This window comes from Pinus tabuliformis, chromosome Q, assembly GCF_031772625.1.
Source record: "Pinus tabuliformis cultivar Carrire ecotype Pingquan chromosome Q, CPIR1, whole genome shotgun sequence".
NCBI lineage: Eukaryota > Viridiplantae > Streptophyta > Pinopsida > Pinales > Pinaceae > Pinus > Pinus tabuliformis.
In genome coordinates, this window is record NC_142296.1 from 1,016,748,187 (window position 1) to 1,016,820,275 (window position 72,089).

At 40.2% G+C, this 72,089-nt stretch overlaps 2 protein-coding genes across 2 annotated transcripts; both read left to right on the forward strand.

Moving 5' to 3' along the window:
• The first annotated feature begins 14,158 nt into the window (after positions 1-14,158).
• Positions 14,159-14,971, forward strand: LOC149222951 (antimicrobial ginkbilobin-2-like protein). Its single transcript, XM_089387729.1, has one exon. It carries the CDS (start codon positions 14,159-14,161, stop codon positions 14,969-14,971), a length of 813 nt encoding a protein of 270 aa, XP_089243855.1.
• A 111-nt stretch (positions 14,972-15,082) lies between these two features.
• LOC149222952 (cysteine-rich receptor-like protein kinase 44) lies at positions 15,083-41,234 on the forward strand. The gene is made up of 7 exons (XM_089387730.1): positions 15,083-15,194; positions 15,291-15,430; positions 15,541-15,751; positions 15,869-16,103; positions 16,330-16,480; positions 16,606-16,782; positions 40,974-41,234. The coding sequence occupies exons 1-7, from the start codon at positions 15,083-15,085 to the stop codon at positions 41,232-41,234; spliced, it is 1,287 nt and encodes a 428-aa protein (XP_089243856.1).
• The last annotated feature ends 30,855 nt before the right edge of the window (positions 41,235-72,089 follow it).

Below are 72,089 nucleotides of genomic sequence, written 5' to 3' on the forward strand. Positions count from 1 at the left end.
CATGCTTGGAACATGGCATGGTGGTGATTGGCTGAAAGAAAGATTTGGTTCAGCCCAGCCTATGGTTGAGTGGTACATGGAAGGCCCTGACTTGGTTGGATTTTCATATATTAATAATAACTCATTTCTTCTTGTATTTCATGAGTATTTATGCTTATTATTATAGGAATTTGATGGTTGATCTATTATGGTTATTAATCTGGTTATATGTTGGTTACAAGAATGGTTTATGATAGACTTGAGTTATGACTCCCATCATGTTTTGTTTAGTAAATGAACTATTATTATATGTATGACCTAATAGATGATAATGTAGCTATTGTGATAGGGCATCAGACCTTCTTGACGATTCTCATGTATGTATGAGGCCCATATGTTCAGATATGTATTTATGACATGTACATTACATGTTCATGATGCGTTTGATGAAATTCCTCTCATGGTTAGGATGAGTTAGGTTAGGTCCCTGTTCAAGTTTTGCATTAGAGGTCTTATCTCCTTGTTATTTATCATTTGTAAGAGTTTCATTAAGTTTTGCACAGAGATCTATATCCTAGCCTTGAAAAAGTGCCTCAGATCTCGGGGTCGCTAGGACAAAATTAAGTGAATTAGGCTACAATCGATGGGATGCAAGATTATGGGAGTGATTGAAGGATCTCAACCACTGCCTTGCCTTGTCACAGGAGCAACTGGCAACCTAGGTTAGTGAAAAATCAAGTTAACTTAGGGGTTGGGCACCTAGAGTCGTTGGTTAGCTCTTGGGGATATTGTACCACTATAGGGAGGTTAGTAAAGTTCTTCTTGGTCGATTCCACTTCCTTAATTGTACTTAGAGAGTTGATTCATATCATAGTAACTCTTCATCACATATTTACCCCCGTGGACTGATAATATTGGATAAGTGTAGGAGGAGTGTGCTACAGAGTGTTATTAGAACGAGTTCTGTTCTCTTTGGGTAAAATTTCATACCACAAAGGTTTCATTCAACCCTTGGATTGGATGGGTAGGATGCTTTATCATGCATTCATGTAGGTTGTATATGTGCTTGATGCGTATGCATGGTGATGGTAATTGTTGAAGTTTTGTTGTCATATGGAAGTTGATGATGTTGTTGTTGGTATGTTTTTTTCGTGAATGCATGTCGATGATATACATGTTAGTGTCTATATGTTGTTATGCATGCATTTTATCTAGTTGGTGTTATAGTTTTGTTCTCATGCATGGAAATTTGGACGATGATTGAGATGATGTCTATATATTTTTATGATTATGATTATACATGTATTGTGATAATCTGGTTGATCTTGCTGATGATATATCCTCTCCTAAACTATGTTGAGGTATGTTGGTTATGTTTATATTTTGGTTTAGCTGACATGATATACTTTCAGGAATAAGAGGATGAAAGATGACTAGAAAAATGGTGGATTATAGTTCAAAATATTCTTCCTACATATCAGATGACCAACATGGTGATGAGTACTCCCCTCACATAGCACACACTTTGAGAAGTTTGAAGGAAGAAATAAGAAATTGCAAAGAAAATAACAATAGAAAAGTTTAGTCACAAGAGAGACTTTCTAGGGCACAATAGAAACAAACAGAGTTCAATGTAGTGATTCTTCAAAATTTGTCAGACTTGTAGAGGCAAGGCATTCTTACAATCAGTCATGGACAAGAGGACATGACTAATGGAGAATATGGTATTAGATCTCATGATGGACATAGGTCGGATAGAGATGATATAGTAAGGGTGGAAAATTCTTGGACACACATGATAGGGGAGGCAGTGGACATGGGCTTTATTCTAGTTCTAGTTTAGACAAGTACCATGGTCATCATCACTATCATCCTCAAAGGAGGAGTGACAACGGATATTTTCCAGATGAGTTTAAGAAACCCAATCCACCTACATTTGATGGAGAAATGAATAAGTCACAAGATGCAAAAGCTTGGTTGCTTGGGATGAATAAGTTCTTTAGATTTCACAATTATTCAGAGAATATGAAAGCTAAGATAGCTAGCTTCAATATTAAAGGTAAAGTAGAAATTTGGTGGGAATACATGAAGAATGTCAGAAGCATTTAGGAAAAGGACTTGACTTGGAGGGAGTTTGAAATACTTTTCAAGAAGAAGTATCTATCTAAGAGATACTACGATGAGAGGGAGTAGTTAAATGGGTTGAATATGGGATCTATGAATGATGAGTATACTAGCATATTCTTGGAGTTATTGAGGTATGTGCCTTACCTTAAGGATGAGAAAGTGAAGATTCAAAAATTCATTAGTGGGTTTCTGGTAGAATTCAAAGATAATATTTAGTTTGATGAGTCTAGATCATTGGACAAAGCCATCAAAAAGTTGATAGATTTTTATGAGCAATCAAAGTGTAAGATAAAGTCTGAGTAAGGTCGGAAAGGGAAAGACAACACTAAGGGTAAGTGGGCACCGAAGAGAATAAGACCTTAGGATGCAGGTGAGAAAGAGAATGTGGTTCCTTACAAGAAGTTTAGTGTAGTTGGATAGTGACATGGGTCATGGTCTAGGGCGCACCAGAATAATGGTGAGGGTAAGAGACAATTGTAGTGTTAGATATGTGGAAAGAAGAATCTCAAGAACGATTTTCTATCATATCAAGGTGGTAGGCCTCATATCTACAATGCACAGGAAGCACAAACAATTGGGATGTTGGACAAAGCATTCCTAGGATCAATGAAGCATTAGATAACATGCAAGAAGTTCACCAATCACCTCTTATCAATATGGACGGTAATATTTGTTATCAAGTTATTTCTATTTTGATTGAACCTGGATCTAATTATAGTTATGTTAAAAATGATCTCGTGGATAAGTGTGGTTTGAATAAATAAGTGCATGTATATTATTGGTTAGTGTAGTTGGCTATAGGTACTAAGAAGAGAGTTTATCACTAGGTAAGAGCTTGTGCATTTTAGTTGAATGGTATTCCTACATCAACACATTTGAATGTGCTTCTATTGGGATCATACATTATGTTGTTGGGTATGGATTGGGTGTATCTTCATAGGACCAAGGTGGATTATTATGAAAAGGGAATTGAGTGCCTGAACAACAATAGAGAAAAAATAATCTTGCAAGGTAAGAAGAAGGCAACATCAATGAGGATGGTTATAGCTATGCATGCCAAGTGTAGTTTCATAAATGGGTGTGTATTTTTTTCCTTACATATTTCTAGTGAAAAGGGTAAGGAAGTTGAGGATGTATATGTCTTGAAGAAGTATCTGGTTTTTCAACGATTCCAAGATGTATTCTCAATAGAGATTTCATATTTTCAACCTCATAGGGAAGTGAAAATTTCTACTGAGTTGGTACTAGGGTAGAACCATTATCAAAGGCATCAGATAGGATGAGCACTCAAGAGTTAGTGGAGTTGAAGTTGCAGTTGAAGGAAATGCTTGACAAGGGATACATAAGGCCAAGTGTACTGCCTTAGGTTGCACCAGTGTTGTTTATGAAGAAGAAGGATGGTACTCTTAGGTTTTGAATAGATTATAGGTAATTAAACAAGTTGACGATAAATAACAAATATTTATTGTTGAGGATTGATGACTTGTTTGAGCAATTGAAGGGAGTAGCGGTGTTGTAAAATATTTTTTCAAGATTAGGATACCATCAGGTGCGCATTAAAGAAGAGGACATCTACAAGACTACTTTGCATACCATGTATGGGCATTGTGAGTTTTTTGTAGTTCATTTTTGTTTGACTAATGTTGCAACTACTTTCATGCGCTTGATGAATACTGTGTTGTGTCCTTATCTGAACAAGTTTTTTATTGCATTCATTGATGATATATCGATATATTATAAGAATGAAGAAGAACATGCCGAATACTTAGCAACAATATTGAGAATCCTAAGAGGGCATCAGTTGTATGCCAAGCTTAGTAAATGCAGTTTATTTTAGACATAGGTACATTACTTGGGGCATGTGGTTTCCAATGAAGACATAAAAGTGGATCTGGAAAAGATAAGAGTTATCATGGAATGGGAAACTCCAAGGAATGTGGATGAGGTTAGATCATTCATGGGACTAGAAGGTTATTATAGGAGGTTGATCAATAAATTCTCAGGGATTTTCTATCCTATCACATCATTGCAGAGGAAAGGAAAAAAAAATGAATTGATAGAGGAATGTGTAACAAGTTTTGAGTTGTTTAAGTAGTTGTTGAAAAATGTTCCAATTCTCAAGATTGCAAATCCAGATAAAGAGTTTGTTGTTGGTACACATGCTTGCAAGAGAGGTCTTGGTGGAGCCTTGGTGTAGGAGGGATAGGTGGTATGTTATGAATCAAGGAAATTGAGTGAGCACAAGTAGAATTATGTGACACGTGAAATTGAGTTGGCAATGATCATCCATGCATTAAATATGTGAAGACACTATCTTCTTGGCAGAACGTTTATATTGATGAGAAACCATAGTGGATTGAGACACTGCTAGGTCCCTATAATACTAGTGTATTCCCTCATTGTTATTGTTAGTACCCCCTTATTGTATTTTTGTGCCCCATGTATTCCCCATATTGTTATTATTATGCCTCATATTGTTATTGTTATGCCATTACATTATTATTTTTATGTTGGCTCTGATTATATTGTGACCCCTTAGACCCCTATATATAGAAATGAGGTCTTGTCATTTGAATCATCCAAGAAATTTTCATTTATGTAATGAAAAGGAGGTTTCCCCCTCAAAGTGCCTAATTCTGAAGTCATTGATCTATCTTTTTTTCTATTTTGTGAGTTGGTTGCATAACATTTGGGATTAGAGCTTTGGATTCTAGGGTTTCACTACTCCAAACAGGTCATCGTGGCATTTCTACTATAATTTTTTTTCTACGAAGTCTCAGAAGCTAAAAGAAAACCCATGTGAGCCGAAATCTTGATGAACCTCAAGTATTAATTTCAACTCTTGGCTCACTATATTTTCGAAGATGTGATCCAAGGAAGTTAAGGTTTTTGCAAGATCCTAAATTACGTTCCAAAGAGGTGGAATATCTAGGTCATATTGTATCTCAAGAGGGTGTTAAGGTAGAACCTAACAAAATTAAATCGATTAAGGGATGAAAAAGCCCCGCATCCATAAAGTATCTATGAGAATTTATAGTGTTGACAGGGTATTATCACAAGTTTGTTAAGAATTGTGGGAGAATAATTGCACCTCTAATAACATAATTACTGAAGTTTTTGTTTTTTCTTGGACTCCTTAAAGAAACTAAGGCCTTTGAACATCTTAAAGAGGAAATGTGTCAAGCATTAGTCTTAGCTATGCTAGACTTCACAAAAACATTTATTGTGGGGTGCGATGCCTCAGGAAATGGAATTGGTGTTGTCTTAATGCAAGAAGGAAGACCCATTGCTTTTGAAAGATGTCAAATTAAAGGAAAGTATTTACACAAAGATATTTATGAGAAGGAAATGTTGGCAGTACTACATTCACTTAAGAAATGGCAGCCTTACCTAATAACAAGACACTTCAAGATAAAAATAGATCATGATAGTCTTAAATAATTTTTAGAAGAAAGATTATCTTTTGAAGAGTAGCAAAGATGGGTCACAAAGATGTTGGGTTATGACTTTGAAATCATCTACAAAAAAGGGAAGCATAATGTTTTTAAATAATGAATCCATACAGGTGAGGATAGTTTTAGGTAGAGGAGGAATGACCTGTTGTAGAGTTGTAGGGTTCATAAAACTCTACAACAGGTCATTCCTCCTCTACCTAAAGCATAATGTTGTTGCAGATGAACTCTCAAGAAAGGATGAGGATGTGGAAGCATTTCTTTGTGCCATTTCTTTTATCCAACAAAATTGGATAACTAAAGCAAGGGATGAATGGAAGAATGAAGAAGAAGTGTGGGCACTCATTTAAAAGTTGTAGCTAGGTCTGAGTACATATGATACATTTAGCTAGAAAAATGAATCATCATGGTACAAATATCGCTTATACCTTTGCAAGAATTCCCAACTCAAACAAAATATTTTTCTGGAATTGCACACCTCTCCCTTAGAAGGGCACTCAGGAATTTTAAGAACATACCTCAGGGTTAAGAAGGATTTTTTAGGATGGCCTTAAATCTGATATTCAAAATTTTGTGGCAAAATGTCTGGTTTGCAAACAAATATAGTTGAGGCAATTAGGAAATTGGGTCTGTTACAACCATTATCCATTCCAAGTCAATGTTGGGATAAGGTTTCAATGGATTTTATCACCAGTTTACCCAACTCCGAAGGATATAATGTCATCATGGTGGTAGTTTATAGAGTTATGAAGTATGCACACTTTTGTGCATTATCCCATCCATTTAAAGCTAGTACAGTTGCTACTACATTTACGGAAATAATTCAAAAGCTGCATGGAAACTCAAATATTATTGTAAGCAACAGATATCCCATTTTCACTAGAAATTTTTGAACATAATTAGTTTCTTGTCTCGGTACTCAATTAGCTCATAGCTCATCTTATCATCCTCAATTTGATGGGCAAATTGAGATTATGACAAACCTTTTGGAAGGATATCTTCTTTGCTTTGTATACATTAAACGGACACAATGGTTCAAGTGGTTACCTTTGCGGGAATGGTGGTATAACACTTCCTTCCATACTACAACAAAAATGACCCCATTTATGGCACTTTATGGATATCGTCCACCATCTAGCACATCATGTTTAAGAGAAAATTCTAATGTTCATGTAGTGGAACATCACATCGAGCATCAACAACAAGTTTTCCAACTCTTAAAGGATAACCTCACTTTGGCACATAATAGAATGAAACAATAGGTAGATTAACATCAGAATGAATTTTTTTTTGATGTAGGAGACTGGGTATTTTTACAGCTACAACTATACAAACAAATGTTCCTCAAGCAAGCTAAGAATGATAATAAATTATCACCAAGGTATTATGGTCTTTACAAGGTGTTGCAAAATATTGGTACTATGGTGTACAAATAGGAGCTTCCTGCATCTTCCTGATGCACCTAGCTTTCCATGTTTCGTGCTTAAAGAAGCTTATAGGTGATAAGCTCCCAGTTCAAACAATATTGTGAAAACTTGATGAGGAATGAAAAATAATATTGGAACCTGAAGCAGCCATAGAAACAAGAACTCGACAGCTATGAAATTGATTAATTTCAGAGTATCTTATCAAGTGGAAGAACTTACCCACTAAAGATTCCACATGGGAGGATGGGAATTTTATACAGAATCATCCATAACTATTCAAGCTTTGAGGACAAAACTTTTTTAAAGGAGAGGGACATGTTAGGTCCCTATAATACTAGTGTTTTCCCTCATTTCTATTGTTAGTGTACCCCATTATTGTATTTTTGTGCCCCATGTAGTCCCCATATTTTTATTATTGTTCCCAATATTGTTATTGTTGTGCCCTTACATTATTATTTTTATGTCGACTTTGATTATATTGTGACCCCTTAGACCCCTATATATAGAAAGGAGGTCTTGTCATTTGAATCATCCAAGAATTTTTAATTTATGTAATGAAAAGGAGGTTTCCCCCTCGAAGAGTCTGATTCTGAAGTCATTCGTCTATCCTTTCTTCTATTTTCTGAGCTAGTTACATAACATACACCTATTTGAGTGACTGTATCTGAATGTTAGGAAAGCTATATGGTTGGCCATGATCAATGAGTTTTATTTCGATATCAGGTACATCAAGGGTAAAGAGAGCATGGTTGAAGATGCTCTTAGGATAACAGTATAGGTAAATCACATGGAAATAATGATTTCATATGGACTAGATTTACAGGATCGAACCTTATAGGCAAGACAACAGGATGATAGGTATAGGGAGCTTAGGCACAAGTTACAGTAGCAGGGTACAGGTGATAATAATGTGGACTATCATCTCACAACAGATGGTTTTGTCAAATTTAGGGATAAGACCTATGTGTCGAAAAATATCCAGGTCAAGAATCTTATCTTTAGGGAATTTCACGTTAAGCCATATTTCGGTCATCCAGGATACCAAAATACATTGACAGTGATGAATAGTTTCTACTATTGGCTGAATCTGAAGAAATAAAGGGCGAATTTTGTGTCTAAATGTTCGGATTTTCAATAGGTAAAAGAAAAGTGCAAGCATTTAGGTGGTCTACTGTGACCAATTCTAATTCTAGAGTGGAAATGAGATGTCATTTCCATGGATTTCATTATAGGTTTGTTGAGGACATCTAGACAACATGATTCTATTGTGGTTGTGGTTGATAGGTTAACAAAGGTAGAAAACTTCATTCCAGTGAAGTCTACTTATTCAGCTAGTGATGTAGCATAGGTCTTCATGAGGGAGATAGTGAGGTTGCATGGTGTTCTGAAGAAGATTGTATCAGACAAAGATGCTAAGTTCACTTGTAGGTTACGAAAAGAGTTATTTGTAGGTTTTGGTAAAGAGTTAGACTTTAGTACAACCTATCATCCATAGATAGATGGAAAGTAGAGAGGGTCAATAGGATTTTGGAGGACATGTTAAGAATGTATGTTATGCACCAAGAGCGAAAGTGGGAAGAGTATCTTTCATTGGTTGAATTTGCTTACAACAATTGGAATCAGGAGTCACTAAGGATGAGTCTGTTTAAGGAACTTTATGGGTGGAGTTGTAATACTCCCATTAGATAGAGTGATCTAGTGACTAAGGTGTTGATAGTACCAAACATGTTGGTAAAGATGAAACAATAAATGTAGGTTATCAAGAAAAATCTAAACACAACATAGGATAGGCAGAAGAGCTATGCAGAGCAACATAGGGTGTTTAATGTGTTTTAGGTTGGGGAACATGTGTATTTGTGCATCAAGCCAAAGAAGAGCTCCTTGAGGATTGGGTCATGTGCGAAGTTGGCACCTTGGTATTGCCAGCCTTTCGAGATGCTTGAGAGGATTAGACTAGTGGCCTATATAATTTCACTACCTCTGACAATGAAATTCCATGTTGTTTTCTGTGTTTCATTACTTACAATATATGTAAAGGATGTTGATTTTGTTATTGATTGGTCTATATTATAGGTGGAGTGGGAAGGATAATTCCAGCCAGAACCCCAGTGCATATTTCAGTGAAAGATGCTCATGCTCCAAAATAGAGCAATCGAGCAAGTTAAAATGTCGTGGAAGCACTTTGGGCCTGATGAAGCTACATGGGGATGAATGATAAAATGTGGGCTATGTATCCTTCATTATTTTCCGATGAAGGAAAATTAGTTTTGGTATATGCATATATTTATGTATGATTTTTATTGTAAATACCATAATGAGTTATGTTATAAAACTCCACTAAGTTGTATGAGTGTCATGTTGGTTTTTCTTTTCAGCAAGTCCATTGTAAATATTGCATCGAGCTAAGTTATAATGCTCCATAGGAAGTATTCTTTTTATTTTCAATGGTCTTGCTAGTTGTAGGTGTCATTGAACACAGAGGATTTTGTTCCCCTAAGGGGGAGGGGTTTGTAACAACTCGAGATTAAAATTTCATGTAATAAAGTTAATAAAGGAAAAATAAGACCAAGGATCATGGGACACTTATTTGAAGATGAATGTTGGCAAAAACATCCTAGTGGGTGTTCATTTCATTTATTATTGCTAAGGGAAATTAGCAAAGGCAATGGAAAATTCTTTGAAAAGGCAAGATGCATTAATTGGCATTTATTTATGAAAATAAAGGAAATTAGGAGAAAAGGAAGGTGAAAGGACACAGGTTGCATGTGAGGAGGAAATCAAAGGAAAATAATGGAAATTGAAGAAAAATAGGCGTTTCATTAATAAAAATGATTATGAGGATCAAATCAAAACCTTTTGATAGTTTTGGGTTGAAGCTCTCTCTCTCATACTCTTGCACACTTAGAGAATTATTAGAGCACTCTAACATTGGAGAAAGGAAGGGAAAAGGGAGGACAAGGAGGCAACAGGAAGCAAGGATCAAGAAAGGAAGATTTGGATCAAATAGCTACAACAATTTTACTTTTAGGTATCGAGTTTCATGTATGGTTTCCTTGCTAGTTTTGACGTGCACAATACATGCATGTGTGTATTTCGTTCTCTTGACATCATTGACATGGGTTTTTTTAGGTGTACCAGTGGTTTCATCCTTGCCTTACTAGTTCCAAATAATCATGGTGTGATGGGGTTCTTTCATTTGGTACAGCTCGATTATCAGATGGTTTTGGAACTGGATGAGGGAGTCTCAAGAAAATTCCCAAGGGCCTAGGAATCCCTTGACTGGTAATGGAGAGATGCACAATAAAGCATGATGGTGGAGTTGAGAAAATTACTCAAGGTATTGGTGAATAAATACAGAGGCATCCATGCATGTTATTCCTAGTGATCCCTTGAGTGGTAATATGAGGATTGAGGTAAAGCCTAGTAATGTATGTTCTTTTTTTGGGCATAGTAATCCCTTGACATGCAATGGCGGGATACACGTAAAGCCTGGTTGTATAGATGAGGGTTTCAAGCCTAGGAATCCCTTGACCAGTAATGGCGGGATATAAGGTAAACCCTTAGAATCCCTAGTTTGTTTTGTTGTGAGTCCCATATTCATGTTTGGAATATGGCATGGGGGTGATTAGCTGAAAGAAAGATTTGGTTCAACCAATATATGATCAGGTGTTACCTGGAAGTCCCTGAATTTGTTGGATTTGAATATATTAATAAGAGCTCATTTATTTTTGTATTTCACGAGTATTTATGCTTGCTATTATGTGGCTTTGATGGTTGATCTATCATTGTTATTAATCTAGTTATATGCTGGTTATAAGAATGGTTTATGATAAAATTGAGTTATGGCTCTCATCATGTTTTGTTTAGTAAATGAATGGTTATTGAATGTATGACTTAATAGATTATAATGCACCTATTATGAGAGGGAATCAAACATTCTTGAAAATTCGCAGATAAGTATGAGGCCCCTATATTCATATGTGTATTTACGACCTTTACATTACATGTTCATGATGTGTTTGACGAAATTTTTTTCATGGTTATGATGAGTCAAGTTAGTTCCTTGTTCAATTTTTGCATTAGAGGTATTATCTCCTTGTTATTTATCATTTCTGAGAGTTTCATTAAGTTTTGGGTAGAGGTCTATATCCTAGACCTGAAAAAGTGGCCCAGATCTCAAGGTGTATTAAGCTACAGTTGTTGGGGTGCAGGCTGATGGGAGTGATTGAAGGCTCTCATCTGCTAGCTTTCCTTGTCATGGGAGTGACTTGGAGTCAAGGCTAGTGAAAATACAAGTTAACTTAGGGGTTGGGCACCTAGAGTGGTTAGTTATCTCCTAGGGGTTGTGTAGCATTTGAGGGAGGTCAATAAAGTTTTATTTGGTCTATCCCACTTCCTTAACTGTGCTTAGGGAGTTGATTCATATAATAGTAACTCTTCGTTACATATTTAACCAGTGGATCGATAAGCTTGGGTAAGTGTGGGAGGATGGTGTTACATTCTTCCCTTTATGAGGAAGGCACACAATCTCTCTAGTGTGATAAGTTGTATTTTTATTTTTGTTAATTCTTTCCCACGTTATACAACTTTCTCCACCAAAGAGTCAAATGTAATGAACTTTAATTGATCAGTAGCTTGCAGGAATTCAAGGTAGTGAGAATATGTAGGGTAGATGACCTTGATGAAGGTTGTGATGAGAGGTTCTATGTTTTCTACAACGGAACCTATGTCATGCATAATTTCTTTTATCTCAAATATTAAATCCATGGTATCATCATCCTTCGAACCTAGGGTGGAGAGCTTCACTCGCAGTTGTAGAAGTTCTAGTTTTGAGTGTGAGTCATACAAATCCTTTAATTTCTTCAGAGCACCATAAGAATACTCAATGGGAAAAATATGATGGCTCACCTCTTCACTTACTATTGCAATTATTGTGCCATATTCTTTCATGTTTTTATTCTTGCATATGGATAGCGCCTTCCATGATGTAATCTTGTTAGGTCCACTATCCTCCTCTCCTTTACTAGTGTTATTTTTTCCTTGACATATTCCATCCTATAAATCATTAAATATTAGAGTGTGTTTGATCTTTCTAGATCACTCTTCGTAGTTCTTCTTTCTAGTTAGCACTATGCCAACAATGGAGATTAGAGAATGCATTTTCAATTTAGAGAAACAAGATAATGGCTTTTGTTCATTGAAATAACTATCCAAATTTTGTTGACGGAAATGACTAGGGAATATGGCATCTTCTAAGAATTGATTGGATGGCGTGTAAGTTATAAAAATGCGAATATTGCATAGTGATGAGACCAAGTAGAAGATTCTTCTTGACCATTGACCAAACAATGCTCATGATGTCGATTATCATAATGAAGACAATCCAAAATATGTAGGAGTGAAGGGAATTCCTCCCTTCATAGGAGGAGAAAACTTGGAATTGTGCACTAGGTGGGACATGGAGGGGTTTCCCCGCGAGGGTTTAGATCTTAAGCAATGCCAATATGGAGTTCTCACATTATAGAGCTTCAAGAGGAAGAGTTCATGCATAAGGATGAGAAGAGCCAAGCTTGAAGAGCCTAACAAATGCTAGGAGTTACAAATGGGTGCAGGACAAGTCGAAATGTACATAAAGAAATAATTTGCATGAACAATGAGTTATGGATATGAGAGAGAGAGATATTTCATGAGGGTTTCTTCAATGTCGAGAGAGAGAGAGAGAGAGAGAGAGAGAGAGACAGATGAGAATTTGAATCAAATGTGCGACACATAATTTGATAGTGCATGAGAATAAATAGAGGGGTATTTATACATGCACACCAAATGTTGGAGACATGTATGATGGAATCAAAACTACTCGCGAGCAAAGCTCAAACCAAAAAAAAAAAAAAAAATTACAAGAAAAAAATCAAAAACATGATTTTAAGCAAGAATTATAGAGTTAAGGCATATTCTAATTCCACTGTTAGACATGGGAATTAGAATTTCCATTAAATCAAACATTCATATATGTAAGAAAAATATATATTCACTTCACATTTCATGAAAACTCTTCGTCTTCCTCAAAACTCTTCATTTCTCTAACTTTATATTATATACAATAATTATAATATAATAATAACTCCAAAGAATTTTTTGTGAAGTTCAAGAGCATTATAGTTTTCCATCCTTCTCTATATTTCTTCTTAAAATAGATAAGATTTCTCGACAAGTATCTTGGTGACTCCAATTAATTGAAATATTGTATTTATTTTACAACTCTACACGTATATGTATATATGTTAAAATTTATCGAAGAATAAAAAGACCACCATGGAACTTGCAATATTTACAGTGAGAGAGGTGAGAGAGGTGTTTATTTTAGAATAGGTTTTTTTAATATTTTAATTTAATAATCAATAATTAATAAGTAGATATAAGGTTTTATTTTGTATAAAATATTTATAGAATATTTTTAATAGTAAAGGATTTAGATTTATCTCAAAGATAATTATATGATTTTTATTTTCGCATTTAATTAAAAAAAGTTATAAAATTAAATTAAATATTTTGATTATGAAATGATTTATGGTTTTTTGGGCATGTGGTACTTATAAGCTATGGTATTTTCCATAATATTTTAACAAACAAATTAAGAATTTTCATGATAGGTGGAAGTGAAGTTAAAAATCTTATTACATGATTTTTTTAAATGTATATATATTTAACACATATGTTTCTTAAATGTATATATGTTTAACTCATATGTTAACTCAAACATATAAAATAAATATCTATATATCAAAACACTTACATCATTATACATATAAAATTACTAAAATTAAAAATTATCCTAAAAATTAACTAAATTATAATAAATTAACTAAATTATAATAAAATTATAAGTTAGAAAATGTCGTATGCTCTCACGTTCCAATTCCTAGTTCCTAGTTCAGTGTTTCCGTATTTGAAAGGTCGCCTACGATTTCAGAGCAATTACATCTTCCTAGTTCCTAGTTCAGTGTTTCCGTATTTGAAAGGTCGCCTACGATTTCAGAGCAATTACATCCATTTTGCAACTCTCTTGTCTATCTGATGGTCATTATGAAGAATTTCGATAAGTATAATTGTTTATACTTCGCTAATTCTTGTAAGCAGGCAACTATTTTCTTTCATTTGATTGCCTTATTATTCATGAACAATTTTACTTCAGTTTTATCAGATTCGCAGCCACCGTATCTGTGCGATGATCATCATTCTACTTACGCTGATGGAAGTACATTTTCCAGCAATTTGAATAGGGTAATGGGTGATCTGGTGAATAATACACCTCAAACAGGGTTCAACACTTCTTCGTATGGGCAAAATCTCGACGGAATCTATGGCCTCCTCCAGTGCGCAGCTGACATATCTGAACAAAACTGTTCAACCTGTTCACAGAAAGCAAACGAAACCGTTCGCCAACTTTGCCCACAGAAAAGAGGTGGTCGACTATTGCTGGACAACTGCTACCTGCGATACGAGAACTCTAATTTCTCAGTTCTAGACACCACTGTGTATAAACGTCTGGTGAACAGTAGCAATATTAGTAGTGGTGATATAAATAGTTTTACGACCGCTACTTCAAATCTCCTTTTCAACCTGTATGATGAGGCCTGCAATTTTACAAAGAAGGGATTCGCTCAAGGATCAGCTACATATTCTGTTAATGGCACCGTTTACGGTGAAGTTCAGTGTTGGAGAGATCTATCCATCACGGACTGCAAATCTTGTTTGCAAACCGCAATTAACAACGTCAGCGACGATTATTCTATGAGCCGAGGAGCATTGCTTGGAAGCTGCCTGGTCCGATATGAAATATACCCCTTCATTGACACCAGTAGTGCTAGTCCACCTCCAACCTCCGCCCCCTCGGGCGCAAACCCTCCCACAGTAGCTGCTCCTCTGGCGAATGGCACTTCATCCACCATGTCAAGTAATCTCTCACTGCTGCATTCGGCTTTATGATTTGTAGATTATACAATTTGATTGTAATTTCTTTTTTTATATATAATAATATTATGTATTCCATGATCTTCTTCTACAGATGGTTTCTCTTCAAAAACATTACCCATAATAATGGGGATTGTGGGAGGCGTGCTTCTAGTGTTAATGGCATGTTTGTTTGCAATATGGACGAAAATGAAATCATCTATCTCAGAGAGGCGAGCAAGCCGTGCGCAGAATGAAGGTAGAATCTGGAGTTTTGGACTGTGTTTCGAACGACCAAACTTATGTTAATCTCATGAAATTAAATTTTTATTAACCCTTTTTTGGGTGTACACAGAAACACGTGACAGTGATCCAGAATCGATGCTACTGAAGCAGACGCAAACTCTCTTCACCGTAGAAGATCTCATAGAAGCAACGGATAATTTTGATGCAAAAAAAAAGCTTGGAGAGGGAGGGTTTGGTCCTGTATACAAGGTATGTATGTATCTATTATCGTTTCTAACCCATGAAATTGCATGACTTGACATCACATGAAGACGAAGATGGGTTTTTCATTAGGTTGTTAACGGGACTGATTCTTTCAGGGAACAACCAGAGACGGAATAGAAATAGCAGTGAAGAAGCTGTCTGTAACGTCTGGACAGGGCAACCGAGAGTTTATGAATGAAGTGAAGCTTGTGGCCAATGTTCAACACCGAAATCTTGTAAAGCTGCTTGGGTGTTGTGCTGAGGGACGAGAAAGGTTACTTGTCTACGAGTATTTGCCGAACAAGAGTCTTGACAGCTTTCTGTTTGGTAGGTCACTTCGGATATTTTAAATGGGTGAGAGAAAGATGATAAATCCTTTATAAATTTGATGGGATTGATTATTTAAGAGTTTTCAAATTTGGTATTCTTGAAATACAAATACAGATCCAGAGAAGAAGAGGCATCTTGATTGGCATAAACGCTACAACATCATAACGGGTATAGCTCGTGGTCTTCTTTATCTTCACCAGGATTCACAATTGCGAATCATTCATAGAGACATTAAAGCAGGTAACATTTTGCTTGATGAGAGATTGAATCCGAAGATAGCAGACTTTGGGTTAGCAAGACTCTTTCCTGAAGACGAGACTCACATCCAAACAAAAGCTGCAGGAACATAGTAAGAACATTTCCCTCTACCGTTCCCTTATGCAATTTATCAGCAGTTAAGCATTTATGCAATAGTGTGATTTAGCTACAATCACCACACTTATTAGGGACATGGTGAGAATATTTACCTCTACCCTTTGCTAATTCAATTTATGAACAATTTACGTTTATGAAGTCGTGTGATTTACCCACATTAAACACCCCACTCATTTGAGGAAATTCGTTGGAGTATGTAGCGGTTACATGGCTCCAGAATATGCAATGCGGGGGCAACTATCAGTAAAGGTTGATGTCTATAGTTTTGGAGTGCTAGTCCTTGAGATTGTGAGTGCAAGGAAAAGCACTCAACCAAATTTTCCGGATGAAATGCAAGGCCTATTAGAATGGGTAAGATTTCAATGGATCGTGATTACTTTTTTGTATGAACAACAATGGTTGCAAATAATGGAGATTTTTGTAATGCAGAAAATGGAGATGAGCAACAGTATTTTCTTTGGATGTTTGTAATGTAGGCATGGACACTATACAAGCGAGGATGTCTTCCAGATATGATAGATTCGACATTGGCGGAAACAATCAGGCAGGAGCAAGCTTTAAGATGCATTCAGGTTGCCCTTCTATGCACGCAAGCTGATGCAGGCCTCCGTCCAAATATGTCTAATGTTATATGGATGATCTCCAGCGGTCCTGTGACATTATCAAATCCAACATAGCTCGCATTTGTGAAAAATAGTGACAGCGGCCACGGAGGATCCACAGCCGGCAGCTCTGTTGGGTATTTTTTTTTCTTTTTTTTTTAAATGAGGGAAAATACCAAAAACCAAATATTCAAACACAGAGAGGCAGTGCTCTGTTTTTACTTTACTCCAGGATCTTTTGTGCACAGGAAGACTCAAAAATTTCACAGAGAAAACAGAGTAATTCACCACCATTAAAACTTTCTATTCATTAAAAATTGATACAAAGATTTACCACTGTAAAATCCCTTTTATATTCACTGCAGTGAAAAATAACTCACTGCTGTAACAAACGTTTACATGAGCTTACTGCTGTAAAACAAAATTCACACAGGCTTACAAAATTTCACGCTCCACCATTTCCTTTATGCAAAACCACACATGGTTTTTGCTATTCCTCTGTTTTACAGTTCCTTACAAAACATTATCAAATACATTTGTGCACTGCTGTGCATTCACCCTCTGGTTCTTCACATTTTTCACACTGCTGTGTATGAAATACAACACATGGTTTTCGCTTCACCACTCTTTTTTTTACTCGACTGTGAATGCACACTTAAACTTCCCGTGTGCCATACATGAAACAATGGTCAACACAGTAATTAATTACATACACCTATCCCATACAGAATTTATGTGATAAGTACATACGCCCATACCTTCTCATAAAAAAAACTTACGAACTCTATGTAAAACTTTAATATTCTACCTACCACTATGACATTTCATCAAGACGTATGGTCAATCAAAACTTAGCTTTACTCCACGCAACATTTAATATTTGCCGTCGGGTGAATTTCAAACATTATGCGATTTGGTTTTGGGAAGCCATCGGGTCCACTCCATCGCATCGCAACTTTACTCATGTCAAAGACTTCAACTCTATGACATTGCCGATAGCGATGTGCCGATGCGATATCGGCGATCGCCCATCGCAAACACAAGAGCTTCCTCATAACTCCTTCACTTTGACTTTGCCGATGCGATATCGGCGTTCGCTTATCGCAAAACACAAAGGCTCCTTTATAATGCCTTCACTTCATTTTGCCGATATGCCGACTTGCCGATATGCGATATCGGCCATTTCACTTCGAGTTTGCCGATACGCCCGGATTATTGTCCTTAGGCTGCCGCATGCCTCAGCTGTCGCACAGTTGAAATTATACTTTCAACACTCCCCTTTAATTTCAACTGTCGGGCATTCAATCATACCCAAACACTTCCTCAAAAATTCGAAGCTTTTCTGATCCAATGGCTTTGTCAGGATGTCTGCGACCTGTTCCTGAGTGCTACAATGTTGCAAACTGATTTCTCCATTGCTTACCAATTCTCTGATATAATGAAACCTTGTATCGATGTGCTTCGTTCGTTTGTGAAACACTGAATTCTTTGACAATGCAATAGCTGAGCTATTGTCACAAAAGATGACTGTCGCTTTTGCCTGCTCTTGGCCTAAGCTTCTCAACATTCTTCTCATCCACACTGCTTGACATGCTGCTGCTGTAGCTGCCACATATTCAGCCTCTGCTGTAGACAATGCTACAATGGACTGCTTCTTAGAAGCCCATGAAATGGCTCCTGAACCCATATGAAAAACATAACCGGAAGTGCTCTTCCGATCATCTACACTTCCAGCCCAATCGCTATCAGTGTATCCAACTAAATCTGAATGTTCTGAGGCATGATATAAAATTCCAAACATTTTGGTGCCTTTGACATACCTCAAAATTCTCTTTGCTGCCTGCCAATGTGCCTCCTTTGGCCTCTCCATGAATCTGGAAATTAAACTAACAGCATACATTAAATCAGGCCTAGTTGCTGTTAAATACATAAGGCTGCCCACAATGCTTTTATACAAGCTAGGATCAAAGTCCTTGCTGCTGTCCTCTTTGCTGAGCTTTAATCCCATCACTGTGGGAGTGATGGCTGCCTTGCATTCTTCCATCTTAAATCTGCCCAAAACTTGATTTACATATCTTGCTTGAGATATAAAAATTCCTTTTTCATTTTGATCTACTTCTATGCCTAAGAAGTATCTCAACAAACCCATGTCAGTCATTTCAAATTCATCCTTCATGACTGATTTAAAATTCTCAATAAGATAAATATCATTTCCGGTGAAAATAACATCATCTACATACAAGACAACAATTAAAATTTTACCATCCTTTTCTTTGATGTAGACAGTGGGTTCTCCTTCACATTTATCGAATTCATTATCCAGTAGATAAGAATCTATCCTACTGTACCATGCTCTTGGTGCTTGCTTCAGCCCATAAAGAGCTTTCTTCAATTTGCACACTTTATGCTCTTCACCTTTCTTCTCATATCCGAGAGGCTGTTCAACATAAACCTCTTCTTTTAACACTCCATTTAGGAATGCTGATTTCACATCCATTTGGTAGACTTTCCATTTGTTTTGTGCTGCTATGGACAGCACTGCTCTCACGGTTTCCATTCTTGCAACCGGGGCGAAAGTCTCCTCATAATCTCTTCCGTACTGCTGCTTGTAGCCTTTGACAACCAGCCTTGCTTTATGCCTTTCAATCTTGCCTTCAGCATTGCTCTTGGTCTTGTAGACCCATTTCACTCCAATGACTTCTTTGCCTTTTGGTAGCTCAACCAAATCCCATGTTTTGTTTCTCTCTATGGCATTCATCTCCTCATCCATAGCTTCTATCCATTTCCTATCTTTGATTGCATCCTCGAAATGAATAGGATCATCAACATGACAAAACAAGGCAAATAAGGAATTCATTCCTTCTTCATAAATGTCACTTAGATTTCTAAACTTCTTACCTCGTTCACTTGGTGTGCAAGTGCTTGAAGATGCACTTGAATTTCCTCCTTGTGGTGTGCTTGGAGAAGCACCCTCATTTATCCTCAATGGTGTACCTTGCTGTCCTTGTGTTGGCGCTGCTGTTTGGGGATTCATTTCAGCCACTTCCTCTTCATCTTTATCATGAGACAAACAGTTCTTGACATTCACTGTTTTCTCTATGCTTCCATCCCAAGCTTCCTCTTCAATGAATTGAACATCCCTGCTGACAAAGAACTTCTTGGTAGATGGAATGTACAGCCTGTAGGCTTTGGATTCATCGCTGTATCCAATGAAGATGCATTTCTCCCCTTTGCTGTCCAACTTCCTCCTTAGCTGATCTGGTATGTGTGCATAGGCCACACACCCAAAAACTCTCATGTGGGTGATTCCTTGCTTTCTCCCACTCCATGCCTCTTCTGGCACTTTGTTCATGATTGCTTTTGTAGGACACCTATTCAATATATAAACTGCACAATGTACAGCTTCAGCCCAATACTCATTCGGCAAATGCTTTGCCTTCAACATGCTCCTCGCCATATCCATGATGGTCCTGTTCTTCCTTTCAGCGACTCCATTTTGCTGCGGAGTGTACCTTGCTGTAAACTGTTTATGAATTCCATTTTCTCTACAAAATCTTAGGAATTCCTTGGAGATATACTCACCTCCTCTATCAGTTCTCAAAACTTTTATGTGCAGCCCGCTTTGGTTCTCCACAAGTGCTTTGAAATTTTGGAATTTCTCAAACACTTCACTTTTGTTTTTAAGGAAATATATCCAAGTTTTTCTTGTACAATCATCAATGAATGTCAAGAAATATTGGCTGCCAGCTAATGATGGAGCTTGCATTGGTCCACACAAGTTTGAGTGGATAATCTCTAAGGGTGTCTTTGCCCTTATGCTTTTCCCTGATGGAAAACTCTCTCTATGTTGTTTGCCCAATATGCAACCTTCACAAAGGCTGTCCGGCTTCTCTATCAATGGTAATCCTCTTACCATTCCTTTTCTGCTCAATAAGTTTAGGCCTCCAAAATTTAGATGCCCGAATCTCAAGTGCCATAACCAGTTCTCATCCTTTGGCACGCTTTGAAAGGCCTCTTGGGTGACTGCTGCCATTTCCCTTTTGTTCTTCATGTCTGCCCTGATCCGGAGAGGGAACATCCTGTTCCTTGTCATCTTCACTTCAGCAATGCATCTTTTGCTGGGTGGTATATCCATGATGGTGCACACATCATTTTTAAAGAAAACATTGTACCCCTTATGGACAAGCTGTCCAATACTCAAGAGATTACATCTCATTCCGGGGACATAGTATACATCTGCTATGGTTTTCCTTTCTCCTTGCTTTGAAAGTATTTTTATTTCTCCTTTTCCCATAACAGACACTTTACTATCAGTTCCTAGTGTGACTTCTGATTTCACATTTTTATCTAAAGCAGAAAAGAAGGCTATATTTCCGGTCATATGGTTGCTGCAACCTGAGTCTAAAAACCATATGTCCTCACTATGTGTTTCAGCCATGTTACAAGCTAACAGGACATTGTCTTGACTGCTGTTTTCTCTTGTAACATTTGCATTTTGTCTGCTGTTCATATCATGCTGTTTCTTTCTACAATCACTAGCATAATGTCCATACTTTTTGCAATAATAGCATTGAACATTAGACTTATCATACCTTTGTCCTTGAGCATGATGTTGACCTCTTTGTTGGCTGCTGCCTTGACCTTGGTTCTGATTTGGATTGCTGCCTCTTCCTTGTGCATTTGATGGGTTGTTCCTTCCACCTCTGTTCTGGCTTCTGCCTCTTCCTCTTTTGTTTCCTCTGCCTTGACCTCTGCCTCTTCCAAAGGACATCTGGGTCTTGAAGGCTTGCTCAAGGGATGAGTTTTCATTCCTACTCAACCTCTGCTCATGTGTTATCAGTGATGCATGTAGCTCATCAACTGAATAGCTTGAGAGATCCTTTGTCTCTTCAATGGTGGTGACTATGGCATCAAACCTTGAGGGTAAGACCCTCAATATTTTCTCCACAATTCTTCTGTCTTCAATGGTTTCTCCATGAGTTCTCATTTGTGTGATTACACCAATCACATGAGTGAAGAATGAGTCAATATTATCTGACTCTTTCATGTTCAAGTTCTCAAAATCCTTTCTCAGCAATTGTAGTTTTGTTGTCTTCACTCTCTCCATGCCTTGATAGGCTGTCTTGAGGGTTTGCCATGCTTCATTGGCTGTCTTAGCTGCTGCTAACCTTGGAAACATACTCTGGTCTACTGCTAGATACAACAACACACGGGCTTTTGAGTCCTTCTTCCTATTGTTCTTCAGCAGATCCTTCTCTCCCTGAGTTAATGCATTGAACTCAGTTTCATCTGCTGGTTCTTCAAAACCTTCTTCAACTATTTCCCATAAATCTTGGGAAGCAAGCAGGGCTGTCATAGTTATTGACCAGTAGTCATAGTTCTTCCCATTAAAATGTGGGAGCTGGGTGTTAAACAAACCCATACCAGTGCTTGTGCTGGCCATTCCTTGACTGTGTATTTAAAAAAAAACTGACTGTTTCTTCAGCAGCAACACAAAGAAAAATCTTTGAGAAATACCTGAACCCTTTGTTGTCTGAGTCTTCTGTCTGCCTGAGAAGTTTTTCTGCAGCAACAACCTTCTCCTTTCAGCTTCTTGAACACCTTCAAGAGCCTAAACCTTGCTCTGATACCACTGTTGGGTATTTTTTTTTCTTTTTTTTTTAAATGAGGGAAAATACCAAAAACCAAATATTCAAACACACAGAGGCAGTGCTCTGTTTTTACTTTACTCCAGGATCTTTTGTGCACAGGAAGACTCAAAAATTTCACAGAGAAAACAGAGTAATTCACCACCATTAAAACTTTCTATTCATTAAAAATTGATACAAAGATTTACCACTGTAAAATCCCTTTTATATTCACTGCAGTGAAAAATAACTCACTGCTGTAACAAACGTTTACATGAGCTTACTGCTGTAAAACAAAATTCACACAGGCTTACAAAATTTCACGCTCCACCATTTCCTTTATGCAAAACCACACATGGTTTTTGCTATTCCTCTGTTTTACAGTTCCTTACAAAACATTACCAAATACATTTGTGCACTGCTGTGCATTCACCCTCTGGTTCTTCACATTTTTCACACTGCTGTGTATGAAATACAACACATGGTTTTCGCTTCACCACTCTTTTTTTTACTCTACTGTGAATGCACACTTAAACTTCCCGTGTGCCATACATGAAACAATGGTCAACACAGTAATTAATTACATACACCTATCCCATACAGAATTTATGTGATAAGTACATACGCCCATACCTTCTCATAAAAAAAACTTACGAACTCTATGTAAAACTTTAATATTCTACCTACCACTATGACATTTCATCAAGACGTATGGTCAATCAAAACTTAGCTTTACTCCACGCAACATTTAATATTTGCCGTCGGGTGAATTTCAAACATTATGCGATTTGGTTTTGGGAAGCCATCGGGTCCACTCCATCGCATCGCAACTTTACTCATGTCAAAGACTTCAACTCTATGACATTGCCGATAGCGATGTGCCGATGCGATATCGGCGATCGCCCATCGCAAACACAAGAGCTTCCTCATAACTCCTTCACTTTGACTTTGCCGATGCGATATCGGTGTTCGCTTATCGCAAAACACAAAGGCTCCTTTATAATGCCTTCACTTCATTTTGCCGATATGCCGACTTGCCGATATGCGATATCGGCCATTTCACTTCGAGTTTGCCGATACGCCCGGATTATTGTCCTTAGGCTGCCGCATGCCTCAGCTGTCGCACAGTTGAAATTATACTTTCAACAAGCTCTAGCAGTGGGATTCAGCAGTCACGGCCGTCTGCCACCGCATCATCCATTTCGTCTGCCTCTACATACAGTCCTTTGGTTCCTTCCATAAATGATGTCACCATTAGTGAATTGGACGCTAGGTAGGATTACTGGATAATAGTAATTTACTGCATGTGAAGTGGGTTTCAAGGGATAATAGTAATTTACTACTGGATAATAGTATGTGAAGTGGGTTTCAAGGGATAATAGTAATTTACTAGATGTGAAAGAGGTACTTCGACCTTTGTTGTTTCAGGGGCATATTTCCCTTCCCAAATCAAATCAGAGTCAAAGGTGTGGGAGGTTGATTTTCAAGAAGTTTTTTGGAGGGTAGAATTTGGGAATGGTTTACATTTAGAGGGATTTGATCTTTTTCTGTTTATGATATATCTGAGTTAGATGGATCTAAACTAGTTTCAGTTGAGAGAAACAATGTCATATTTTGAGATTATCATTATTATGTATATGATTGACATAAACTTCATATTTTGAAATTTACATTATGCTTTCTTTGCTTGACATGACTATATTGTTCTCTTCTTTAATTTAATCTATGTTTGGATGCTTAGAGTGGTTTGTGTATTTATCTATTTGGATTTCAACGGTATTGTTTGTGAATTTGTGAATGTTACAATTTTTTTTTTAAATTTCTATCTCTATCTCTCCCGCTTTCATCTTCTTTTCTTTAATTTAGTGTATGTTGCTTGCTTTGAATGGTTTGTACGTCTATGTTTGGATGCTTTGAGTGGTCTGTATATTTATCTATTTAGATTTCAATGATATTGACTGTGAACGTTATAGCATTTTTTTTTTTAATTTTATCTTTCTCTTCCTTCCTCTCTCTCTCCCTTTCTCTCCCGTCTTCCTCTCTCTCTCCCCTTCATTTCTCTCTCTCTCTCAATCTCATCCCTTCAACTTTGCCACTATCTCCCTCCCTCTCTCCTTCTCTCTCCTCTCCATCTCTCCTTTGTCTCCTATCTTACTCCTAACATACACTATCTCTCCATCTCTCTTTTGTCGCTCTCTCTCTCCTCCCTATCTCCTCTTCTTTGTCCCTCTTTATCTCCTCTTCTATCACTCTGTTTCTTTGTTCTTCCCTCCCAAATATATCTATAGTTAATATATATCATGCTATATTAATATATATTATAATATAACAACTTTGATATTGTATTAATCCAAAGTGATTAAATTTAATAATATTAAAATCAGATTTAATAATATTAGTATGATTATTAATATTCTAATATTATTATTAGATTTAATGATGTTTTTTACATGGCATAATAAAAAAGTTATAATAAAGCTACATCAAGTTAATATTTTCAAATATTACAACTTTCACATGAAAGTATTTATATCTTCAAAGATGTTAATATATCTATAGGATATGTTTTTTCATAGATTTTGGAGCACTATGTTCTATTATTTGTGTTGAATTAATCATTTTCCTCAATGGAAATGGTATTGGCTTTAGTAAAGAGTAAAGATATTTAAAATAATTTTAATATGGTTAAAAAAAGTGTTGAAGGTAAATTTATGATCCATTCAAATTCAATGTATACGATAAAAGAACTATTAAAACCATCAAATAATTTTATTATAACTTTTGTTTCATTTTTATTTAGAACCACATTAATTTTTATTATTATTTTATTATACGTACATATTTGCACTTCGCCCTATACTAAAGTATAAAATGTGTTTCTCCAAAAATTAATGAATAATATTTTTTTATAAAAATAAACCATATATATATATATATAATTAAAATAAATATCAAAATAAAATGACAATAATGCAATGATATATTCTATGTTTTATTATTTTCTAAACTTTTGAATGAATAACATTTGCTTAGTAATTGTGTTTTGAACCTTTATGTCGAGGAATGCCTTATTATATTAAATTATTAAGTAGTTGACAATCTAATTATCATACGGGAAAATTTCTTAATTTGAAAAAAACATCAAATTAACATTACTATAAAAACATATTTATACAAACATTAACTCTTTGAAATTGTTTAGGCATGGTTGTCAAAACGTTAAATAATAGGTTAATGAGATTTATACCAATATGAAAGGTCAATATCAAGTTACCATATGTAATGTAGGGAGTTGGCAATGAGGTTTCCTATAGAGGAATGGAATGCGGAGACCACAGTGAATAAAATAAATTAAGTGAAAGGAAAGGAATTTGAACCAAAATCCCTTGACTGTTTATTAAAAGATTATTAATCTCAGAACATCTGATGCTTTAGCATAAAAGCCTTTGGCTGATTATTGATAGCCTGAGATTTACCGAGATTAAACTGTGTTTTTTAAATGTTTCAAGTTCTTATTGGAGACACTGTTCTTCTTGGAGACACTGTTTTTTTATTATCATAGACATTAAAAGAATAAGAGAAAAGTTGTTATCTCTAGTTCATTACCTCAGATGTTAAACACATTATCTGTGTGTTTCGTAGATGGTCGATATTATTATAAAACATCTACAATTTATGTGATCACTACAAAACGTGTTTTTTTTATTGTTTGGCAGTTTTAGAATTTTTTTTTAATAATTATTGAGTCTCAAGATGCTATTTTAAGCTTTATAACGGACAATAATATTTACTATTGTTTGAAAATTACCCATATTCGAATTTTACTTATTGTTTGTTTGAATTTTATTTTTCTTTTGAAATCGTATTAGAGCAACCATTTTGATTTTGATAATTTTTTATTAGCGAAATGTCATTCTAATCCACCCTACCACATGATTTTTTAATTGTTTATTTAAAAAGAATTACAATCTAAACATAAGTTGCTCAGCGAATAGAATAATTACAATTTAAATCAGAGGCTTGGCTAAATGACTTAATCGCAAATGGACAACACCAATCCAGCCAATGAGAACGTAAGTCCCCGTTTTTTTTGTTTTTTTTAATATGTAATTATTATTAGTATGTTTTACAATGAGTGATGATAAGTTGAGAATCAAGAAAAGTGATGTAAATAAATAAATAATTTTTTTGAAATGTAGTTGGAAATAGTAGAGGAGGTGGAAACAATAGAGTAAAAGATATTTCCCTGAATCTGAAGATTCTTAAAATTATATATATATATATATATATATATATATATATATATATACTCGGTGGGAAAAGAGTTGCAAATAGACTTTTTAAGGAAAAACTAAAGAAAAATCTAGGCTAAGGGGGACACAAACCCCTAGAAGGCATGACACTGCCAAGGAAAAATATGTGGGAAGAATAATGTTAAAAAGAGATTATTGAGAATCAGTAGAGGTTATTAATGTTAGGCAAAATCATCTTATCTTGGGGAAATCAAAAGTTGATTCAAGGTTGGGTGGATCAGTGTCTCTGAGCCACAATTTCTCTAGACTGAATTGCTGGTTTGAGATTACTAATTATATCATTATTCTTGATATTGAACATTATGTTTAGAGAAATTGCAATATGAGAGAATACTAATTATTTCTGCTTCATTAGATAGAAAATTCTGAGTTATGGGAAAAATGTCTAAATGTTCTATGAGGAAAAGTCTGGTTGTAATTTACTAAGAGTATTCTAAGCACTTATGTATTTACAATTTCTACAGTAAACGAAGGAAAGTACTATTTGTTTGTATTTGGACGTATACAAGCTGCACGCAAAAAGATGGAGTTGGATTAGGGGAACTGTATGTTCTCACCCTCCATATAAGTGTTTGATTTCTATGTGTTAAAAATTATATGCATACATTGATTTATTTTAGCAGGTTAGAAATAGCGAAGGTACAAAGTTTAAAAAAAACAAGGAGTCAATAGTGAAATCTTAGGTATGCCAAATCATTAGGTGACAGGAAAGGCCTAGATTTGAATGATGGATGTAGCAGTCACTTTTAATCTCACTAGAGTGTGGGCCAAGTGAGAACGAGGGCATCGGGGAAGTGTTTAGAAGGTTGTTGGCTTGGTGGGGCCTGACCCACGTTCAATGTTAGTTTGCCAAACAAATCCCTACACTACTGAGCCTTTTGGCATTTGCCCGTGGAGCGCGGACTGAAGTTTCACCCGAAGCAATATAGGGGGATGTTGGAACCAAGTTTCCGCACCTTGAGATGGTCGTGATGTTGATTTATACCCTCTGTTCCTACTTTCGCATAGGTCACTAAGCTTTAGGGCTCTGTCAATCTACCCCTTTATTCTGCAATTCAGTACATTCGCGAAGGTGTATGATTGACCTTCGCGCAGCCTTAACCCGCGATCCAGGTATTTTCGCGTTGCTATGGCAGCGTATTGTATAGGTTCTCTAGTTATCTTAAGTGTTTTAATTATCTTACTAAACAATCACAGTTAGTGTTGCGTAAACTGATATTCTTACTTGCGTTCAATTAACCAATACAGTCACATACATTCGCACATCACATGAACATAATAAATCAAACTTAAACCGCAATACAACCAGATGCATTAACAAGAAATAAATACATAGAATTTGCATAATACTTCTCTCTATTGATATCTTTAGATTAATACAAACTCTATATGCCCTGCGCACACAGCTGCAGGGGTTCACGCACTCAGCTGTGGACTTCCACCTTAGGCCTCTGCACACTCAGCTGCAGAGCTTCTACCTACGCTAAGACCCGAAACACTTAGACTTCTCCACCAAGACTCCAAAACTTGTCTACCAACTTACTTCTTAGAGCTTACTTACTTAGCTTATTTTTTATACAATCCCATGGTCTGCAGACCATGGGTGGGTCTTTATAGCCAACCTTCATTTTACAAAATAAGGGCGGATAACCTTTTATGACTCTTGACACATTCATGCTCTGTGAACACAAAATGCGAATACTTTATGTTGGGCATGAAGTCCCCCCACAACATGTTTTGGGGTTCAAAGCCCAAGTTTTGAGTACTATTGTTGTAAAGACTCTGCGAATTGTGGGCGCATACCGCAAATTCTATGTTAGATTCATAGGGTGGTCTGCCCTAATTTTTGAATGTAGTTTCGACCTACCCATGGTCCGTGGACCTTGGGATTGTACAAATAGAGTGAGGCTCTAAGTTGTAAAAAAAGAGTAGAAAAACCGAATGGAGTCTAGAAGATAGCGAGCATAGAGTAAGAGTCTAAGCGCTTTGGGTCGTAGTAGTAGGAAGAGCCTCTACAACTAAGTGTGCATAGGCCTAGTAGAGTCCGCAGCTGAGTGCACGGACCCCTTCAGCTGAGTGTGTAGGGAAAAATCGAGTTTGTAACCAAGGAAGAATGATTATAAAGAGAAGTTGATTCCAAACCTTGTGCATTTGTTCTTGTGCTATTTTCTATTGGACACTTTATGAAATTATATTATTTTATTTATCACACGCACTTATATGAATGTTGAACACTATTAAGGATAACTAAACACATACAGATAAGCTAAGTGATCAACTAAGATCAGGTTAATCGTAAGAATTTTGGTAATAACACTGTTCGAGCCTCGAGGAGGGTTGTGCAAGGGGGGCATCACAGGCTGCAAGGTACTGATAGGTGTGCGTAGCAAAGTGCGCATAGGGTCAAACCGCGGACCAACTAAAATCATCAGACATCTCTAGGGTGCATAAACCTAGTTCTAGCACCCTCCCATACTACTTTAGGTGAGACCTCAGTCTGCACTCCACGGACTATTACCGAAAGTGCTAGTAGTACCAGGATTTGTTTGGCTAAATCACCTCTAAACCTGTGTTAGGCCCCTACAAGCCAACAAATGGTTCCATTGTTAGGATCGGGATTTGCATAAGGGATGTTTGATGTCGTGTCACTAGAATCCAACAAAGAAAGAAATTGAAGAGTAGTTGGACAAGAAGATTCACGAGTTCGCAGCACAGGAAAATAGGAATACGCAAGTATTTAAGGAATAGTGGTTGGAGCGCTACTTATATACGGAAATCCAAAAAAATTTCTTCGCGTCCTTTCCTTCTGAGTTGTATGAGTGGATCGCGAAGCTAGCAGACAGTCAAGGAAGGTGTAGGCTCGATAAACCAGTCGTGTGGACTCCAGAATTAGTGCACATATTAGAAGCATCAGAAGATAAGATCTCATGAGCTATGGACCATTGGCTCGAGTGAATTATAGGAGGATTTATCATTGAGTTCACATTAGATATGACCATCAGCTACAACGAGGTGGAATGATGCTCCCACAAAGGATCGCGAGGTAAGTATATTAAATCGTTGAACACTTGGATTAAGATGCTATTGTGTGAAAAGTGGGTTATGTGAATAAATTAATGTTTGGGACTACGTGAAGTGGGAAGATCTACGGAAACGGAATTAGTGAAGAATTAGAAACTAGTCCCTTAATTTCACCCTCACGGGAAAGCGAGGAAGAGCTCACGAAATTTTCTTCGAGAAGCGTGGTCATTATGATAAGGCAACGAATTCTGCACTTACCACCTCCACCTACACTACTACCCATCTCACCATCTTCACCTCCATCTCCACCCACCCCACCTCTGCCACCACCCCAGTTCAGTATGGTGAGCGCGATAAAACTGTCGATATTCAGAGGAGTAGGGAACGAAGTTCCAAACGAATTTTGATTCATAGTAAGGGTGGTATAGGAAGCATAAGGAGTCGCGGATGAGAATATAAAGAAGGCTACACTAGTAAGTGCATTGCAGGATCGCACATTAACATGGTACATTAAGCATTCTAATGTCCATCCAAATGAAGGAATTGCAGAAATCCAGGCTGCATTGAACAGGGAATTTAGTAGGCCAAAGTCAGAGACATAATCAATTATCAGGTTTAAGGTGATCATGATGCTCCCGGACGAGACCCCGTGGGATCTGGACCAGAGACTGAAGAGTATGATTCGCGAAGCCAACATGACTTTGACGGATGGGCAGCACCGCACATGGTTTGTAGTGTCATTAACATCGCATTTAAGGACGACATTGTCACAACAAAAGCTTTCCACCCAGGCCGAAGCTTTGGAGATGACAATGAGATTGCATGAGACCCCTATACAAGATCCTAGTCCGGGAGTCCAACAAATCCACGCACAACTGCAAAATTTGTGTTTGGAAATGTAGAGTTTGAAACAGAACATGACACCTCATCAAGAAGCGCGCGAGGAGGTATGGTGCATAAACTGCAAAGGCCAGGGGCATGACAAGGACCACTGTCTAGTTTTTGTGAATTACTTGACGGGAGGAGGGCTGATGCTGCTAAGACTTGAGGCACAAGCAGGACCGAGCGTGGCACCTGCACTATGGTGCATGATCTATCAGATAGGAGGAAAACACACTATGGATAATTGTCATCTATTGTAGAAGTATACGTAGACATCCCAACAATTATTTTGTAATTTCTGTAGGTGGGTAGGCCATGATGAACACACCTGCAGAAGCTACGAACTAATGATGGATCAGACTCCTGCCTATAGAGTACAGATCGAGATGCGTGCTCTTGACCCAAATGTGAGAATGATGCGCACTGGATTTCAAGGGCGCGGATGAGGTCGAGGTGGAATGGGACTAGGAAGGGGTTGCGAGCAACTAATTTGTTACAATTGTGGAGGGTCAGGACACTATGCCCGCGATTGTATGAATCCGATGAGAACATCATGTTTGTACTGTACTCAGTTTGATCATGAGGCAGAAGATTTCCCTACATTGATAGAGAGGCTACGTGAAAAAGGAGTACTCCAGCCTCCCCAGACTCAAAATTTGTGAATCATGAGGTCTGAGCCTCATGAACAAGACTCGAATGTAAACATAGTGCTCAGAAGCAGTATCACCACTAGCGATGGTAAAGGTAGGCAGTCAGAAGAAAATGTGTGGGTTCACAAGGCTCCTACAAAGGAACCTGAATTTGATTTGGAGCACGTGAAGGAGATGTTCATGGAAGCTAAGAAGAGGATAACAGAGGCCTCCACTTCAAGTAGTAAGGATCAACTAGAACCAGGGATGGATCCTTCAATGCTCACTACTTTATTGGAGACATGCATGAAACTGCTACGCGACAGCAAGGCTATAAAAGGACTACAGGAACTTATCACTAGGTGCGCGGGGTCAGGAGAACCATGCATAGTCTAGAAACTTGGAAAGCATGCATTTTGCATAGGAAGGGAAATGCGATTAACTACGCAAATCAGAGAGTATGAAATGGATAAGGTAATTCTACATTTCGGATCGGATGTGAATGTACTGTCGGAAAAAACATGGCAATGCATGGGTATACCCACACTACAATGGTCTCCTATCCAATTACAAATGGTGAACCAGCAGAAGATCTTACTCATGGGAATATTTAACGGTGGATATTGAAGGTGCAAGTACGTCGGCAGATTTCGAAGTAATAGAGATTGTCGATGATAGAAATACCTATCCCGCACTACTGGGCATAGTCTAGGCCACTGATATGAATGGAGTCATAAATCTGAAGAAGCGCAAAACGATTTTTGATAAAATGTCACTACGCATAGTAGTAATCCTAGATCCGGTCGAAGAAGTACGATACACTAAATCGGTGTGCGACAATGATAGTGATGTCGATCTCGATTTTATCTACAAGATAACTGCGTGAGAACAAGATTTGGTGAATCAAACAACAGATGGTAGGATTTTGTGGGAGCGAAAAAGCTCCTAAACTTCGAATTCGAATGAAGAAATAGAACAATGGAAGAATCGACTACATGAAGTAACAATGCTCAATTGCAACATGATGATAAGATCACTATGCTGTGTGACAACAAAGATAAGGGATCTACCTAGGTATGATGGGTTGACAATAGTGGATGAATTTCTGAACAAATTTAAGAGAAAAGTACCGGAATGGCAGCGTTTTGACGCTTTGAAATGGGCATTGGGCGCTACACCCGCAAGATGGTGGGGTACTGTTGAGGGCCCAGAAATCAGGTCAACAACAAGGGGGATACCCACCCTGTCCGTAACTTGGTTGGCAGCTCCTTGTCCGTTTGGTATAGCGGGTCCGACTGGGGATAATGGGACTAATTTCCCAATGTAAGGGGTGTGTGTGTGTGTAGAGTTTGATGATGCTCATCTAGAAGTATTTTAAGCTAATTTAATTCTAACTTCTAAACTGACTCTATGCTATTGTAATCTAACAAAAACAACACATCTAATCTACGCTAACCCGGGGTAGATTTCCTCTATTATGCGATCTAAAAAGATTTCGAACAATAACTGGTAATAAAGATCATTCAGCTATCATAAGAATAGAAATCAATTAAGATAAACCATTCTGCATAAAAAGTTAGGCAAAATAGTTGTGAACAGCATATCGCATAATAAGTTATTCATATGTCAAGCACAAACAATGACTCCACCGTACAGAAGTGCCAAATGGTAACCCACACATTCATACATTAACATATAAACAACTCAGCTGCATATCACTCTAAGAATATAAGAAGAAATTGGTCAAGAGATAAAAGTACCATTTATTACTGATTTCACTCACAAACTTCAAGAAATAACGATTTATCTCTACTTGTTCTAATATCTACTAAGAGTACAGAAGTGCAACATCAGTAGCAGACATTAAAATGCAAACATAAATAAATCTCGATCCATCCATTTATCAAAACCTCCTCTGAGGGTGCAGAAGTGCATGTTCCGAGGACAAGTTTTTGACAAATTTCTGGACCCTTCTCCAATGCAATGAGAAGGGTTAAAATACTACTTCCTAATTCTAATAATAGTATTATTACAAAATTTAGGATGCGGTTTTCAAACGACCGTCCTTTTTCTAATCTAGTTGAAGGAAAAAACAACATTCTAAATGAAGTCACTTATGAACTTGGTCCTTAAAGTTGCAAGTGTTCCGCATAGGCTTGAGAGGAGTCGGTTGACTGATTTCTACGCTGAGATGGGCTGCGAAAACGGCATCTACGAGAGTTGGCACTACCTTTTCGGCTACGTTTGTAATGCATTTCACCGTCATCCATTGGCTGTGTGGTTTAACCAAGTACGTCCAGTAACATTCCCAATTCAACCTGGCCAATGCTTGGATTGCTTTCCCTTTTGCCTGTGCTTTCTGCCTCCATTCTGTTTCCAGTTGCAACTTGTTTAGTAGGTGCCCCAGGGTGGTCTCTGCAATTAAATTGGCCCTGTGTAAATTGTCATTTACACAGTCGATAAGAATGCTTGCCTGTGTTGCCGCTGTCTCTGCTGCTCGCTCCACTTGCCTGATTTGATCGTCCCATTTATTAAAGAGCAACTCCTTATGATTTTCATTTATCCTGGGTGCGCCTGCCCTTTTGCCTTCATCATCATCTTGCCAAGTCAAATATTCTGTCACCCTCTTGTCATTCTAATCATAGTCACTCCGCAAGTCCACCACTTGACTGGTGATTTTGTCGCTCAGCTCACAATAGTGACTCCACTGTGATATTTTACGTCCCAACTCTTCCTGTTGCTGCAGTAGTTTCTCGTTCAAGCCAATAGATTCTGAAATGAATTCTGCCAGCTTGGGCTCATCTTTATGCATTTCTTGTAAAGTCTGCAATTGTTTTTCTTTCACTTCGAGACTCCTTTGATAGCCTATCTGCATTTGTTGAAAGTCTTCCTGTAGTTTCTCGAGCTGTCTGGAAGCTTCAGTGTTAGCGTTGGCTTGTTGCAACTGTTGTTGTAGTAGCTGTATATGATTTTCTTGCTCCTTCAATAGGTGCTGAACTTCCGAGGCCTTGTCAATAGTTGCAGAAGCATATGCTCCTGCAATCTGAGACAGCTTCATGAGATTTTCAGTCGGATTATTATTGGGGTCTTTCCATAAGACGTCCAAATGTTCAGCATCTTGCGATAGTGTATCCTCTAGTTTTCTTTTCTTTCTCTGTCTCCTTACAACTGCTTTGTGTTGGGGACTATAGAATACATCCAGTGGGGGAATTTCTTCTACGTTAAGTAGAAGCTCTGAAGGTGGAGCGATAGGAAGGTGTTTTGCTTCTGTGGCGCTACTGACTATGGTCGAAACCACTTCTTGCACCACCTGTGTATTATTCACAGGTGTTTTCGGGGCTTGCCCTTAAATATTGATCAATTCATTGAAGGTTTCCCACTCTTTATCTAGCTCTGTTGTGACAAGTGGTGCTTCGATGACAGGAGGGGGGAGATTTCTTGGTGGGGAGGCGATAATTTGCTGTTGAGACATTGCACTTGATTGAGCTGTATCTTTGGTTGTTTCTTTGTTTTTTTCTTGGTCGTAAACAGACTCTTCAGGATGCTCAGATACTTCTTGCACGGCGTTGGACTTAGATCTGGAAGTGCTAGAGTTTTCACTGAGGCTGATGCTTGGAGTTGGTTCTCTAGCAGGCAGCTGCAGCTTCTCTAGCAGAATACTGGCCAGCCTTCTTTATCTGTATAACATGAATTTTTGGAGGTCACCTGGAGACAACCTCGACTGAGCTTCCCGCAAAATTTCTTGGAGCGAACTCTTATTCTGAAACAGATCATCAAACAAATCTTTCTTTCTAGAGAACACTCTTATCTTGACATTCGTTGTGAATTCTTGGGCCACATCATTTGGGTCGAATGGCCTCGCTGGGAATTTAAATAATTGAAGACACGTCACATTCTCCACTTCGCCAAAAGCGTGTCCTACATCGAACAAAGAGATGGCCCCACAAGTTAAGGGAAATTGAGGCCATATGGCCTTCTTCTTGTCCTTTAGGTCTTTGGTCAGGCCGCCTTCAGAACAGGTTTAATAAGCGATTTCCCGAGCCAAAAGTTTATCAGGGACATATAGGGGTAGGACATGTGGAGGTACAGTGCTTCCAAAAACTCTAATGTAAGTAAACCATTCTTCCCCGAACCATCTCGCGATGGGGATGATGTCAATTTGGGCCTCGGGAGAGCACCTTGGGGGGTCTTTATCATACATTATAGGGGCAAAATAAGCCCATGGAAAATCTGGTAAAAGTGAGGGGCAAACTGGGAATCCCATAATACCTTATGATAAACATGGATGGGCAATGGGTCTTGGGTAGTCCATTTCCAACCCATAGTAGGAAATTTAGATACAAGACAAACATAATCCATAACATATGCAGCCAGATAAAAAGGAGGATAGACCCTTTGAGACAAGGATCTTTTAGACCGATAATTGACAACAACCGTGTATAGAGTATCAGAAAGGATTTTGGCCCAATCTATGATGTCGGTGTTTGTGGCAGCATCAATTAATGGTAGCCATTCAGATGAAAACTTGTTGATATTCGGCATCCCGAATAACCTACAGAGCATGGCCTCAGCAAAACAATATGTAGAGGTGAGGGAACCAATGCTGTACATACCGTTTTTATCCCTTTTTAGAGGCTCGTCTCTTCTAAACCATTCTTTAGTGGTGTCTGATAGATCTGGATTCTCCTCCACAAACTTCTTAACAAATTGTGCGTTATAGGTCGCTTGCGGTTCTGGAAGATGATACATAAGCTTCAAATCTTGCGCAGCAAATGATCCGATGAGCCCATGTCCATGAACTTTGAATTGTCTGTTGTTCAAGTCTGCATCATCTAGTATCCACTTGATCATGTCTGTATATGGTAGAATTTTGGGTCTTGCCGCTATTCTGTGAATGAATGAACATGCTAGGTCCTCTAAGGACGCCTCAGAAGAGCGTGGTGCACCCGTGACAACAGCAACCTTCATTATTCTAGGTTTTTCCTCTTCTAACAGCCTGTACATGCCTTCCCATGTTGATATCCCTGCGTCTTTGTTACAGGCTGTGTCTGTGTACAGGGGCGCCATATCCTTAGTCTTCTCCCTCGCTTCAGAGCCTTGAGCTTTATTTTTCTTTCCCATTTCTCTTTGCGTTTCTGTCTGAGTCATCTTAGCTCTTTGTTCCTACAGATTACGAGTGAAATGGAAATGACTGATCCAGAAAGGTGATGGGAGAGTTTTAAATGCAACAGATCAATCAAATATGCCACCTTACGTGAAGTAAATCTCTACCAAGGCACGCGTCTTTAACCCATTTAATAACTGACAACTAATTCATTTACTATCATTAAAAGCACATGATTTCGGGTCAGATTATGGTAAGTGGCTTTTCTTTGAATGGCGTGCCCGAAGGATTCGTACTGGAGTGATTTATGATTTGCTGACGTAACCTCGCATGTTGCACGATCGCTAATCGCATCATCGCAAATCGCAAGGATGTAGCATCGCAGTGATCGCTAATCACATCATTGCAAATCGCAGAATTTTGATGTTTGTCAAATCTTGCCGGCTCATTTCTGCGATATGCGATCTAGCGATCGGCGTTATCGTAGATCGGTGAATCTTTAAGTTTTTCTTTATGGGCACTACTTTGTTGCGATGCGATTTTATTGTTAACACGAGGGTCATGCGCATATCGATTTTTAAAGAGAAATGAAGGTATTTCCTATCCTTTTGCAACGCGACTTTAAAGATTTTCTTCTCATCATAAACTTAGGCTTAAAATATCCAAGAGGCTTTTCCTAAGCATATGATTGTAACCTCAAAAAGAAACTCTTTCTTTTCCTAAAAATTAACTAAGGGTCCCCATTCATTTAAGTATCTTGGTTGATACTTAAATGAACTAGGGGGGGTGTTGCTGGCCACAACAGGTACACACTAGCATAGTTTCAAGGATGGGCATGAATGCAGAAGGATGATGAGCCTACGATTTGGAAAACCCTAGCTACAGATGAGAGCTGGTTACAAGGGGAAAAAAAACTTGCGCGTCCACCTTTCCCAATGGGTACAAACATATGACATGCTGCCCGCACAAGCACACACCACTCCAAGAATATGGAATCGGAACAAAATGCAGCGGCAGGAAAGGAAAAGTGCACCAAAGATTATCCATGGAGAAGCATTCGAGAGGGTGTGCGAAGCGCTGAACAGGGTTCACCAGTTGAGACGCACTTACTGGGACTAGCGCATACCAGTGATTCGATGGGCCTATAGGATCATGTGAAAAACCTTGACCGCTAAAACAATTTGAAGGTTGTGGAATGAAGTAGGGACCGTAATCTCTAAGGAGCATGCAAAGATGAATCCACACGTAATACCACCTGTAGGAGCGATGGTGTGCAAAACCAAGGATGAGGAAATCACACAGCTACATGAAGTAGAACACATAAGACTTCAGGAAGCCATTTGGCAAGGCAACCTTAGACTTCGTGAACTTGAAAAGGACAAGGTACGTCTAAGGAAGAAAAGCATTTTGATGGAGGCAAAAGTCAAGAGGTTGGAAAACGAGATCAAGGGAGCATGTCTCGTCGATAAATCAAGGACGGAAAGACAAGGTGTGAGTGATGATACTAATGAATTTGAAGACTATTGTCGAGAATTAATTAGTCTACTGTCGTGGCTAGGACCACATATCACCAAACGCAGTAACCAGGGGGGCATACTACAAATAGTAGAGCGTGCAGCGCTGATCGCCACGATGGTAGATGAGGATTTTCCATGGACTCTACTGGAGGGTGAGATGGAGCCTCACACAGGTGCTGTGACCACCTTACTAGCCATAGGAAGAATAGTATTAGCACTCCAGGCAGCTAAAATGGAGCACGGGACTATAAATTATTCTACCTAGGAGCTGCACACTCTAACAGGTGCGCACAGGAACAACCTATCACAAGGTTCGCACCCGCACATGGAGGTATGTGCTGCCACGTGGGTGGGTTGGGAAGTGACCATTGGTGTCACTGTTCATGACGGGATGTCCGATTTGAGGCCAAATGGAGTGGGCAGTGGGCATTTAAGACAAGAGTTATGGGTAAGATTTCAAAAAGTCTACCACCAAGAAAGAATTGATGGCCCGGAGTTAGGGGGAATGGTTGAATTTTGAATTCAAAAGGTGCTATAAAATTCCAAGGGTTAGCTAGCAGACAACACTTGGTCATTTGAGATTTGAGTAATTGAAGAGAGCGCAGAGTGTTGAGAGCCGAGCGATAATATCGCACTTAAGTTTGCAAAAGACCACATACAGTGCAGAAACGATGACGGCCACTAAGGATGGGTTGGGAATTGGAGAAGGAACCACCAGTGAGGTCGCACAAACCCTCATGGTCCATGATGTTGTTGAAAAAAAATCCCTAAATCACCATGGACACCGAGACTGAAGAAAGATAAGCAGGCAATGGGACTAGTACACATGTCCCAAAGGAATCTGCAGCACATTAAGTTATCAATGGAAGAAAAAGGTAAGGAAGTCACGATTGAAATAGATGAAGAGGAAGAAGACCTACAGACTCCGATTGCCACCATAGAGGAAGAACAAGACAGGGAGGAAGACATCCAACTGTTGCACTTTGCATCGAAACTGCTGAGTATGTCCCTCTGCGAAGAGGGAAACCAAAATACCAAAGGATCTGGATGCAACGAAGAGTGTACTCCAAATCCCGCTCCTCCTCGATGGAGTTACCTTTGAGAGCTCGCTCCTAGGATGCGTACCCACCATGAAATTTGAAGACTGGGACCTCACGGTTAGCGAGAAGTTCCCCCACTAAGAAACGGAAAACCTGATGAAATAGAATACGGAGGGGCCAGTGATAACGCTAAAGCCACGAAAATGGTTGCATGGTGTGGAAAAGGTTGGGTTGCTTCATCTGCTATGGATACCACATTTCCACCGCATGCCCATCACCATTTTCATCATTAGGCAGCTACTCTACCTGGTGCATGATGGGTACTTATGGTTGGAGGAGCCTATTCACATCACGATAGATCTTATCCACCAAATTTCTTGGCTTCGTTGTAAGGGAAAGGACCTTGTGAAAATAGCAGGGAAAAGTAGTGATTTGGTTCTCGCAGAGGCCATGAAGACAAAATATAAGCTCGAGAAGAAAAAGATGGGTTACACTATCACCAGTATCAAGGATAAAGGGGTGCGTGTAGCCACCCAACTCCTGGCCGGTAAAGTAATGAGAAAATGCTGCGTCGATGAAGTACCCGCGCCAGTGGTTACATTGGCCGAACAATGTACGGAGGGGGTCTAGTTCAAATAGGCTGAGTTCCTCTGCAAAGAGTTTTTTCTCAACTGTCAGGAGGCCCAGGAATAGGGTAAGACCTTCCACTACGCATGGTTGCTCTTATCCATCTTGCTGGTAGCAGGAGAACTATCGGAGGATAGCCAATTCCCGAGCATTGACCGAGACTTACCAAAGGCCGTGAAGTATGCTTCGCTCTTGGCCACCAAGGATGCGAAATGGATTCACGATACCAAGATTTTCTGGGTGCTCATGGAGGCGAGCATCCGAATGTGGATTAATAGGAGGCTGCGCTTGTCCCCCATGGTGCACAATAGTTTTTAGAGTTTTGCAGACTTCAAGGCAGACATGCACAACATCTAAATTAGGGCGCGGAAGGATCCAGTGCAGCAGTGTACAAAGCTCCCATTCATAGCCACTAGTGATGCAATCTTTACTGTGTTAGAGACATGGCCTCCCGAGTGGCGCGCCCAAGATTTGGAGGAGCTGGAAAAGATGGTAACAAAGAAAAGGAAGGATGATTCCAAGCTGTGCATCACCCAACTGGCCAAGAAAAGGCGCAACGAAAAAGTGGCAACTAAGGTCAGGGCAGTCCGTGAAGCGGCATAGGTAGCCATGGAGTAGAAGAAGGCCGTAGAAGCAGTCGTAGCAGTGTAGATAGCAGAAGCCACCACAGTGCAGGCATAGGAGGGCCAAGCAGCATCTATAGGACAGGAGGTAGAGGACATGAAACTTGTAGAAGAGAGTGTGGACCCAGGGACTGCCTCTACACATATCAAATGATTGCACATCATAGAAAGATCGGTTCCAAGAAAGAAGGTCAAGGCCTCAAAGTTGGCCATTAACCCGATCACCTTAACTAAATGTGATCTCCATGACATCGTGAGACGGTTTGCGATGTCAATAGTGAAACGCTCCATGAATTTATGACCAAGCAACAAACTTTGTTGGGGGCCCTAATGGCTCAGCTGCAAGAGTTACAGGTGCGGCCCCGTAGGAGGATACCTTCTCTACCCATGTCGCAGCAAGCACATCGACAGTAGAACAAATACTACATGCGAAGTGGCCAATACTGTAACATTGATAGATGGAGCACTAGTCTTGGAAAACACAATGGATTGGGTGACGCTTAATATGATGAAAGGAATTGGCCTTAACTTGGTTGCCCTTCCCCGCGACACACTTTATCAGTTGCAGGATGGGATAACAACAGAACTTCGTGCCAGAGAGAGTCGTGTGATCCAAGTTATGAGCACATAGAATATTAATATAGAAAAACTTAGCTTGCATCGTGAAGAGTTGGTGTGGCAGAACTGACAGTTGGTGCAGACAGTTAATGATGTTTACTGGTGCGTCCCAGAGTTTTCCATTATAGCAGAGCTACCGACAGAAGTGCGGATCCATTGTTTGGAAAGTGACGTCCGAAACTTGCGCGAGGAAACAAAAAGAGTGCAGCTGTAGCTGAATCTCCAAATTATTGAGCTGCAGCTAAAGGCACAGCCTTCCACTCCCTCAGAGGTCAGAGAGCAGCATACCAACGCTATTGCACAAGGGATGGAAGAGATTGGAGATGTAGTCCGCAACTGTACCAACATGTTGGAGCAGGTGCTTGAGGTCGTCACTACATTGCAGGAGGACCCCAACATCCAGCGGCTGGAGACTGAGGAATGCGAAGTCCAGCAACAATATGAGAGCATTAGAGGGACTGCGCAGACAATAGTCCTTACTCAGTGGCTTGCACGGATGTAGCAAGACAAGGCTTTAAAAGAGCAGGTGGATGCAGTGTGCCACAAGGAAGCAATTCTAAAAGCGCACATCCAGCCATGGATTGATGAAGCCTTCAAAATCACGGCAGATATTGAAGGAAAGCTTGCACAAATTCAAGGAATGCATGCATATATGCAGTGCAACATGTTGGAAATAGAGGGTTTAGAAGCAAGAATGCAGTAGGTTCAACAGGCAGCAGCTGAGTGCACTGCAGACATCTAGACTGTTTGGGACCAGATGGAGGGACTTTTTGCCAAGATTGTCGCACTTACAGAGTGGCTTGAGGGCAAGTCACGATGTTTGTGTTGGGGGCCTGTTCGGCATGGAATCCCCCCACAACATGTTTTGGGGCTCAAAGCCCAAGTTTTGAGTACTATTGTTGTAGATACCTCGCGAATTGCGGGTGCGGAGTGCAAAATTGTATGTTAGACTCATAGGGTTGTCCGACCTAAGTTTTGAATGTAGTGTTGGCCTACCCATGGTTCGCAGACCATGGGATTTTATAGATAGATAGAGGCTCTAAGTTGTAAAAAAAATATAAGAAAGTAGAAAAAATTGAATGGAGTCTAGAAGATAGTGAGCATAGAGTAAGAGTCTAAGTGCTTTGGGTCGTAGTACTAGGAAGAGGCTCTGTAGCTGAGTACGCAGAGGCCTAGTAGAGTCCACAGCTGAGTGTGTGGACCCCTGTAGCTAAGTGCGCAGGGTGAATTTGAGTCTGTAACCAAGGAAGAAGGATAATAAAGAGAAGTTGATTCCAAATCTTGTGCATCTGTTCTTGTGCTATTTTCTGTTGGATACTTTATGCAATTATATTGTTTTATTTATCGCACGCACTTATATGAATGTTGAACATTGTTAAGGATAACTAAACACATACAGATAAGCTAAGTGATCAACTAAGATCGGGTTAATCATAAGAATTCAGGTAATAACACTATTCGAGCCCCGAGCAGGGCTGCGCGAGGGCAGCATCGCAGGCTGCAAGGTATTGATAGGTGTGCATAGCGAAGTGTGCATAGGGTCAAACTGCGAACCAACTAAAATTATCAAACATCTCTAGGGTGCGAAAACCTGGTTCTGGCAACCTCCCATACTACTTCGAGTGAGACCTCAGTCCGCGCTCCGCTGACCGTTGCTGAAAGTACAAGTATTGCTGGGATTTGTTTGGCTAAATCACCTCTGAACCTGGGTCAGGCCCCTACAAAGCCAACACTTTACAACTTTATTACAAAATTTGTCCCAAAACATGGGCTTTTAGCTCCAAAACTTTCCTTGGGGGAATATGTTCCCAACAGGCCCCCAACACAAACATGGTGACTCATCCTCGAGTCACTCTGTGGGTGTGGAGATCTTGGCACGAAGACCTCCTAGCTCGACCTGTATGATGGCAACCTCGGTGGTGCACTATGCTGCCGCTTGCTTTGCTTCTTCAACCAACTGCTCCATCGCTGGTCCTGAATTGTCAAACTAAAGCTTCTACTAAGTAGCTTATAGATTAGCAAGATTGCCTTCAATAGAGGTCATGACTGAATAAGCCTCATCCAGCCAGGGCTTCAATCACACCTTCAACACTGCCTCCTTGTGTTGCATTGCATCTACCTGTTCTTTCAATTGTTTTGTCTCCCATAGCTTTGCCAGTCTCTCCTTAAGAGCGATGATTCATGATGTACCTTTTACTTCGTCATAGCAGTGTTGTAGTTCTCATGCTTTTGTCTCTAGCTAATGCACATTATGGTCCTCCTGAAATCTTGTCAGGACCTCTAAAAACTATTCAAAAAGTTGTGTGCAGTTTTCTATTGCACTTTCTACCACAGCTATCACCTCTGTGACAGTGGTTGCACATTGCTCATTTACTTCTAGCAGAGTTGAAGGTCGGGCCTTCAATTGTAGATCTGCAATCTGTAGGTTCAGCTCAAGCTAAACCCTAGCAATCTATGTGCGAGTGTCACGCACCACTATAGCAAGCTTGCGAACACGCACCTCGACAGGTTCTTCCTGAGGAATGGCCAACTTCAGGACTATTCAGCATGCCTCCTCCATGACCTAAACTACGCTCTTGTTTTGGTTGGTTACCTCGGTCACTGCGGCAATGGCAGAGTCCCGCTGCAGGGCCATTTGCTCATTATTAATATTCTGCTCATTGATCACTTGTAAAACGCATTGTTCATGGGACCTCAACTCCGTGATCACTCCATACTGCAATAGGTGGAGTTCCTCACCAGGGAGCACTGCCAAGTTCAACCCCACTCCCTCGAGGGCGTTGACAGTGGGCCTGTTAGCTTCATTTTCTGTGGTCAATGCTCCATCCAACAACACTATTGCGCTGGAGACCTTCACACATAGCATCTCGGCAGCTTCTGAAGTGCCAATAATGAGGTTGGTGGACACCGTGTCAGCCTATGATATGTGGGTTTGTAGCTCCTGTAGACCTGTCTGGATGGCCCCCAATAGTAGTTGTTTCTACTGCTCGAATTGTTACAGTGCCTTCACGGTGACATCCCACAGTGAGGGAAAATTTTAAGGATGGAAATTTATCTTAAAGTTTAGAAATCTTGGCGAATCCCACTAGTCCATAATATGAAATCTATAAATTGTTTGGATATATTTTTGTAAAAATATTCAAATTTATAATATTTTTATATAGTCTATATATAATTTTTTGGCCATTTTTAGGGTAAAATAATTTTATTCTATAAAATTTAGGCAAATCATTTTTACAAAAAAATGGAAATTAGCGAATATTTTTTTTGGAAAAAGTATAGAAAATTAGCCCATGGGCCAATATTAGTCCCCAAAATTTTCCCTGCGGCCACACCATGTCTCCAATGTCATGCAAATCACCCGCTGTGAGGGTGATTGGGTCTAGCGACACCTTAGTGACCTTGGATTTCTTCCTCGACCCCACTTTCTCTTGTTCCCTTGGATGCTTGATGTGGTCTGACATCGTCTGTGGGTCCATGCCATGCTGCTCTCTTTGCTCGGCCGTTTCTTCCTATATTTTGGGTGAAGGCGACCTCGCGCCTTTCTCAAAGCCACGCTATGTTTCCCCTGTCTGTTTTTCCCTCTATTGTGCAGTATCAGGCTCTTCTAGGGCCTTGTCAGTGGCCTCCTTCTTCCTCTTCTCGGTTAGTTATACCATCTTGAGCTTGGCCTCCTCCTTTTTGCACTGCGCGACGAACTTTCTCGCCCCCACCACCAAGTCTGAGGTAGTGCACCACTCTGCCAGCCAGCGATCAAGTACTGCATCAATTGCGTCATCCGTTGCCAAGTAAGGAAAGTCATACCATGTCTACGTAGGGTCCTTTTGTGCCCTGATTGACACACGGTGAAAGTTTGTCTTGAACTCCGCATACCCCTGCAAGTTGGAAAACACAGTAGGCGACAACTATGATTTGCGATTGATAGCCATGCGGATGTTCATATCCATTAAGATCTAGAAGATCTTGCTATCCTTGATGTGCTGAGCATCCTTCATTGCCCACAGGGAAGCGCACTTCTCTACTTCTGGCAGGTCTGTCATGACTGAGGGGAATTAACTATCTTCCAGCAACTCCAAGGCTACGAGCACAATAGACTGTAAGAGCCACACATAGTGGAAGGTCTTTTTGAGCTCCTGTGCCTCACGACAGTTCGCAAGGAACTCACCACAGAGATAACACACCCAGTTAAACTAGACTCCTTCAACGCATTAGGCTGTAAGAGTGACGACTGGTGCTGGAACTTCATTTGCGTGAGACTTCCTCATAACCTTTCCTACCAAAATCTGCGTTGCCACCTTGACTAGAGGGTCATAGATTCTAGAGATGGCATAGCTTCGTGGCTTCTTCACAAGCTTGAATTTCTCCTTCATTTCCTCCACAAGGGCCTACTCACCACCTTTTTCGCCAAACATCATGGTCGGATTTTCCACTGTGTAGGGTAGCCGCGTGATCCTATGGATCAATCTTTTGGTGATGGGTATTGGCTCTTCCAGCCATAGACACCCATCATGCACCAAGCATAGTAGCTTCTTGATGACCAATAATGTAATGGGGGTGCGATTATAGTGTGACACCCATAGTAGGCTGAGCCGACCTGCCTTGTCTACTCCCCTGAGCCACTTCCGCGGTTCCAATGTAGTCTTCTCGGTGGTTGTGTCAATAATGTGGTGCATCAGCTGCTCGATTGCTAAGTGTAGGAACTCGTCATGGTCAACTAAGTCCCAATATTCCAGTTTTAATAGAGGAACCTACCCCAAGTGCGTCCTTCAAAGGAAATCTTGTCTGGTAGCAGAGGAGTTTGCAAGGGGACCTTGCTCTTGTCAATGTCCACTTCTACCCTCAATTCTTCATCATCCATCGGGATGTCCTCAATTTCTTCCTCCTCTGGTTCTAGGTTAATGTCTTTTCCCTTGTCCTGTGCAGTGGGCTTGTCCTTCGGTGGGTTTCTTCTCGGCGACATGCGAACCGGTATCCCAGCCTGCTTTCCCTTCCTATCCTTCTCACTCTCCCTGGTTGGGGACAGCTTTGGTCTGGGCATTCATGGTGATTTGGGAACTTCAACCAATACCTCTGCAACCTCTAGAGCAGCTCCCTCTACCTCCCTAGCAACTTCCGACACAACCCCCTTGGCTATCATTGCTTCGGTATCCATAGCTTCTACGGGAATAGACATGATCCTATGCAACAACTCTTGTGTCTCCTTCGGCAATGTCTCAAATACTGAACTTGCTAGAAAAGCTTCAAAGTTTTCAGTGTTCATGTGCACCTGAGAGCCCAACAACTCAATTCTCAAAATGCCAAGTGGTTTGCATTGGGCAACCACCTGTAATTTATAGGGCATTTTGAATTGAAATTCAACCATTCCCCCCACATTTGGTTCATTAATGCCAGATTGGCGACAAATTTCCAAGGATATTACATATAAAGTTTGTCTTAAATGTCAGCCACCCACTCCATTTGGCCGCATTCCTAACATTAAATCATGAACAGTGACTTTAACGGTCACTTTTCGGCTGACCTATGCGATTTCTCCCTGGGTAGCGCAGCTACCTTTGTGCTATCATGAACCCTGTGATATTTCCTCATCCTGGTCAATCCTCCAGTCACACAGTTCCCCAACCTGAGTAGTGTATTTTATAGTCCCGCGCCTCCTTTCAACTACCTGGAGCACTAAGACTATGCTACCCTCATATAGTCACCTAGTTGGATCACCAGTGTATGGCTTCAATCCGCTGCAATTCAGCTTTCCTGGGAAGGGATCTCCATTCAATTTAACCAACTGAACTGCTCCACCATCAGTAATCTCCTTAATGACATAGGGCCCTAACCAGTGCATTCTGAATTTCCCTGGAAATTTCTCAAACTTGTTTTCATATAACAAAACTAGATCATATACATTAAAGGTACATAGCTTAATGTGTCGATCATGCCATGCTTTTTCATGTTGTTTTTGGATCTTTTAGTGAAAGCCAACTAGAAATCTCTCTTCCTCAAGCTCATCCAGCTGTGCGAGCCTCTCTTTTAGGGATCTACGATCCATCACACCTGTGAGTGCTGCTATGCACAGACTAAGCACAATGCATTCCATGGGAATCACTGCTTCAACACCATATACAAGCCTAAAGGGTGTTTGTCTAGTCAACTTTTTGTATGTCGTCAGATAGGCCCGTAGTACTGTGGGTATGCATAGGTCCCAATCACTTTGCTGAGCATTGAAAACCTTAGTTAGTGCATTCTCCAACACCTTATTGAATGCTTCCACCGTCCTATTAGCCTACGGGTGATAAGGTGTGCTTTTCTGGTGATATACCTGAAATTCCTCTGTCAGCACGCTAATTGTTTCGTTCAGAAAGTGCGTACCATGATCACTCATCAAAATATTTGGAAACCCAAATTACGTCAGTACATACTCAAAGAGGAACATTGCAGCAGTCACACCTGTGTAGTCTTTCACAGGTTGTGCCTCCACCCATTGAGTCAAATACTCAGTCACGGTAATAATGTATCATGTTCCCGTCTTCTTCCCTTGGGGCTGAATGGGTCCTGTTAGCACTCCAGGAAACTCTTCTAGGTTGTAGCTCAGAGATTCCTGGCAATATATAAATCTTCAATATTGTTCTTTGAACTATTGGAATGGATTGGTGTTTGGATCAAGTCAGATGACTATTCATCTCTGCTTTCACTCAAGACATGCATGAACACCATCAGCTTGATAAGGCATTCAACCAATAATGCTCAATAGTTTATAGATTCAATGAATAGATGGAGAATCCTAACTGTACTAGCACGTACATACATAAACACATATGAATGACTAGCTACAGAAAGTAAATGAAGCTTGCAAATCTAATTTATCAACACAGAGATAAGATGACACTTATCTCGCATTAGATATAGAAGAAAATGTGAATAACCTATTCAAGTGCAAGCTTAGAATAGAGGAGAAGATGGGAATTGAACATGTAACAATAAAAGAATCTTGTATTACTAGAATGAAGATGAGACGCTAGGAGGAACAGAGTATCCATAGTCTCCAAAAGTTGAACCTCTATTACTCTGAACTTTCAACCATTTATAGGCTTTTTATAATACTCTTGAACTCTCTGAGGCTCGAGATGTCTTAATATATCCCCTCTGGGTCTTATAACTACTTGATGCCATAACTAGACAAACATGAGCTCAGAGAGCTCTGTTTCTAACAAACACAATAATCAAATTCTAGTAATTTTGCCGTGTTGTCAGGTGTTTCACTCTTGCCAACGATGTTCCATGATCCTTTCTGTTGGTTCGACTGCATCGTGCTGTTTTTTTCCCCTTTTGGCCATGCATTTTTTTATTTTATTTCAACTATCCAACTATCAAAAATACTAATAAAGCCAACAAATTTCCTCCCTGGGTGACTGGTGGGAAGTAGGGTATGGGGGCTGTTGGATGTTGTGGATCGACAATCGAGATGTTAGTCAGGCGTCAGAGGATGAACTATAGTGATTGTGAATGACTGCTATTAGATCGAGAGGAATGGGCAGAGGAGATCAATATCCAGAGGCTTGAATTCGTGGCAGGAATGGAATAAGGCCAAGCCATAAGATCTTATATGGGTAGATCGAACAGCTATCGGGCGAAAGAGGTTCTCGAAGGATAACGCTCGGGACTGGTTTAGTCAAGTGGAATATGGTTTATATCGGACAGTCATTGGGTGGTAAGTGGTAAAGGTCAGAGCCCACCCAATTCCATTCATCAAGCGCCGCGTAGTAGTGGAGGAGAGAGAGGAAACTACTTTATCGGGTGGGTATCCCTCTCTCTAGTTGCCCGAGCGATATACGTGATAGTCGTTAGATATATCAGAAATGATCTAATGGTGGTGATTGGTTAGAGCGGGTGAGTGTAAATCATTAGTTAGATGAAGTGTGGACCATCAGAGCAGTGGAAAGATCAACGGTTGGGATCAGAGAATGGAGAGCGCAGCAAAAATGAGATGAACCAAGAGCGGACCCGTCAATATTTATGAGTGTGGGTGTATAATTTTTTAAGTCTAGCTTATGGCAAAAGTAGAGCAAGAGGATACATGGACCATTGGAGCTAAAATAGGGGACATTTTAGTTAAAATAGCAGCAGTGCACCTTAGGGCTAACATTGGCTCCTTTTGGGGATGAAAGCCTCCCTGTGAGGTTTCAAGAATTGCAGACTGCTGCCTTTCCGGTAACAACCAAAACAAACTTATCTCCTAGTGTTCCATTCGGCATGGAGTTTATTTGATTAGAAAACAAAAACTGAAAAAAACTATTACAATATTAAGGTCATAAAGCCTCATATAAAGTAAAGTTTCAAAAACTGCCCATTGACTGGGCCATCAAAAACACCTTCCCCCTCCAAATTGTGCAGAATGAAAGTAATGTTCATCTAAACTTGAGCAATGACAAACGGTCCCATCCATAAGGCATCAAACTTACCATGGTTTCCCTTCTTTTCCTTCAATGCATCCCATTTGAGAACCCTGTCACCAACCTAAAAACTATCCATTTTCGCCTTTCTGTCAAAGGTTTCTTTGATCTTCTTCGATGAATTCTTGACTTCTCCACCAGTTGTTCTCTGATCTGCTGTAATTCAACCAAGTTACTCATTCTCCTTGCCATGTCGTTCTCTTCATCCTGTTCTTCTTACAATAATTTTGCCATAGGGAGAACTAGCTTGATAGGAAAAACAACATTAGTGCCATAAATCAGCTTAAATGGAGAATTTCCTATGGACTTCTTGTTGATAACTCTGTCAGCCCACAATGCAAACTCCAACTAGGAATCCCACTTCTTTTTTTTGTCCTCCAGCAGTTTTTTGATTATCCTTACAAGACTCTTGTTAGATGATTCTGCTAGACCATTGTCTTGAGGATAATATGAGGTAGAATGCACCAATTGAATGCCCATGGATTCACACATGTCCACCAATTCTTCTACCCTGAAAGCTGTTGCATTATCAGTGACTAGTTTGGTTGGGCAAACAAATCCAGTGAAAATATTCTCATTCAAGAAGTTTATGATAACCTGATGATTAGCATTTTGAGTGGGAATAGCCTCAATCCATTTGGTGAAATAATCAGTAGCTACCAAGATCCATTTGTGATGGCACTGGAATGTGGATTGATCTCACCTATGAAGTCTAAGCCCCACTGCTGGAAGGGACCATTGGCATGTACTGGCTTCAAGGGCAGAGATTTTAGCTCTTGTCTTCCTTAAAACCTCTGACATTTCTCACAAGACTTCACAAAAGAAAACACATCAGAGAATAGAGTAGGCCAATAATACCCAGCTCTTAGGATCTTGTGGGCCTTGGTTTTCCAATAATGATGCCCTACGCAGATGCTAGAATGTAACTGGTGCATGAATTCCACAGACTATCCTTTGTCTAGACATCTCAAGAGGATCCCTGATGGGTCTTTACAATAAATAAGGTTTTTATTAATGCAGAATTTGGTTGATTTGAGCTTAACAGCCCGGGCTTGACCTGAGCTATGCCCTAGAGGGACCTCTAGCTTCTACAAAAACTGAACTACACTGGAATACCATTCATAGGTGGCTAGATTTTCAGCCAAATACTAATTCTACTCTTGCTCTTCTGCCACTTCCTCTGTCCACTCACCACCTGAATTTGAACCTATGCAATTGATGTCTAACAAACAACAATTTTCCTCAGCCATAAGCTTAGCCAAGCCATGGCCTTTGATAAGCTTGGTGGGCTTCACCTCTATGTTGAACTCTATGAATTTTGCAATCCATTTAGCTCTCTTTCCATCAATATCTGGCTGAGTTAGGACATCTTTTACTGAGGTTGAAGGTACATATGCAGCCACTTTGGAATGCAGAATATAAATTTTGAATTCCTTTAAATATTTTATGAGACCATAAGCTTGTTTTTCAATAAGTTCATACCTTAGTTCAGCCTCCCTCAAAGTTTTGCTGAAAAAGGCCACAGGGTGCTCTACATCTTCATCATTTTTCTACAATAAAACTGTTGCAAGTGTATCATAAGAGGCAAAAGAGAAGATATAAAACTCCCTGGTATAAGCTGGACTAATTAGAGTGGGAGCTTCCATGATAGCTTGTTTGATGGCCTCAAAAGAGCTTCTTGCACCATCTGTCCATTTTATTTCTAATCCTTTCTTCAACATGGAAGTGATGTGCTTCACTAGCACTGCAAAGTTTGGAATAAACCTCCTGACAAAGTTAATATTACCCAAGAAATATTAAATTTCCCTTTTTGACCTTGGGATGGACAATGTGTGAATTGCTTGAACTCTTACTAGATTGATCTTCACACCTTCAGCAAAAACAATATGTCCCAGAAGTTTTCCTTCTTCTAGAGAAAACTGTGACTTCTTTGGGTTCATAGAAATTCCAAACCGTTTGCATTTTAGAAACACCTTCTTCAAATGTTGCAAATGGTCCTTGTGACTGGTGGAAAAGACTCTTATGTCATCAAGGTAAATAAGGACAAAGTTGTCCTTCTATCCCACAAAGGCTATGTCCATGGCCCTCTGAAAAGTAGCCCCAACATTCATCAATCCAAAAGGCATCTTGGAGTACGTGAAATTACCCCGAGGAGTAGTGAAGGTAGTCTTTTCCCGATCTTCTGGATTTACAACAGTCTAATTGTAACTTGAAAATCCATCCAAGAAAGACATGACTCTATCCCCTGGAACCTTTTGCAGCAAGTGTTCCATCTTAGGCAGGGGGTAGTTGTCTTTTTTAGAGCATTTATTCAGATTCCTGAAGTCAACACAAAGCCTGATTTCTTTATTCTTCTTTCTTAATACCACAAGGTTAGCTATGCACTTTGAATACCTTAGGGGAACTATGATCTTGGCATCCAATAACTTCTTGATTTCCTTTTCAATCAAAGGCAATAAGAGAGGGTTGATAGGTCTTAATTTTTTCTTGAAAGGGATGGTGTTCTTCTCCAGTGGAATCTTATGCTAAATGATGTTGGTGTCATAGGTCCTAAGATCACTGTACTCCCAAGAAAAAATATCAGCAAATTGTTTCATCAGGGTGCAATACTCTGAACTTTGGGCAGAAGACAAATGAGTGGATAGATTTATGTACTTTGGATGGGTTGGACACCCTACATTATGTCTATGAACTACAGACTCATTTTCTTGCTTATAAGGTACATCATTATGATCAAACAACTTCTCTAGGGGCACCAATCCTTTGGGTAAATGGTTACTAGGTAGTTGAACAATGCTATCCTGACCAATCTCATCCTTTAGCTTGGATTGGTTACATTCTTCAATGGCTTCGTTTTCTTGGTCAATGTACATTTTAGAAAATTCATCAATGACTTGTAAAAACCTATTAATTTCATCATCATCTTCAAAAACTTTCCAGTATTTGACATTGTCAGGCAGAGATGGTCTATATTTCACCTGAACTTCATAAGTCAATTTAGGAGGCAAATGAGGAATAAACATGCTAGCAGACAAAGCAAGGGAATCAACAAGCTGGTTCTTCATTCTACGGATGTAAGAAATGTTGAAACTATTAAAAGAACCCTTGAGCTTCCATACCTCATCTTTGTATGCTTTCAGCGTTGGATGTTTGCTTGGAAAGTTTTGTTCATCTGCTGAATGATAAGGTCTGCATCTCCAAATACCTTCAGACCTTTGATGCCCATTTCTTTAGCAATGTTTAAGCCCAATATCAGGGTTTCATACTCTACTAATATCTTGATCCAACCTTTAGAAAGCAACATGCCAAACTTGGGGGGTATATCTGCTACCACAATATCCATCATCATGCTCTTCATGGGAAACTAAAACAAGGTGATGGCTAGGTCTTTGATTAATCCCAAACATTTCACTTTTCTAGAGTCAAAAGAAAACAGGTCATGATAAGACTTGGTAATGTCAAGACCCAACTCATCCATGACGGCCTTGGGCATTAGGCTATGGCTGGCTCCTGTGTTCAGAAGGTAGTTGTGAAGGATTTTGTCATGAATAGTCAAAGAGACATAGAATGATGAGGAGCTGTCATCACAATTTTCAATCATTGGGTTGAGAACAATAGCTGGTTTGTTGTCTTGCAGATTTACATAGTCAGTGAGGCTTGGATAGCTTTTGGCTTAAGGGCCTTGAGGATAGATCTCTTGAAGGGCTCATTCTCCACTAGTTCAATCAGAGGTATACGTATGCTTAGCTTCTGAATTTCTGATTCAAAACTCAAAGGAGAAGGAGACTTGTCAAGGCCTCTTACCTCATGAGGTGGAGCTTTGAGGATTATGGAATCAACTGCCGGTCGTTTCTGATTATTAGCTTTCTATATTGCAGGGACAACAGCTCTCTGAACAGGAGTTTCCTTGGCATTATTCATCTTCGACCTCAAATCATATATGTGTTGATCATCAATTTTCAGAACAGCTCCACCATCCCACTCATGGCTGATATGGTCATTGAATAATGACTTTTCATAGGCAACTGAGGTAAAAAAGAAGGCACTGCCTTTGTCTTACACACAATGGATCTCATCATCTTCTTCAAACTGCTCTTCTTCCATGACTACAATCTAGAAAGGGGTCTTCACCCTTTGGTATTCATTGGCATCTTTGCTTCTTTATAGAATCCACAACTGCTCATTAGCTATTCTATATGGATTTAGATTTCTAGGAGCAAAGGAATTAGGAACTCTTCCTTTCCTAGGGTGGTACTTAACCTTTAATTTTGAGATTTCAGAGGCTAATGACTCTATCATCTTGGTCATTTTATCTATCTTGGGATCTGAAGATGATGAAGATTCACCCCTCTGTCTCCTTCTATCGACATTCCCCTTGAGATTCTCTATAGCCATGATGTTCGATTCTACTTCCAAGGCTGCATATTGCATATCAGCCAAGGTAGCACATCGTCTCTCCCTCAACAGTAGAGAAAAGTCCAAATCAAAGGCATTGGCATAGATGAGTTTAGTAGAGGTGGTGGTGGGTTTTACTTCAGCTGGTATCTTGTTGTACATGCAGTTATACCTCTTATTAAAATCAGACAACAACTCACCATTTTCCCTCTTTATTCCCAAACTCGGTGTGGTAGTAGAGTAGATACTTCTTATCCCCCCAATGCTTTAGGAATTATCATCTAAAGCCTCAATATCTGCTATAGACCTTGGGGTCAGTTCTCTGAACCATTTTCTAGCCTCTCCATCTAGACTTTGGACAAAGACTCTCATCCATACAACATCTTCACTAATGTCTAGGTTATCAGCATAGCTATAGAATGATTCATGATGTTCCTTTGCTGTAACACCTTCAGTCCCAGTGAACTTAGGCATACACTTTTGATATTCTCCAGTAGGTATGGCATTCAAAGGAGTGAGAAGTACTAGAGGTCCATACCTAGCAACTATGATTCTGTCCATTTGGTAAGTGCTGCCATAGTTGTCGTGGCTATAAGGGTACTAGAAGTCTGAATGACAGAGGGTTGAGGAGTGACTAATAGGACTAAATGAGTATGATGGATAGGAGGAGAGGCTTCCTTTGGGCTTACAACGAAAGGAGAACCTAAAGAATGAGGAGCTTTATGAATCTCTGATGTTTTTTCCTCACTGCTAGTATTAGATGATATACTGTCAACAGGTATTTGTTCTATTACAGGATTTTCTTCGAGAGATATAGAATATTGCTTAGAAATACTTGAACCTGATGCTCCTTTCTGTAACGACTTTCTTTCTTTGATGATTTTTTTAGGGTCAGGTATTGTCAGCTTGTGGCTTTTTAGTATTTCTCTGAGTATGCCTCACAAAATGAGCCAGAACTCTGGAGTGGAGTTTCCAAGAGGTTCGTCCTCCAACAAAGTCGCCAGATAGATAATTACAACCCAAAGGATGTCCAGACTTTGTCTATCATCAAATTTGGATCTGTGTCATCCCCTAGGGAAGCTAAGCTTCAGTCTCCTCTCCCCGGCAACGACGCCAATTATGTTAGCACTCCAAGAAACTCTCCTATGTTGTAGATTGGACATGCATGGCAACATATAAATCTTCAATATCATTCTCTGAAATATTGGAATGGATTGGGGTTTGGACCACTAATGCTCAATAATTTATATATTCATTGAATAGATGGAGAATCCTGATTGTAACAACAGATACATACACAAACACATATGAATGGCTAGCTATAGAAAGTAAATGAAGCTTGCAAATCTAATTTATCAATGCAAAGATAAGATGACAATTATCTGGCATCAGATACAAAAGAAAACGCGAATAACCTATTCAAGTGTAAGCTTAGAATAGAGGAGAAGATGGGAATTGAACATGTAACAAAAAAAGAAGCTTGTGTTATTGGAATGAAGATGAGACACTGGCAGGAACAGAGTATCCATAGTCTCCAAAAGTTGAACGTCTATTACTCCAAAATTTTAGCCATTTATAGGCTTTTTACAATACTCTTGAACTCTCTGAGGCTTGACATGTCTTAATCTATCCCCTTTGTCTTCTAACTACTTGATGCCATAACTAGACAAACATGAGCTTAGAGAGCTCTATTTCTAACAAACACGGTAATCAAATTCTGGTAATTTTGCCGCGCTGTCAGGTGGTTCGCTTGTGCTAGCAGTGTTCCATGATCATTTCTGTTGGTTCGGTTGCATCGTGCTGTTGTTTTTTCCCCTTTTGGCCATGCATTCTATTATTTCAGTTCAACTATGTCATTATCAAAAACACTAAAAAAGCCAACAAATTTCCTCCCTAGGTGACTAGTGGGAAGTGGGGTATGGGGGCTGTTGGATGGTGTGGATTAACGGTCAGGATGTTGGTCAGGCGGCGGAGGACGAACTATGGTGATCGTCAATGAAGTTCATTGGAACGGGAAGAATGGGTGGAGGAGATCAATCGCCGGAGGCTTGAAGTTGTAGCAGGAGCAGAATAAGTCAGAGCCATCAGATCTTAGATGGGTAGATCAAATGACTATCGAGTGGAGGAGGTGCTCGAAGGATAATCCTCGAGAGTAGTTTAATCAAGCGGAATATGGTTTATATCAAACAGTCATCGGGCGTTAAGTGGTAAAGGTTAGAGCCTGCCCGATTCCATTCATTGGGCGCCACATAGCAGCGGAGGAGAGAGAGGAAACTACTTTATTGGGTGGGTATCCCTCTCTATTGTTGCCCAAGCGATATGCACAATAACCATTGGATCTGGCGGAAATGATCTAACAGTGGTGATTGGTCGGAGTGAGTGAGCGTAAATCGTTAGTCGGATGAAGTGTCGACCATCAAATCAGTGGAAAGATCGACGGCGGGGATACGAGAATGGAGAGCGCAGTCGAAAGGAGATGAATTGAGAGCGAACCCACCGATATTTATGAGCGCGGGTGTATAATTTTTGAAGTCTGACTTATGACCAAAGTGGAGCAAGAGGAGATGTGGACCATCAGAGCTAAAATGGGGGACATTTTTGTTAAAATAGTAGTAGTGCACCTTAGGGCTAATAGGTCCCACAAAATCTATTGCCCATTTCTCAAAAGGTTGTAACGTCATCTTCGGATTCAGACGCAGATCATCTCTTCATGATGGCTTTCCAGTCCTTTGACACACATCACATGCCTTGTAGTAAGCTTTTGAATCCTGATGTAGGGTTGGCCACCACAACCTTGCATGTAGAATATTCTATGTGGTCACTCTTCCTACATAATGGCCTCCTGCGCCACCCCCATGAGTGTCCACAAGGATACTGCTCTTTCAAACTCTGGTACATATCATCGTAATTCTTCATCAGACCCCATTTTGTACATATGTCTAGCAATGACAGAAAAGTTTTCTGCATGCACCACTAACTCCTTCTATTGGATGATGTAACCTTCTAGGGTAGTTCCTGTCATTAGGAAGTGTATGATGTCTTGAAAGTGACCATCTGTGACACACACTACAAATAGCTACGCGTCAGGCAATCCCTACTCCAATTTAGTGGGCTCTTCCCCTATTTCGATGCACGACAGATGGTCTGGTCCCACGTTCAATCATCTAGGCTTCATAATAACCTCAAAATCATACTCTTGGAACAATAACAACCACCTAGAGATTCTCCCCCACAACACAGGCTTATTGACCATGTATTTCAACACAGAGTGATCCAGATACATCTTAAAGTATCCACCTAGTAAATAGTGTCTAAACTTCTGGAGTGCGTATACCATGGCTAACCCTTCGCACTCAGTGGTGGAATAGTTCTTCTCAGCCTTGGATAACCTCTTGCTTGCAAATACTATAGGATGGTCCAATTCTCCTCCGCCAGCCTGTGTCGGTACTAATCCCAGTGGTATACATGATGCGTCTACATGTACATGAAACTCCTTCCAATTCGAGAAGAATAAAATCGATGCAGTGACCATTTTTTCTTTCAATACATCTAGGCTTTTCTTATAGTCCTCGTTCCAACAGAGCATGACATCCTTTTTCAACAACTTCTCTATAGGCATAGTGATCTGGGCATAGCCCTTGATAAACTTCCTATAATACCCAGTATGTCCTAAGGTTGCGTGCAACTATTTTACACTCCTTGGTGCCTCCCAGTTAAGTATCACTGCGATATTCATGGGATCTACCATCACTATTTGTATATAAACCACATGACCCAAAAGAGTGCCAAAAGGAACACAAAATAGGCATTTCTTTAGATTGAGCGCAATCTGGTACCTTCGACAAACATGAGCTTAAAGAGCTCTATTTATAACAAACACGGTAATCAAATTATGTTAATTTTTCCGCGCTATCAGGTGGTTCACTCATGCTAGCAATGTTCCATGATCATTTCTATTGGTTCGGCTGCATCGTGCTATTGTTTTTCCCCTTTCGGCCATGCGTTCTCTTATTTCAGTTCAATTGTCTGACTGTCAAAAACATTGACAAAGCCAACAAATTTCTTCCCCACGTGACTAGTGGGAAGTGGGGTATGGGGGCCATCATATGGTGTTTACCGACGGTCAGGATGTTGGTCAGGCGGTGGAGGATGAACTATGGTGATCGTGAATGAGGGTTGTTGGATCGGGAGGAATGGGCAGAGGAGATCAATCATCGAAGGCTTGAAGTCGTGGTCAGAGCAGAATAAGTATGAGTTGTCAAATATTAGATGGGTAGATTGAACGACTATCGGGTGGAGGAGGTGCTCGAAGTATAACGCTCGGGAGCAGTTTAATCAAGCATAATATGGTTTATATCGGACAGTCATCAGGTGGTATGTGGTAAAGGTCGGAGCCCACCCAATTCCATTCATCAGGTGCCACATAACAACGGAGGAGAGAGGGGAAACTACTTTATTGGGTGGGTATCCCTCTCTCTTGTTTCCCAAGCGATATGCATGATAGTCGTTAGATCTAGCGGAAATGATCTAACGGTGGTGATTGGTCGGACCAGGTGAGCATAAATCATTAATTGGATGAAGTTTGGACCATCAGATCAATGGAACGATCGATGGTGGGGATTGGAGAATGGAGAGTGCAGCAAAAAGGAGATGAACTGAGAGCGAACCTACTGATATTTATGAGCACGAGTGTATAATTTTTGAAGTCTAGCTTATGGCCAAAGTGCAACAAGAGGAGATGTGGACCATTGGAGCTAAAAAGGGGACATTTCCATTAAAATAGCAGCAGTGCACCTCAGGGCTTATAGGTCCCACAAAATCTATTGCCCATTTCTCAGAAGGTTATAATGTCATCTGCGGATTCAGAGGCAGATCATATCTTCGCGATGGCTTTCCAGTCCTTTGACACACATCACACGCCTTGTAGTAAGCTTTTGAATCCTGATGGAGGGTTGGCCACCACAACCCTGCATGTAGAATCTTTTGTGTGGTCGCTCTTCCTGCATAATCGCCTCTCCCGGTGCCCCCATGAGTGTCCACAAGGATACTTCTCTTTCAATCTCCAGTACATATCATCATAATACTTCATCAAACCCCATTTTGTATAGATGTCTAGCAATGACAGAAAATTCTGCCACGTGCACCAATAACTCCTTCTTCTACTGGACGATGTAACCTTCTAGGGTAGTTCCTGTTATTAGGAAGTGTATGATGTCTTGAAAGTTACCATTCGCGACACACACTACAAATAGTTGTGCGTCAGGCAATCCCTACTCCAAATTAGTGGGCTCTTCCCCTATTTCGTTGTGTGACAGATGGTCTGGTCCCATGTTTAGTCATCCAGGCTTCACAATAACCTGAAATCATACTCCTAGAATAATAACAACCACCTACAGATTCTCCCCCCCAACACAGGCTTATTGACTAGGTATTTAAACACAAAGTGATCCATATACATCTTAAAATATCCACCCAGTAAATAGTGTCTAAACTTCTGGAGTGCGTATACCATGGCTAACCCTTCACACCCAATGGTGGAATAGTTCTTCTTAGCCTTGGATAACCTCCTACTTGCGAATACTATAGGATGGTCCAATTATCCTCCGCTAGCCCTGTGCTAGTACTGATCCCAGTGCTATACATGACGCATCTAGATTTAGATGAAACTCCTTCCAATCTAGGAAGACTAAAATCGCCACGGTGACCATTTTTTCTTTCAATACATCTAGGCTTTTCTTACAGTCCTCGTTCCAACAGAACATGACATCCTTTTTCAACAACTTCTCTATAGGCACAGTGATCTGGGCACAACCCTTGATAAACTTCCTGTAATACCCAGTATGTCCTAAGGTTGTGCGCAACTGTTCTAAACTGCTCAATGCCTCCAAGTTAAGTATCACTGCAATCTTCATGGGATATACCATCAGTCTCTGTCTACAAACCACATGACCTAGAAGAGTCCCAAAAAGAACACAAAATAATAATTTCTTCAGATTGAGCACAAACTGGTACCTTCAACAAGTATCTAGCATTACGCACAAACTTGCCACATGACATTTTACCAACCCAAACATAGTCCAGTCATCAATGTACACCTCCAAAAACTTATGAATGAATTATTTGAATGCAACAATGACTATGCGTGAAAAAATTGCAGGAACATTCTTCAATCCGAAAGACATTACAATGTACTGAAAACATCCCCATTCAGTCATGAAGCTCGTCTTACTTTTATCCTCAGGCATGATTTTGATCTAATGGTACCCATAGAAGCCATCAGTGAAGGAGTATGCTTCTTGGCCACCTACATTATCCAATACCTCATCAGTGAATGGAGTCGGGAAATGATCATGTACGCAAGCGTCATTCAACTTCTTGAGATCTACGCATATTATTATTTCATCCTTCTACTTCTTTTCTTGTACCACCATTGGGCTCACCCAATCAGATTCTTCTACGGGCTTAATGATGTCTGCCATGAGCATCTTGTCTAGCTCTAAGTGGACCTTCTCCTTGTACTTTAGATTAAGACGGTAAGGTCTTTTCTTAACCGGCTTCGCATCAGGTTTTAACGTGATATTCATAACTCCAAGGTCTCCTGTTATCTCCTTTAGTTCCATAAACTTCGTAGAGAACAAATAATGGTATTCGCGGAGCAATTTAGTAACCTTATCTACCATCGTGTCATCCTAGTAATCTCCAGTCTTCGCGAACTTGGGCTCCGCCTTCGTACCAATATTTACCTGTTTTGTTTTCAATGGCACATTATATCAGGATTCTCAATCTGAGGTCTGTCAACCTCGTGGTGACCCTGGGTTTTAGGGATATTAATATTTCATGGATCCTCGTCTTATTCTTCAGTAGTCATGTTATATCATTTCAGCATGTGGCTCAGCTGATTAGTCCAATCGGGTTGAATCAGATCCAATGGATCCTGCAGTATCCTAAAGATTGCTTCTTTAAATTCTTGTAGTGCCTCGTCAATATAGTGAAACCCATCTTTGAAGCTAAACATCATCATGAATCCTTCACGTAGAATATCCCATTCACCTATACCATGGAGGAGATCTGTTTTGAAGTACCAATTCATCTGGATGACATCCAGGGTGTGACAAAACAAGTGCACCCATTCAGGTTGGGGCTTCACTCCATAAGCCTTAGCCCATTTGGCCAAGTGTGGACGCAGATCATCCTTCCCATCATATTTGTCTATCATTTGTAGCTTCAGCTTTTGAAAGAGTCTTCTCATCATCCTCCTACACTCGCACCAATCATCAAAGCAACCCTTGTGTGTACCCCACCATCTTGCAGGCGTAGCACACAGTGCCTAGTCCAAATCCTACAAGCGCTACTTTTCTGGTACCTCCCTCTTAAATGCATCCAAAAATACATCTACATCATTCAAGCCATCATAAGTGGGCAGATTGCTTACCTCTAATGATACACATCACATCGACCGGGTCATCATGTTACACCTCAATGTGGTTACTTCATGTAGCCGATTCTGCTAGCGCTCTAATTATTCATCAAAGTCTGAGGTGCATGAACTCTCGCCATCCCATGTAATTCTTCCATATACTCTCGAATTCACCCAATATTGGTCTCGAGATATTATCTTATATATTCAGTCCAAATTGGCATCTCTCTCATAATCGTGGATTGGTTCAGTATAGCGTGATCCTTCAGCAGGATCTAGGGGTACTATTACACGAAGCGATTCCTTTTCAAATATCATCTTTCACTTCTTTAGATTGATTACCCCGTTCATGTTAGTAGCCCAATCAATGCCAAAGAACACAGGGTAGGGGTTGTTTTCATCCACAATTTCTATCACTTTGAAGTCAGCCAATGTGCTTGTGCCTTTAATGTCTACACTTACTCCTCGTAATCATCCCATGGGGATGATCTTCTACTGATTTTCCATCCTTAACTGAATCAGAGACCACTTCAGTGCGGGTCCTCCCATCCACTCCCAAGTCTGCTGTGGTAAAGTGTTCATGTCTCACCCTTGATCTAGAATAACCTGATCCATTTCATATTCTCCTATCTACTTGTTCAGTCTCATCTCATGCCATGTCCTTGCTTTATGCTTACCAATCTTCAGCACCACACGCGGTTCACCCGAAGTGTTTTCGGCACATCTATTTATAAGTTCCTATTACCCCTTCATAGCCTTGCTATCACGCAGCAACTTCATGCAAGTTTATAGAAAGGTTGTAAGCATATAAGGGTCCATTTTCTGATCAGGCTTATCCCTACTTCCTAAGGTAGAGGGCTCAATGAATCTCTTCCCTGCTTCCGAACGTTTCGCAAGCACGCTCCAGATCAAATTCAACCTCCTTTGCCAGAGCTTTGAGAACCCATGCACTGTCTTTGAGTTGTTTCCCCTTATCAACACCCATTGCAATTCCACTTTGGAGCACTATATTCACATTCGGATCCTCTTCACAAGGCTCAGACCTTATCATTTGCAGGTTTTGAGTCAGCTGAGGTGGTAGCACCCCTTTCTCACGTATCCTCATTATCAGCATAGGACAGTCCTCTATCTCATGATCAAAGTGAGTACAATGTTTGCACGGTGGTTGTGTTGGGTTAGTGCATTCATGGGCATCATGTCTTGGTCCTCCACAATTGTACCATATTAGTTGTCTCCGACCTCTGCCAGGTCCTCCTTGGCCTCGGCCTCATTTGCGCCCCTGAAAGCCTGTTTGTGCAATCCCAGTGCTCTGGTCAGGGGGCTGCATTTTTGCCTGAACCGTATAGGTGGGTGTTTTTTCCATCATCAATTCATAACTTCAGCATTTATGCTAATCATGACCTATCGACCTGCATAAGTTGCGGAATAGTTGTTGTGGTGTTTGTACAAACTTTTGTAGCAAATGATAGTTATATGTCATATGTTTCCCTGCTACCTAACATATAATGCACCACAATGCAGGCCCCATGCTTGGTCCTGATTGGGCATCTGGCCTCAAAGGCATCGATCCTCCTCCTTAAATATAGTTTGCAAAGATCGGGAAGTGGTCCTTGTCATGCCCCTGACCCTTACATTTCAGGCACCATATTTCTTCGCGCGCCTACGGTCGAACTATTCTGTCTTGCTTCAAACTTTTCATTTCAAGAAAAATATTTTGCAACTGCACATGGATCTGTTGAACCCCTAGATTTAGATCTTGCATCAGTGTTTCATGTAGTCTTATGGAAATCTCCAAGGCCTTTACCTAAGTCGTAATCTTCTATTGTGATAGTGTAACCCTTAGGTGAGGCAGGAGCGAAGCCACGAACCACTCGTATTGTTGTCCATCTTTTAAGTTCATATTAGCTTCATGGATTTAACACTTCAACCTTTGATCCAATTCCCAAGCTGTCTCACCTAGTTTCATCGCGATTTCCTTGAACCCCACAACTGACTGTGCCTTGGATTTGGGCCTACTGAACTCTTTATTGAGCATGGTCCGGATCTCTGCCAACCCAATGTTTTCATTACCGTTAGAGTACTTGATGTACTAAGTTAGTGCGTGATCCTGCAAAGCACTAACCAATGTTTCCTTCTTCATGGGATCATCTATGATGCCTTGATCTTCCCATATAGCTTTCATGACGAACCAAAGATGGTTCGGGTCCTCATTTCCCAAGCCTTTAAACAAAGGAAGCTTCACTAAATTTGCCATGTTGGACTACGGTGGAGGTGGTGGTGGTATGGGGAAAGTCACAAGTGACAATGGTGAAGTTGGAGGTGGTGTAGGTGGAGGTGGCAGTCGCAGGAATCCTTGTTTTATTAACTGAACAAAACTTTGCAGAGAAGCTTGCACTACTCCCTCTTCATCACCTAATGGTAGTGAAATCAGTGCGCTATATTCAACACCCTTTCTTCCTTCATTTCTGTAAGTCTTTCCACTTCACGTAGCTCCGAAGATCAAGGTAGCTACATAACCCATTTTTTGCACAATAACATCTTAATCCAGGTTTTTAAATACTTCAAGTACTTACCTCGTGGACCTTTGAAAAAGTGTCACTCCGCCTCGCTATAACTAGTTAAGGTATCAACCGCAAATTCAGTCACGAATCCTCCTATGATGCGATCGAGCCAATGATTAACAACACTGGCAATCTTATCCTTAGATTCTTCTAGTCTCTATACTAACTCCAGTGTCCAGACAATAGGACTGTCAAGTTTCCACCTTCCCTGGCTATCCGCTAGCTTTGTGATCCACTCGTATAACTCAACTAGAAAGGAACAACAAAAGATCTCGTGGATCTCTGTATACAAGTACCTGTCCAGTCACTGTTCTTTTTTCAGCCATGGATTTTTGTTCTCCTGCACTGCAAATTCGTGGATCTTCCTATCCAACCAGTCTTCGACCTCTTTCTTAGTTGGATTCCAATGATATGACATCACACATCTCTTATGCAGATTCTGTTCCATACAACAGAACCATTTGTTGGCTTGGTGGGGCCTAACCCAGGTTCAGTGTTAGTTAGCCAAACAAATCCCTACATTACTAGCCCTTTCAACATCAACGCACAGAGCATGGACCAAAGTCTCACCCGAAGCAGTATGGGGGGATGCTGGAACAAAGTTTCCACACCGTGAGATGGCCATGATTTTAGTTTATACCCTCTGTTCCTACTTTCGCACAGGTCACTAAGCTCTAGGGCTCTGTCAGTCTACCCCTTTATTCTGCCCTTCAGTACCTTCGTGAAGGTGTACGATTGACCTTCACGCCTTAACCCGCGATCTAGGTACTTTCGCGCTACTATGGCAGCGTATTGTATGGGTTCCCTATTTATCTTAAGTGTTTTACTTACCTTACTAAACAATCACAGTTAGTGCCACGTAAACTGATATTAATACTTGTGTTCAATTAACCAATATAGTCACATACATTCGCGTATCGCATGAACATAGTAAATCAAACCCAAACCACGATATAATGAGATGCATTAACAAGAAATAAATACACAGAATTTGTATAATACTTCTCTTTATTGATATCTCTAGATAAATACAGACTTTGTCCACCCTGCGAACGCAGCTGCAGGGGTCCGCGCACTCAGCTGCAGACTTCCACCCTAGGCCTCTATGCACTTAGATGCAGAGCCTCTACCTATGCTAAGACCCGAAACACTTAGACTTCTCTACCAAGACTCCAAAAAATGTCTACCAAATTACTTCTTAGAGTTTACTTACTTAGCTCATTTTTTATACAATCCCATGGTCTACGGACCATGGGTAGGTCTTTATAGTCGACTTTACATTTTACAAAATAAAGGCGGACAAGCCTTTATGACTCTTGACACCTTTGCGCTCTGCGACCACAAAATGCGTAGACTTTACAAATTTATTACAAAATTTGTCCCAAAACATGGGCTTTTAGCCCCAAAATTGTCCTTGGGGGAACCCATTCTTAACATAGGTATACTGAAGTGAAATCCTGCATGTCGTTTCTCTAAGGTAGCATGGAAGGGTAGGAGTATTTGAGGAAAAGGAAATATAGATGGATTAAGATAAATTTGTGCACTGGTGAGGGTAAAATTACTTTATTGTAGCAACAACATAGGTAAACATACCATAATTTCTATATAGCAACTAAGTTATTACATTGAGTGAGCATATCTAAACTAACCATCATCCAAGTGCCTTTACATTCAAGGATGTGTACTTATCTAGATCACTAGAATTTAAGCTTCCCAAAATATTGAAATTGATAAACAAGCATTACGAGCTAAAACGGGTAATTTCAAAGCTGGTACTTCTGATTTGTGCTATAAATTAAGCATGTCAAAATTAACAATAAAATATATGGTATACACATAGAGAGTATAACATTTAAAAATTATCAATAGATGATTTTTTGCATAGCATGAAAGTACAACAATATAACTAGCATAGAACAATTAATGGCTCAACTAGTTCAATTATTCCTCCACCGAATTCTCAAACAGTAAGTAAATTATTCATCGAAATAGGTCTGCATTCACTCCTAAATCAGTTACCCATAGAGATTGTGTATGATTTCAATAGAGACACATATAGTTGTTGAAAATTTATTATGAAGCATTGATTTGGGAAAAGTAGGAAAAAATCTCAGAAACTATCTAAATTAAACACTTCGAAAGATTATAATAAGTGAAATGCCAACATTGAAAAGGGGTAAGCAAAACCATTCATTCAAATGAAAAACCATGAGAATAATAGGTACATGAAATTATGAGGTGCTGCTGCAAATTAAAAATCCTGGAATAGTTATTTCATAATCAAACCCATATGTTGTCTATCACAGATGCATAATTTAACTAGTATAGCTCTCAAGGGAATTACAAAAATTATGGAGAATCCCAACTAGCCTATAGGGGTATTTTCTCTGATAATCGGTTGGAAAGAAAAATATCTTAGTACTGACACATACATGAGCCAAAAGTACTTGACAGTAAATATAAACAAAACATCAGAAAAATTCACTCAGAGGCTTATGAATGTAATCAAACGACATAACACAACCAGTGTCTCATATACAAGAAATGGAAAAATGGTACCTCCATAAGAGAGGGTTTTATAGAAATATCCAACGAAAACAAAAAAATGAGAACTACCAGTTAATAGCAAGTGTTGGAGAGGTAAATCCCCTCTATGGATAGAGGCGATCCCTACTAGCCCAGAACGGGTCTAGCAACAATCAGTCAATGCTACTATGCAAGTTCCTAATTGCAAATTAAAGGTAGGCAATGAAGACCTACTTAGATTCCAACGCTAATGTTTGATGAAGAGACGTCGCTCTCGCTCCTTCGCTTTGGCCGGTCATAATCCTCCACAATCCTCCTGGATAGACACCTGCACACACAAAGAGAAACACAAACACAAGCATGAAATCTAATAAATGCAATTATACATCAGTCAGAAAGGACATAACTCACATTAACCATTACAAAGACAAATGAGAGTGGAACCATAATAGTAGTCATTTATTATTAATCAATAACAGAGAAGAGTACAACCAAAGTTCTGACGTCGAATCCTTCTCAAGAGGGTCCAGCCAGCAAGTCTCTTAAGCATTCACCCTTGGAGGTAGATCTCCCAAGACAAAAACTCTCTCTCACACAAGTTTACACAAGAAAGCAACACTTCACAACCTTCCTTAAGCTCTCTAGCAATCCCACACTTGTCACACCAACTACCTACTAGCAGCAGCACTCTAAGCACTATCAATTTCACACTGTCAAAAACTAGCTGCTCATGGCAATGGTAGAGGCTTAAATAGGAGAAGGAGTCTCCATGAATGGTGGGAGGATGAGCTTATCTCCAAGGAAGGTGGCTCAAATGACGAAACAGACATGCCAGAGAAGGGAGGGCGACATTTACAATGCCAACAACCAGGTCTGGAGTCATCTAGAAGGTCGGTTGTTAGAACAAACTCGCCCAAACAAGATCAGCGAGGTTGTATAACCGAACTGGAGCGCTGACATCGCAGCTGACTAACAGTGAAGGTCACGTCCGCATGACCAGATATGAATAACAGATGCGCTGGCTTATGAAATTCGACCAGCGCGGAAAACATGTGTGCTTCCGTGCTCGCAGCGCAGCCTGTCCGTTATGAAGCGCCCGTCAGCGCGGTTATTTTAACAACAGTCGCGATGATATTAAAAAATTTGGCAAAGTGGGTCATTTGGCAACATTAGAGAGCATGAACATGATTGATTTGAACTCATGACACATTAGGGAGACTGACAGGGAGACAGTGACAAATTACTGTGTAACAGAAGCCCCCTAAAGCATGAAGTGCGAGAGAGTGGGAGGGGTGAAATGCTTTACAAAACTCGTTGAACGGGAACACCACCAGGAAGAATCTGCATGTATGTACAACTGATATCTCTGAGAATCCATGACATGTAGTCTAGGCATGGGCGCAGCCATCCAAAAGACATACGAAGAAGGTCTGTGGTATGGACGCAGCCACCCAGCTGAAGAGACCATGATGAAAATAAAGGTATGGTCGTAGCCATCCATGAAGACTCAGGTATGGGCGCGGCCATCCATCAATGAGTCATGTGATAATAATCCACAAAATCGCAGCCTGGATTGCAACAGACAAAAATCCAGGGCCTTGCGCTCCATCCCGACCCGAGCAAAGTATAAGTTCAAGCATGTGAATACATGAGCTGAAGTCGAACATGCATGGACATCGTCTGATTACCAGTCAATAATGAAAACTGTTAACAGACGTGAGAGGTACCACCAATAATGACAATGGTCCCCAAGGTACTTATAGTTACAATCTGCGGCGTGTGAATCAATGAGCTGGTGTCGAAAACCCGCAGAATCATTCGATCGGAGGCTAATGATGAAAACCTCACGTCGAACACGAAGAACCTTCTATTGAGGCATGCAGGCTCTAAGGCACCTGAAGGGAGTCTCTAAGTCAATTTCCTGGATAATGAGCTAAAGTCGACAGGAAGTAACCTTGATCAAAGGTGGGCCATAATGCTTCCCACATCATCGACACGAGACAGATAAGGATAATATATTTTGTGTGAGATATCAAAAGGAGGTTGTAATTTTGCAGAGGTCAACTTCTCTTGAACATATCGGTGGCACGACAGTGGATTTGGCAGTATCTGACATCAAATGAGCAGAGGTCATGGTGACAAGGCAATGAGCAGATGAGAGGCCAAATAGGATAACCCAAACACACAGAGGCTAGTGTAAAACAAGATGGAAAATTCCCACCCAGACATGAATGCAAACTAGGGCCATGTTCAAGAGCGACATACTGCCGACACGACAATTATTATAGTTCCATTTTCCCCACCATTTCTGGCAGGTACCCCGATTATTTTCGGATGACAAGCTTGACAGGGATGGCATATGCTTGGAAAGCGTCATTTCGATGGTATCCGATGTCATTAAGTGTTAACGAGTCTGACAAAGGAAGAACTCAACGTCTTTTACTGTTTAGAGAGTCTGAAAAGACAACGGAAAAGAAAACTCCAGGGGGGTCCTTTTTCGTAAAGTTGTGCCTCTCGAGCCCGAAAAAGTATAAAACAATGCTCGAAAGAACCGCCCGACCAGTATGATCGAGGAGTACTTTTCGTAAGTAGTGACTTTGACCCGAAAAAGTAAAAAAGCGGTCAGAAGTACGTCGTTTTGGAGCCAATAACGAGTTCAAAACGACAAACACCCGACAATCTTTTTAGTTTAAACGGTCGAAAAAAGAGCTTTAAAGGCGACTGCCTCTCATTTCTTTTAACGAGCCGAGAGGGGGGCTCGGCCATCTTTTCTTGCTTTACGTCGAAAAAGAGCTTAAAGATGACATTGCGGGACCAAGTGTGTATAGGACCGTCGTGACCCCACCGGTATGAGAACCTGCACAAGAAACACCGCACGCATAAATCTGTTCAAGATAATATGTATCACATGCATAAAAACATAGTAAAACGACATTGGCACCAATCACATAGTAAAAACATCAGAAAATCCCACATTTATGAAAAATAATAATTAATTATAAAAATTTTACCATGAATAGGGCGGTAAAAGGAGGTTTTTACCATTGTAACCATTTTAAGCCATGGAGGACGTTGTGGAGCTGCAAGGTTGACGAACCAAATTCCATCCCGTGCGGACACCAACCACCCTGTAATCTGTTCCAGGTAGGTTCTCCTTCTCCTGCGCTCCATTTTGAAGCAATTTAGCCGCATTTTCACGGTGGGAAGTGTGAGTTTGGGCGAATTTTTTGAACTTCAATTCGCTCTTGGTCAGCGAGGATTTCCCCATCGGGTCCGCGCTGATCAGATAATATTTAAGCACACCACCCCCAGATCAGCGCGGAAAACACGTGTGCTTCCACGCTGACCCAAGAAAAATATCAAAGGGCGCCATTATCAGCGTGACTGTTTTAAAAACAGCCGCGCTGACGCCGCGAAACTAATTTTTTAACAATTTGAACGTGTAAATCTTAACGGTCAGGGCTCTAATGATTTTTTGTGGCCATGCAGGACAAAATGGCATTTGTTTGGCAAGAGCGAGCTCATGATAATGAGGATATAGCGGCATTCACCGATGCTGGGTGTCGTAATTCAATGCGTGCATGCGGGTTGCTCAAATTCTTCCTAACTCCATGCCTACGAGCACAGCCTGATCTTCTCGAGTTCCTAATCAGAGCCTGGAATCCTGTTGATGGGAAATTTGTGATTCGAGGCCGAGATATCGAGTTCGATTATACAGATATCTATTTTTTGACCGGGTTATCACGTCGAGGTGAGATGCCCATTCTGGAGGGGCAGCGAACCAGTGGTGAAACCCTAGATATGTTGATGGCTCGGGTGTGCCCACAGGCATGCAAAACTCGGAGTGGGAAGGTAGGTATTCCCACGGTGGAGGACATCGTCCTTTGAACCATACTCTTCCTGGTGACCCGGGCAGCGGGCTCTTTGGCCAATCACGAGGCTTCGAAGACCAATCTCTTATTAGCTCTCGAGTGCTTGAATCCCATGGTATTCAACTGGGTAGCAGGAGTAACAACCAGTATGAAGAGACAGCTGACAAACTGCCGACGTGGTGAGTCGAAGCAGTTTGGCTATGGGTCCATTTAAGTCCCGCTTATGTTGGAGTGGGTACCGGCATTACAACTACAGGACATGGTCGTGGAACCACCCAGAGGCCCCTGGGAGACGAGGGCTAGTCGATGGGGCCATGTAATGCCGCGAGGAGGTGGTGGCCGACCAGTGGCATGGGGAGTATACTTTCAAGAGTGGCTGGATCGACACGTTATTTTTGTGGAGGACTGGCCATATGCTGGCATAGACTTCCGTGGAGATCCAGACATGCCACTGCCTGCGGGAGAGCATTGGGACGATGGTGGTAAGCCACTTGATCTCTTTTTAAATTTTTTTACTTTTTGAAATGTTTTTAATTTTTTATGTACATGTCTTTACGATGAATGTTATGGTATGCAGATGTAGGACCGACGAGACCCCTTGGTCTGGCCCCAGAGGCACGGAGGGAGGCATAAGGCACTGGAGCCCTGGCCTTGGCTCCTCCAGGAGTCGATACGATGGAGACTGTGATACAGAACCTCGAGGGCTTACTGGCGGGCATTCTAGATTACCAGGGGATAGAGGAGGTCCCCATAGCATCTCAGATCCATACAGTGGGGGTAGAACCCAGGATGCACCGCCTTTTGAGGCGGGTGGCACGGGCAGCTGTAGTATACAGAGAGCATAACCCACCACAGTAGACATTTAGGTCTTATTCCCTACTGATGTTTTTTGAGAGACATGCGTCTCAGATGTACTGAGAACACAGGCCTTATCTAGACATATACACTTATTTTTGAGCGCCTTCGTGCGCCACATGATATATATATATATATATATATATATATATATATATATATATATATACCGATTTTGGATGGATCTTTTACATGTGATGATGTTTTTATATGCTATGCAAATGTCTAACACAAATGTAATCTAATGTATCAGTTGCATAACATACGACCCACATATTTTAATTTTTTACGCAAGCTTAAAAGCACACATGACAACACACATGCAAACTATGCTTGGAAAAGGATTTTATTTTTGATGCACACGGTGTAAACATTATGATATACATATACATATGCTTATCCTATGGTCTTATTATGTTTTCTATGTCTTCTTGTATAATGTTTATCTGTTACGCAAATGTCTATCTAATACATGGTTTGCCAATGCATCAGTTAATGTGTTTAATCGTCTCGGAATATGTTGATATGTGATGTAATCAAAATTCCTTTCTAACAATCTTACACGTAAATACAACCTTAGAATGTGTTGGTCTCTGATGGAATATCGCTCGTTGAGTTGATGGACGACAAGTTGAGAGTCCAGGTTCACCACCAATGCACGAATGCTGAGATCAACTGCTTCGGCTAATAACTCAATTACAGCACTGTATTCGGCAACATTGTTAGTGGTACGACCCAAGCACACACCTTGAAGATCTAGCAACTCTCTGTGAGGATCATAGATCGCCCATGCCACAGAAGACAAATTGCAAGTGCTACGATAGGCACCATCAGCGAAACCAACATAAGGTGCACTAGACATCTGCACAAGAAGCAGAAAGCACAATAAGAGGCAAACACGCCTTCACACCAAACCAAAAGTGAAACCATACACACATAACACACTTGCTAAAAACACACGTATGTACAAACTAGGTGCACGAAATCATGCATAGTATTTTTTCAAATAAAGCCCGTTACGGGGTTTATCGAGAGGATTTCCTTCGTAGTCGATCAGCTCATATGCCCCCTTCTGCAAAAATCTCTTCACAATATAGGGGCCTAGCCACATGGATTCGAGTTTACCTGCGCCTATCTTATCCTTAGCTTGATCATAGAGCAGTACTAGATCTCCCTCAACAAAGGAACGAGGTTGAATGGTATTGTCGAAGTGAGCCTTGACTCTCTTCTTTTGTGCTTCGATAGCTAGAGAAGCTAAGCGACGGGTCTCGTCTAGCCATTCTAAATAAA

Bases quoted from the DNA above. Each gene is read 5' to 3' on its own strand.
- LOC149222952 (XM_089387730.1), top strand. From the start codon at position 15,083: ATGGGGATTGTGGGAGGCGTGCTTCTAGTGTTAATGGCATGTTTGTTT. The intron at 15,431-15,540 runs GTATGTATGTAT...TGATTCTTTCAG, and splicing joins GGTTTGGTCCTGTATACAAG to GGAACAACCAGAGACGGAAT. The intron at 15,752-15,868 runs GTAGGTCACTTC...ATACAAATACAG, and splicing joins TCTTGACAGCTTTCTGTTTG to ATCCAGAGAAGAAGAGGCAT.
- LOC149222951 (XM_089387729.1), top strand. From the start codon at position 14,159: ATGAACAATTTTACTTCAGTTTTATCAGATTCGCAGCCACCGTATCTG.